This window comes from Gadus macrocephalus, chromosome 10 (assembly GCF_031168955.1).
Source record: "Gadus macrocephalus chromosome 10, ASM3116895v1".
Classification (NCBI taxonomy): domain Eukaryota; kingdom Metazoa; phylum Chordata; class Actinopteri; order Gadiformes; family Gadidae; genus Gadus; species Gadus macrocephalus.
Genome location: NC_082391.1, coordinates 3,925,746 through 3,997,834, shown reverse-complemented (window position 1 = coordinate 3,997,834; position 72,089 = coordinate 3,925,746).

The window sequence follows — 72,089 nt, the reverse complement described above, 5'->3', positions numbered from 1 at the left end:
TGAAGTTATCAATTTTAAGAATCATGCCATGCAATTTGAGCAGGGGGCTTCATATTTGACGTTTATACACATACAACTTGAAAGAATTGAACTAAATAACTTATTAACTTATTGAACTTAATGTGTTTGTATTTCAATCCGCTATGGGCGAGATTGGGCTGTACTCTGCATTTCTTCTTTCTTTGTGAGCCGAGGCCATAGAATGTTCCGTCAATGTTCTGTACCTTTCTCTTTATTCAGCATGGATGACCCCATGGGTTCAGCCAGAGCAGAAGCCGTTACAAGAGAAAAAAACAGGTCCTTGCCTTTCCATTCAGAAGATGATATCACATAAGTATTCATTCCTGCCGCCGGAGAACATGTCTAATAATTAGTTGGGCAGTTTTAGCTGCAGAACTCTATTACTTATCTTATTTAATTTATTTATTATTATCCCAGACTTCCTTATTGAACTCCTTCATACTTAATGCTACATAAATAATTAAATTAATACATTTTCTATACTACACTATTCAATTTTATGCTATTTATACTTTTTAAGTATTTCGACTTTTGAACTCTTAAACTCCCAGCTACACAAACATGTTCCATAATGGGAACCACTCAGAACACCCTAGCTACCGCGAAGAAAACCCGAGAAACCACGCAGAACACCCCATCAAGCCAAAAAGAAAATACTGGCGCGAGAACTTTGTGTAGTACAAAGTTCTTTTTTTGTGTGCGGGCTGAGCGGGAGATGGAAGGTTCTGGGATCTCACGGGTTCTGAGCGGAGTTGACATGAAATTAACGGAGAATAAAGGGGGAATTGCAACCCTCGATGGCTGGCTACTTCTTGGTCAGCAGAAACGTTTTTTGCCTGAGGGAGCGGAGGTTGGAAGGGGAAGAAATCTGCTTAGGATGGAGTTTTTCTCCCTTCTTCTTAACGCTGATCATTTCTTTAAAAAAAAAGTTGCGAGGTTATTGTTTTTGACGCGGAGGCCTGCACTGAGGAGCACGCGGTCTTCCTGTGTGTGGTTGTGTGTGCATGTGCTTGTGTGTGCCTATGGAGGCAGTATGTATGTATACGTGCACTTTCTGCAGCATTGGCCGTGCGGCTTGTTTGTGGGGTTTCTGCACTCATGACAATTTCATTTTTCACTGCCACTCCTTGATGCTTCCCCAACGAAAGATCATAAGTATGCCAGGGCTAACAGTATTTTGAATGTCTTTATGTTGCCAGCCTATTAAACAGTTTCTTTGGAAGGGTGACAGGAGAGTCGGGATTGTCGCCTGAAAGGTATCACAGTTTTATTTAATTAAGGAAGTAAGGTTACATCTGAAAATGATTAGAAATAAGGACATGCTACATGCCAACCAGGTTGGTATGATAGCTTTGCTGCAGTGAAATTATGTTATGATTGGTTGTAATAAAAATGACTTTCATCCAACATGGAATACAAAATGACTTTTTAAGGAAAGGATAAACAGTATTTTTTCTATTCAGTTTTGTAAAAAAACTAAAACTGTTTGATTCAAAACATGAATCATTAATAGTTATTCACTACTATGCAACCCATTTGTCATTAATATAAACCAAAAATGAATCTCTCTCTTCAAATAAAATAGCACTTTCAGTTCCAGAAGCCTGATATTTAGTCTCTAATAATTAGTCCTCTTCCTTTGATTAAAGCCAAACAAAATCCCAGCACTAGTCAGTCAGGAAATATCGAAGAAGTTATGGATCAATAATGAACAATAACTGACTAACTGATCTATCTAAATTGAGTTAGCTTATCATCCCTTTAATCAGTGCATCTGCTATTAAACCCAATATGTATGAGGCACACATTGTATTAAATTGGCCCTGGAAATCATTAATTTACCCAAATGACTACCGATGATACTTTGATTGATATATCATTTTGCACCAACGATAATCTTATCAGATGGGCTCCTCGATGAAAAACCATAGATTCTGTGATTAATTCACATGTGTGTCAATTTGAGTTTATCACTGACTTATAAAATCTATTTGGTGTGACCTAGAGAGACATCTCAAAGTTCTGAGAAACACATTTCCGTCAATGTAGATCGACATTTCTGGCTGGAGTCTGTGAAAAGAACATGGAAAACAGCTGAGATGGAGGTAATCTGTGTAAGTACAGAGTACATAGGAGTTAATAGAAGTACACTTGGGTGTTCCATGTCATACTGCCATTTGATATTGGTTGTGTTGTTGTGAACAGCCAAAAAAAGAAATCTGAGCACCAAATCTGATTTGGGCACTTAGCCTGCAGTCTGAAGTCCACATATGCTATTGCAGGAATAACTCAATTGCTGAAAGGGTCCCCTGCTGATCAAGTGTAGACGTGACACACCTTCCTCTGCTGAGGGAACCTGAATCGAAAGGGGCGTTTTCGGGGGGAGCCGGCGGCCCTATCCCCGAATGAAAATAAACCTGAAAGCATTTTCTAAAGACTGGGTCAGGAACTCTTTCAAGGCATTCATCTCTCGTCTCGAAAAGGGGCTTTGGGCTCAAAAGGAACATAACCTATCTTGTCCAATTGTAAAATTGGACGGAGAGCGGCTGAATGCGAGACGCTGAAACGGTGAGCTGTGTGTGTGTGCGACGTGTCGCTGTGTGTGCGCGGGGGGGCGTACGGAGGGTTATCCGAGGTGCGATGCAGCTAGTCTTTCCCTTCAAGCGACGAGAAGCATGCACCACTCTAACACTCGCGCTAACTAACTCCGACACTCTCACATCTGCGAAGGAAGCACTAAAGGAAAGTCTCTCTCTCTCTCCCTCCCTTGATCATCCCCTCTTCCCCTCGCTCCCCCTCCCTCTCGCCCTGCCCTCTTTCTTTGGTCAGCACAGTTCTTTTAATTACTGGTTAATATTACATGAACTCTGCCTCGAGATGAAGCCCCCCCCCCCTCCTCCCACACACACACACACACACACACACACACACACACACACACACACACACACACACACACACACACACACACACACACACACACACACACACACACACACACACACACACACACACACACACCACCTCCTCTGTCTCTCGGTACCGAATGTGTCTACTCTTTTCCCTCTCCCCCTCTACTTTATACGTTCCCTGATATTGAATAACACACACACACACACACACACGCGCACACACGCACACACAGAGGTTAGTTAGATAGGCTCAGAATATATCTTTATATTGTGCACCTAGCCTGCAGAAGGAGACCTCTGAGCTGTACTACGTTCGATCCCCCCTCCCTCCCTCCCTCCCTCCCCCTCTCCCTCCCTCCCTCCCTCCCTCCCCCTCTCCCTCCCTCCCTCCCTCCCCCCCTCCCTCGTCCCTCCCTCCCTCTTGGGGGGGCTGGCTGTTTGATGCATAAAGGCGTCTGGTCGCCTCCATTAAGGGGTTATGTTTACAATAGTGATATCTGAAAGCCCAACGTCCAAATTGCTTTCCATTCTTTATACCTTCACTGCATGCGGCCCTCTGGAGAAAGTATTCTTGTCCGCCAGAAGTGGTAGAAAATAAATTAACTTTTCAAAGACTTTGAGCTTTAGTCAGAGGAAGGGTGCACTGCCGAGTGCTGCAAGAGCACCAAAGTGCAACCCAGTAACGCGTTGATGGATGGTCCTTAAAGGGATACGTTGTGAGCTCGCCGGTTATCATCGGAAAAAGGACTAAGCTATTATAAAGTCCAGCTCTGATCCCACACACGCCCGCACACGCACGCACACACACAGACACACAGACACACAGACACAGAAGAAAGTGTCAACTCACGCTAAAATTAGCATCAGGTGCAGGAGCAGGAAGCTGTCTTGACGATGTCAGACACCATCTTAGTATGACTGAGCACCTGACACTATCTTTGATTGATCAACCGGATATTACATTTCCATAATTCCACGTTGACCCCCTGCATTCCCCCCCCCCCCCCCCTCCCAACACTCTCCACATCACCAGTCTGTTACAGCAGCCCGCTCACTCCCAGTCGCCCCAACTCTGGCCTATTGGAACTCTTTGTAAAGTGCACATTTTGCCGCCAATCACTACGGGGTCGGCCCCCTCCCTCCCTCCGCGTGCCCCCGTCTCTCCGGGTCTCTCCTCTATTCTTTGCTTGCACCCTAATTCTTTCACCCTTATTTCATCATTAGCTCACTCGCTGCTCGCTCCTCGTCTTTCTTCTCCTTCGACGGTTCTCCATCTAATTGCACTTTGATTGCGAGGGTTTAAAGCGGGCGGCTCATTTCATCAGCGATGAAGATGATTAGAAAGTACACCCTGATTCTTCATGTGGTTCCTTCAAAATCAACAGAATTGATTTTGCTATGAAATAGACACAATTTGCCGTTTGCGGACGACGATCAGTCAATGTCTGTTAACATTTGAATGGAAGTCATTTGAGGGGTGATCTATTTTACTCTCGTAAAAGAGTGGACTCAGGTGAAAGTTGTTTTTAGCTCAAAGTTAGAACATTTATGAGGGTGTGTGTGTGTGTCTGTGTGTGTGACACACTGTTCAGACATTTCATCGAATGAAGATTGCAAGTCTAACATAGCCTGACCATATCCCTGGTCAGAATACATATAATTGTGCACTGTGGTCTATATTGCTTGTGTGTGTTTGTGTGTGTGTGTGTGTGTGTGTGTGTGTGTGTGTGTGTGTGTGTGTGTGTGTGTGTGTGTGTGTGTGTGTGTGTGTGTGTGTTGTGTGTTGTTTCAAGTATGGTTGCGTGATTTATTTTGAAAGACTACACTGCTTCAGAAAAACTGAACGGACACAAGTCGGATTTCTGTCGGGATTCTTGGACTCCAAACTTTTTGAACTGCACCTGAACCAAAAACAATGAGAAGAATGAAGACGGACAGAAGCAGACGTTACACTGCACAAACTGAGTTGAGGGATTCCAATGAGGGGATGAATGACAAGGAAGCGACCGGTTCGACTAAAATTGCAGCGAGAGAAAAGAAGAACGAGACCTGTAGGCAGAGAAAGGTGGAACAAAGTGAAATAGGCAGACCGAACAAAATTTGAAAGCTCAATTTCATTAAAGCAGAGTCCCTGTGCGCCCAGGGATAGCTCAGGAGTAACAGCGTCGAAGGGCCGAGGAGCGGATGCATCTAATATGGATCATTACCACGGTAGCCTGCTGCTTCTGAGCCGCCTCCAGCAACACGCTCATCCCTCTGTCTGCATGTCTGTGTGCCTGGATGTGTCCGTCTGAGTACAGAGATCCTCTGCGTACGCCTGCACAACGTTGACTTCCTTCTCCTCTTCCTCTTCAGATGATTCGTCTTCTGCTACCGCCGCCTATGGGACGAGTCGATTTCTCCGATGGCAGAGGAGTGCACAAGTTGTGTTGGGGCCGAGGTCACGCTCCAATTCTGTGTTTTAATTCCTTTTTTTGTGCCCATGCATTCTCTATGGGACACTATGTTGTTGTTTTTAGATTGATTTAAACACTGGGGTTAACTGGGAGTTGTGTCTTTTGAGACAATTGGGAAAACGTTAAATTGCTAAAAGCTACTTAGCAGTGAGTCCCTTGGCTAATTGTAATGTTGAAGGCAGCAGTTGGTTCTAAATCAGTGTTTAGAGACATTTAGGCCCCTAATCAGTGCTCTCAGACTCATGGTTCCTTGTATGTCAAGATTAAACCTGTTGACTCCCCAGCCAGATGTTCTTACCAACTCGTTTTGTTTAGCTCCGTCCCCTGAATGTGTTGGCATTATGCCTTCCTCTGTGTCCACCAAGGGGTTGTTCTTTGGTTTGTTTGTCTAGTAACTTTAACAGTCTGCCTCTTTAACAGTCTGAACAATGTGTTCCTGCTCCTACCTATTTCATGATTCATTTTGTGCTTTTTCCTGTGTCTTGAATCCATAAACTGAGTGCCAATTGTTTACTGTTTTTCGAACAAAGTGTGCATTATGCCCTTTCCGCTTGCGTTAGGTTATTTTAATCAAAGTTAATCTTTTTTACAGTCAACAGTAAACCGAATCTTCCCATCCCCGCCATTTTATAATAATGTTACCGTCTACAGCGCAATTCCTACTGGGCATTATCTTTTCAAAGACTTGGCGAGGTGCGTACATTGAATAAATTGAATACAGTGTTCGATTAAAACAGTTGAAGTATACGCTTAAAAAATAGATAGAAATCTACAAGATAGATTGTGAATTAATGCATCCAACTGCACACAGTGCGCACGGCCTGCGACACCATCCCTGCAGGGTAAAGTTCATCGTAACAGACCCATCGGTATTCATTCATTCATCATTTGAGAGCTCCTCAAGCTCCTCGTCGATACTGCAGCGTGGGCCAAGACTGAGAGGCCTATTGCATCCAGCAATACTTTCTCCTCCGGCCCAGAGCTCAACCATGATCATTACAATAAGAAAAACCCTGCAGAGTTCAACAAATAATTAATCTGGTGCGGCTGAGAAAACAAACATTCTGATCAGTAAAAGAAAAAGTGTTGGTGCAGAAGCACCGGCACTACAGTCCCCTAGTGCTGCTAAAGTACCACCGCTACCACTTCTCAACGGCAGTATAATACAGCTGGAGCTCTTCTGGCCTCTGGCCTCCACTGTGGCCTCCATCCCCTCCCCGGAGACCACTCTCTTCCGGATTACTGGGAATGGGATAGAGTGAGTCACCTGGAATGTCCTATTACTTATGCACCCTTAGGGGGTAAACAGACGCACGCGCACGCACGCCCGCAGGCACGCACGCACGCACGCACGCACGCACGCACGCACGCACGCACGCACGCACGCACGCACGGAGACCGGTGGGTTGGGTGTGTGTGCGTGAGTGTGCATTTGTGTGTGTTCCCCTTGTGGATACGCCTCAGTTAGGTTGTACAACAATCGGACAGTGCTCTAGGAGGAAGAGCGGCTGGTAATGGCCGTGTTTGGGGAGTCGAGCTCTGCTTGGCCTTAATCTCATCCATCTGTACCTGATGAATGCTCACAGTCTTCTACCACCACTACTGTTATCCTGTTTCCTGGGGTCTTAATGGAACATTAACTAATAGACGACTCCACTGGAAGCGGTGTTCTCTCTCATGTTTACAGTCAGTCAGGACTTCGGTTCACAATCTCACAACACAATCGTTTTAAGGACAAAAACAGTGGATGCGGAGCGTGTCCGTTAAACATCGATGTCTTGTGCTTTTCCTTTAATTAACTGCCAGTGAATAAACATCCAGTTGGTTTAACTAAAACGGATTTGACTCCTCGCACCCATCTGGTATGCATGGGAGGAGAATGCATTAGCAAGGCAGGAATGTTTTTTTTAAATCGTAAATATGCCTGCGGCAACTTTATTTTGGTTCCTCACCGGCAGATGCATTTTGGGTAATATCGTAGGTTATATCACAGACATATTTTGGAGCAGCTCTTGTCTGCCCCTCTCTCATTCCATCCCATAATAGTCTCAGTAAGACGAAAACAACCCAACCTGAGGGTGAACAGTACATCTGGGAAGATGCAAGAATATTTACTACACTTCTGGAGATATGTTTTTATAGAAGCTGTTTTCACGCTCTCTAATAGCCAAACATAATGATAGATCGCATTAGTATTGACCTCACATTCCACTTAATCCCAGACGCCTTTATTGGCTGTTGTAAGGCTGTTGTAAGGATCAGGTCATTTGGCCAATTTGTCTCGGATTGACTCGAAAAAATGACTTTTTGTCCCACTAGTCACCGTTGTTATGGATTCGGAAAAATCACCCCTCGCTGGTGGACTTAAAGGTTAATACCACGCAACTTAAGGATTCAACTAATTACTTTTGAGGCTGCGGACAGCCACATCGATATTAGTGAACACGTCTGATTCTGGGCTCAGAGCTCGGGGCCACAGACTCAAGACTATAAAGGGCCAGATAGACAGCTGCTCTTCTGCTGCTCATCAGCGGCTCTCTTAGTTATGAAAAGCTTAATGCAATAGAACAGAATATAACAGAGCTTTATTGCCACCATAAGAATTAAAGGTACAGCACACTATAACATATAAGTCTCATGAAACGTAAATACTCCTATACACCAATGCACCACGCCTGTTTCATTTCAAACCCTTACCCTGATAAAGGTAGTTGCTGTAATGTACTGTATGGATTGAAACGCACAAAAAATGTGCAGTATATTAATGAGAAGTGGTGTATAATAGTAAGTAGAAGGGGACCAGCCCCCACAGTTGGTCCCCTTCTGTGGCAAGGCACTTAAAGTCGTAGTTAGTAGGATTTAGCTACTCCCAGACCTTCAGAATATAGAAAGCTGGGTAAAGGTGTTCTGTGCACGCTGACAAGCTGCACAACTGTGTGACACAAGATAGCTTAGCTCTGCTGTTTGGGTGCCGAACGTGGGACGGGTTAAGGGTGAGTGGGAGGGGTTAAGGGGGAGTGGGAGGGGTTAAGGGGGAGTGGGAGGGGTTAAGGGGGAGTGGGAGGGGTTGAGGGTGAGGAGGGGGGGGAGTTAAGGGTGAGTGGGAAGGGTCGCGATAGTACGATTATTGTTATCAAAGAGAGAGGTACGAGCTGGCCAGAATCTTTTATTTCTCGAATATACCAGTTATAGGTTGGGATTTTATTGATAACTTTATTGCCAACACTATCGATCTGCAATGACTACAGATATGTCCAGGTAATTATAAGCTATGAGCTAGTTATGTTATGGAATTGAAATTTCAATATGACACGCTGTACGATCAATTGCCTCCATTTTCAACCTTTTGTCTTTAATGTAGAAATCTATAACTTCATCAATCCCCCCCTTTATCCATACCATGTTGTGCCCCCGCCTGGATTCTACCTCACGCGAGTTTAAGTCGATATTCAGTGCGAGGTGAGACGTTGATAAATGGCCGCGATCAATGCACAGATATTGCATGGAACCACTGTGGTTGAGGGCAGCGGGGTCAACTGAAAACACATCTCTCTCCCTGGGAGCTGGAGGACTAATGGTGTTCATAGCGGTTGGCTTTAAACGGGCCGGGCAGAATCTAAAGATAACTGAACAAGATAACTGGCCTTGGACGAGTCCAACAAGCTCCATTTTAAAGTTTAACTAACTAACAAGCATCACACTGGAGAGCCTTTCAGAAGGAAGAAATTAACCTGCACTTCAGGTCACAAAGAAAGGTAGAAAACATACACTATCATTCAAAGTTTGGGGTCACCCTAATTGTATGTTTTCAATGAAAACTCAAACTTTTATTCAACAGTTTTCAGCTGTGCCAACATAAATGCAAAAGGGTAATCAATTAGTCTTAGAACACGACTGCCAATTCAAGCTAGAATAGTAATTTACCACATTAACAATGTCTAGACTGTATTTCTGATTAATTTTAATTTTACCTTAATAGGGACTTAATATGAACACTTTTTCATACACTGTACATGATTTTTTGAGTGAGATATGCATTTCTGAGAGTACCTCGCCTACAGTTACCAAACGAGGGAGTCAGTTTCAGCGCCCCCTCCTACGTAGGAAGGGGGGTACATTTGAATATTGCCTCCCACTTCCCCACCCCCCTCCAATCAGAGCAAAGATCTTGTGGACCAGCGGACGAGCAGCTCCAGCGGGGGGAGCTCGGCAGCTCAGCTCCGGGAGTGCAATTCCTTCCCCCGCCGGAGCTGCCGGACTGCCGCCGAGCTCCCCCTGACGGTCTATTATGCTGAAGCTTCATACTTAACTTCATATTATGCCGAAGCTTCGGCGGCCGCTCAGCTCCCGGGGTACAAACCCTTTATCCCCCAATGTTGCGGTTCAATATGGACTTCAAAGAGTCAAGGCCAAAGGTCCTCTCCCCAAAATCTTCTCATCCATGGCCGAGATAACCCCCACTACGAGTCTTTAGTTGCTGTGGAACTACCAGAGACGTCAGCGAAGTCTTTATGATTCATGATATCATCCGAGGCGCAGATAGCTTTTGGCCATGATATTAGATATAATATTATATAAATACCTATATATTATATATATATATTCATATTATTATTATATTATATTATATAGATATAGAGCTCCAGGAGTCTGCACACGGCAACAATCCCTTCTCCTCCATGCTGTGGTTCAGTCTGACAGCTCATTGGTCAATGGGCAGCAGCTCATTTGCATTAAAGCTACAGACACCAGAAACAGCGCATTCTGAAGGGACTGAAACAGAGGGGAATAGCGGTAGGCGAGATTTTTTTTCCTAAAAGCTATTTCCAGCAAACAGCTTCAAAAACATGCTTTCTGGAACTCATATATTATGTTTACTTGTTGGGAAAACACCATAATATGTCATAATTATTCATTTCAATTCATAATTGAAAAAACTGTGTTTTTCTTAAAAATAATAATAATAAGGATATGACCCCAAACATTTGACCCATACACAGCTAAATGACACCGGTGTGGTACAAAGTCTAAAGTTAAAGTGAGACAACGATGTATTACTTTGTCTGGAGAAGTCTGGAGCAGGTCTGTCTTCATGGCACTCCTACCCTTCGAGCACTGTGACTATTTACCTTCACACTCAGAACATCTGACTTGATGCATTCCATCACAAAAAAAACACTTTCAAGTACTATTCTCCCTTACGAAAGTCGGCAACCCTCTGCAAAAGCTAATAAAGAAGACTAAACCCGGCCAGGCAGCCATTTGTTTTCCTAATTATACGCTTTAGCACCTAGAAATCCTTTCAGACTGAGCCTTTTCATGTAAAAAATGGGCAACATTTCTTTTTATGAATGTGATTTTTCATACACCGTAGCCTTTTTATCACCCAATATGGGAATACTCAAATTGTTATATTATTCATGGTGGGGAAACAGGGTGGCTGATTACATTGCAGGGCCCAATATAAAGTAGATTTCCTGCCTTGCCTCCTGGCGTCTCCTGGGTTGATATGATACGAACTTCATAGCCCTTTAAAAATATATATTAAATAAATATTTAAAATTTAAAACATTTATGTTGAAATTGGTGATGAGGAGAACGCATTGGCATACATTCATTGGACAACTAAGGTGGAAGTTGTTATTTGAATGCTGCAAAATAACTCAATAATAATAGCAGTAGTAAAAGGAACTCTTGTGATTCATGGCTCTGGCAAAAGTCAATTTGCAGGGCAGCTAATGGAGGAGGCTAACAGTGCTAAGAGCGCAAGCTAATGAATGAACTGCTCTCAGGCCGTCCATAGAGAGACTTCTCTTAATGATAACAAGCAGCTAGAACTTGAGCCTTTGTGTGTGTGTGTGTGTGTGTGTGTGTGTGTGTGTGTGTGTGTGTCTAAGGCTGTGTGTGTGTGTGTGTGTGTGTGTGTGTGTGTGTGTGTGTCTAAGGCTGTATGTGTCTAAGGCTGTGTGTTTGTGTGTGTGTGTGTGTCTAGGGCTGTGCGTGTGTGTGTGTGTGTGTTTGTGTGTGTGTGTGTATGTGTGTGTGTGTGTCTAAGGCTGTGTGTGTGTGTGTGTGTGTGTGTGTGTATGTGTGTGTGTGTCTAAGGCTGTGTGTGTGTGTGTGTGTCTAAGGCTGTATGTGTCTAAGGCTGTGTGTTTGTGTGTGTGTGTGTCTAGGGCTGTGTGTGTGTGTCGCCGTACATCAGCATTCTATGACACAGGCCCCCCATTTTCAAAATGGCCTGTCAGTTAAATACCATTAGAACAATAGTCAATCAGAAGCAGAGAGAAGCTTTCAGGGTAATGGGCCCGCACGTGCACACACGCAATGCTAAGGCTCTGCCATTTTCATCCGTTAAACCCTGATGGCGCACGCCGGTGTGTGTGTGTGTGTGTGCGTGAGTGCGTGCACAAATGTGTGCTTGCAGAATCACCTGAGGGAGCAGAGAGGGAGGTCTGTAGGAAGGGCCTAGAGAGAGAGAGAGAGAGAGAGAGAGAGAGAGAGAGAGAGGTGTGCCTCATGAATACATAAATAATTGAAAGACTGAGGATAGGATGGAGATATGACGAGCCAGCAGGCGAGAGCGAATAGCAGAACAATGGAGAAAGAGAGAGAGAGAGAGAGAGAGAGAGAGAGAGAGAGAGAGAGAGAGAGAGAGAGAGAGAGAGAGAGAGAGAGAGATAAGAAGGGGCCCATGCAGTGGAGGTGAATCCATATAAATACAGCCCTGGGACAGATCCAGGGAGCAGCTCAGAGCAGGGCCATTGGTCAGGTGTTGGCTGATGACTGACTAACCCCAGCCTGCAGGAACCAAGCTGCTGACCTACAAGAGGAGCCGCCCAGTCTGGTCCTGGGAACCTGGCTCGTGAGACCGTCCTGTTCTCCTGAGGTCACAATTCTGGCCTTGATTTTGCGTTGAAAGCCTTGTCCAGGGGGGGTTCTGGTTCAGCACAGAAAAGGATCTCAATAATAACCACCACGTGATTACACACCTCGCCGGGGAAACATTTGGTCTGTGCACAGAAGATAAAGTGTACAAAATGTCTGCATACAAATATGCTAAAGGATCTATGTATTCAGACTGCAAAAGGATCTATGCATTCAGACCCGCCTTCCCTTCCGTCCTTCGTTCCCCATGGCCCCAGCCGTGCTGCACCTTATAGTCCCATAAGGTGGGCGGCCTCCGTAAGTCATTTCAGAGGCCATTCAGGGCCAGGATTAACGTTATGCTTTAGGGAACGGGAGCTCCTGCCCAGAGATACGGGGGGAGCCGTCCGGATTAACACTGGATTAAGTTGTAGTTCAGGTCTTCCCAGGTCGCCGTGTGTCTGTGTGAGTTTCTTGAAGGGCCCGCTGGGACTTAGGTTGTCTGTCCCCTGTAAAGAATATTCAGATATCCTTGACAAAACCCTGCCCGTCTTCTTTTGCTTTCATTTCATCCCCACTCATACACAAACGCACGCACACACACACACGTGCACACATACACACACGTGCACACACACTCCTTCCTCCTGCACTTGGTTCAGTTGGAAAAGTTATTTCTTTGGAAATACATTTTGCTATTCAAACATTCATCTCACCTATCAGCAGTGAACACAGAATGGGAGCATAAACGTGAGAGGGTTCTTATCAAACACACACACACACACACACACACACACACACACACACACACACACACACACACACAACACCACGTTTTTACTTTCAATATAAGACAAGTAGGTTCCTTTTCTTTCTGTTCAAGAATTGGAGGTGAAAGGTTGATCGAGGCAGCAAGTTAAAAACTTAAATCAATAACATCCGTGAACAACAAGTTCTCATTCTTATCAACAGTGGGAGGAAAAACTGTTGATATTCTTGGTTATTCCAGAATACATCTTTCAAGCAATTTTTTAGGGATGATGCTAAGAGAGTCCAACCACACGTCAAAACCCAAGGCGCAAATGCAGTTACCATGGCAGCGAGCTGAATCTTTACCGTACGTAACTCCATTACTACCAGGAGGGATCACAGTCAAGCTTCACTGTCCAACTGTTATTACCAGGACAAAAACACACACACATGCATGAGCATGCACGCACGCACGCACACACGCACACACACACACACATCGATGCACACGCAAACAGACACACACACACACCAGCCTTATCTTATCTATCGACTGTTCCTGTTTTGGGGATTGCGTATTTGACTCAGGAGTCCTCTGTCGACACGGTGGAAGTGATCGTCTCCTTTGATGGTGGATTTTGTAACGGCAGAACATTTATTGAGCATAATGATCCGTGTCTGTCTGCCCGCCCTCAGCAGAGAGTCAGTAAACTAATTCTAGAGACACTTATCTGCACTGATCGCCTCAACCGGTTGATACCTCCATTTTCCATGCTTAACGGTGGCAAATGGGCCATCAGAAGCAATGAAAGCAACATTGAGATAATCATAATGCATGACAATTTTTTAACCCTTTTTACTATATGTTGCTACAAAGTGCATAGATTTAAAAAGAACAAGATAACTTTTGTTTAATCTTGATAAATGTTCCGCGTGTGTGTTTGTGTTTTCCTCCGTGCACGTGCGTGCACGTGTGCTTATAAGGCCATGCAACTCTACAAAGTGGCTGATGAGCAGGTTTTAGTGAGATGGGGTGATGTGACCGAGTCCCCTGCTGTGGAGGGAGACGCATCAGTAAGCAGCTTCGCCACAGACTCGTATCTCTCTGGGCCCCTCTGCCTGCTCATCATCCCCCCCTCACCTTCTCACAGGACAGCTTGAGCCCCCTTTGAGGTTCCTTCCAACCACTCCTGGCATGTCACCAAGTGCTTAGCCCTTTCCTGACATACGTTGTGTGTGTGGGGGTGTGTGTGTGTGTGTTGGTGTGTGTGTGTGTGTGTGTGTGTGTGTGTGTTGGTGTGTGTTGGTGTGTGTGTGTGTGTTGGTGTGTGTTGGTGTGTGTGTGTGTGTGTGTGTGTGTGTGCAGATTTAACGAATCGACCTGAGCTTCGTGACGGGCTCGTCAGTCGGAGTTGGAAGACATTTTCTGCTGTATTTTTCTTTCGCTAAAACTTTTAGTGTTTAGACACAGAATTTAAATGTCATGATGTGTGCGACTTGATTGGAATTTATGCATGGTACACTGAAGCGAATGAGTTATTGCATTAAATATTGTTACGGCAATTTCAAGACAGGGCAATTTGGTGGAAAATATCTGGATCGGACAATTTAACATGCTTTAACCTGTTTCCAAAAATGGGATGTAACAATGTCAAAGCTACATAAATAAACACTTCCTAGATTGAAACAAGTTACTGGAATCAATCATGATGCTACACAACTGTTGTACAGCATCGTGCTTTTTTGACTTTCCCCTTTGCTTTAGACTGTTATATGCTGTATGTATACTGTGGCAATCCGGCACGGTGAGCGAACCACCTCCTCCCAAACAGGACACAACTTGGAGGGGGAAAAGCCAAAAAGGCATGTTTAATCCTTAACATAACACAAAGTCTCAAAATACACAAAATAAGGAAAAACCTGGGAGGAATCAACGGTCCCCTCCTTCGTGGGTGGAATCCCGTCACCCACGAGGACCGGTCTCTCCGTGCAGGAGCTCCAGGGCTGGGAGAGCCCCGAATGAGTGGAGGAGCGGGCTATTTAAGCCCTGCTTCTCCACCTGTTCCTCAGTTGTGCTGCATTTCCTTAATTGGCCCGGGCCGGTTTGCCACAATACATACTTTACGTCTGCTAAACTAGAAAAATCTATGGCTGAGTCAGGAGGATTATTTGAGCCCACTGAAAACGGCCCTCAATAAGTGCGTGAAACAGCTTGTTTGTGCTCAAACTTTACATCCGTAATAGTTGACATCAGTGCAGTGGGAAGTGCAGAAGTCGCGCCGAAACACTCGCAAGACGTTCGACCAATCGCAACAGAGTAGGCGTGCTGTCCGATCACAGCAGATTGGGCAAAAAAACTAAACGTTTTCGAAAGACGCTGAAATTGGTAATGCAGAAAGGCAGAGTGGGAGAATAATATGGGGTATTTTTTAACATACTGGCATGTAACCCTATTCTAGTAATATCTCCAAATGCAATTATTAACCCTAAACAAGGATGATATGGGAACTTTATGCAATAAATGTGCACACACCAGTCATCACCACACACACTCAGGGATATTTCCTACGTGGCCAGCATGGATCCCCATCGTCATGTCTCATTGTCTGTAAACCTGATAATCGGTTTACAACAACACCACCATGCATCCTTGTCTGTAGGAGACCAGCAAAAGTCTCCCGAGTGGGGTGTAGCAATTGTTTATATCATATTAAATGGTTACTATTCGATTTCAGCCATTTGTATAAGATCTCCTTGCACCTAGAGATAGCACCCTTCCTCTGACTTATTGGAAGGTGTTAAGTTAGTGAACATTTGCATTGCCACAGTTTCTTTTGCCAAATTCTGAAACTGAGGCTCTGCCAACAGCTTCCTTGATGCGTAGCTTCCTTTAATAATAATAATAATAATAATAATACATTTAGCTGTCTTGCAACCATGAGGCAAGTGTTTCCCAATAAGAATCACTTACACCCTTTGCCTCAATGAAGATGCTTGGTAAATTGTTGCCTGTATCTTCATCATGCTCTATTGAATCAAATACTTTGCTTTCAAGAAGTGTCTTAAAATAAAATATTCATCCGCAATGTACCGATTCAACAAGATGAAACGAGGGGTGATGTGTGTTACAAATTCTGAACTAGATTTCCATTTCATGTAAAAATAAAGGCTTTGATCGATACGTCTCCTGCATAGCCTCTCGCATATCTCTCTGACATAGTGGACTCTGGTCTGATTTGTGACCACATTTCTGAGCATAAAATAAATATTCACAATATCACTTATCTCCTGGAGTTATGAAAATGAAAGCTCCCTCATGGCTGCAGGGAAATTGGCTGGATGAATTTGAAACGCATTCATGTGCTACTGGGGTTTCTAGAATAGTGTACACTACCGTTCAAAAGTTTGGGGTCCTCCGGACAATTTCATGTTTTCCATGAAAACCCACACATTTATTTAATAGTTTTCAAATCATCAATTAGCCTTTTAACAAAACAAGAGAGATAAACAATGTACCAGTAGAAAAGAGGAGAGATAGTTGCGGGAAATGTGCCTCTGTACACCTATGTAGATATTCCATAAAAATCTGCCGTTTCCAGCTAGAATAGTCATTTAGCAGATGAACAATGTCTAGACTGTATTTCTGATTAATTTAATGATACCTTAATTGAAAAAAACAATGCTTTTCTTTCATAAATGAGGACGTTTCTAGGTGACCATAAACTTTTGAACAGTAGTGTATGTCTGAGTAGAAATCTTGACGTGTGTCTGTGTATGAAGCCCTTTGGCTAAGTTTGGGCTCGTGGTTTTGCTCTATTAGTTTCTTTGACGTGCAGATCAGGGACTATAGGGCCAACTCCAGATTTGAGTTTGTTCTCCCTCACTCACAGCCTTTCACACACGCCTTACACTGTTTAGGTATAAGGAATCACACACTGAGGCACGGACATAGATAGTATGAGCCTATTATTTTACATCAACAGAGCATAGTTAATTTAGTTGTAACTTTGGAAAATGGTGCAAAGGCATCTTTCCATCACAGAGAGAGACGAGAGAGAGTTGAGAGTGAGACGAGAGAGACGAGAGAGAAAAAAGAGATAGACGAGAGAAAAAAGAGAGAGGGAGAGAGATTAAGCTTGCCTGTTGCGTTACAGCCCTCCCTTTCCACAGTCCAACCATCCAACTATTTATTTGTCTCATACTACCAGCACACCTCCTGAAAAAATATACATTATAGGGCCCCCATTTTACCACCAGGTGTGGCCATTACATGCCATGTTGAAATCAAAGCTAGTCTTAAAATGGAGACACCTTAAAAAACACTCTTCGTAGGGCCTTTGCAAATGAAAGCACTGATCTATGAGGTTGGTGGGATGAGAGAGCAGAGGTAGTGTTGAAAGTTTGTATTTCCTATAAAACTCTTTTCGTTCCATCTGCTCTCTTACCAGAATTCCCGTTAGTGGCAGTCCCCTTAACTGGAAACGTGGAACAAAAGCTCAGAGCGCATGAAACAGCCTTGCTATACTTAAAAAATATCAATCATAGACGGGCCAGCCAACAGGCAGACATCAATCACTCCTCTACCTCCCTCTTCCTCCCACACACACACACACACACACACACACACACACACACACACACACACACACACACACACACACACACACACACACACACACACACACACACACACACACACACACACACACACACACACACACACACATGTCCACAGTTAGTGAGCAAAGCACTGACCTATGCTGTCAGTTATTGAGTTGTGAGGGTTGACTTTATTCTGTGTGTCCTCAGGTGTTCGATTCCACTTAAAGCGCACTGACGATGGAACATTTAAATGTGAGGGCGGCTTCCAGATACGAGAGCCATAATGGTGGACGTAGCACCAAGGTCTCTCTCTCTCTCTGTTTCTCTCTTTCTTTGTCTCTCTCCCTCTGTCTCCCTCTCTTTCTCTCTCTCTCTCTCTCTTCCTCTCTCCCTCCCTCTTCCTCTCTCCCTCCCTCCTCCTCTTCCTCTCCCTCTCTCTCTCTCTCTCTCTCTCTCTCTCTCTCTCTCTCTCCCTCCCTCCCTCTTCCTCTCCCTCTCCCTCTCTCTCTCTCTCTCTCTCTCTCTCTCTCTCTCTCCCTCCCTCCCTCTTCCTCTCCCTCTCCCTCTCTCTCTCTCTCTCTCTCTCCCTCTCTCTCTCTCTCTTCTGTGTGGTTGGCCAACACACTCACCAGAGCCAAGAGACACTCACAAATTAAATGAATGTCGTAAGAACTGACAAAAGTTTGCCAAGAGTCCCAACAGATGTTCCGGGTGGAAGTGTTTGGCGGATGGCAGGTCCCTGGGTTGACTGGTTGGACCCGTGGTCAGGGAGGGGGTTGGAGCTCTCTTAGTCAGACAAGCAGCATGATGCTGTGGTCAGAAGGACCTGGAACCCTGGGGGAAATAGTCATTATAATGGAAGCTTTTGGCTTCAATTCGCCTAAAGTCAAACATCCATGATATGCTTCCATGGAGCCCACTGCCAGTGTTGCCATGGATTCCGATACGAGGGGCCGAGCGTTGGACACGCCACGCCCGACATCCACACTCAGCTTAAGCCAGCGCCAAGCTCGGGGGAGCATGTCTTTGCCTCGCCAAAATTAACAATATTCTCTGCTTTGACCTTGGCATCTCTCTGCGATGCTTGGCTCTACACAATCACATTCCGGTCTAATATTGTGGGCGCGGAAATCAATCAATAAACTGTCCGTCCAGACAGCAATAGAAAAAAAAGCAAACAAGGACAATAAACAACTGCTTTGTGTATCAAATATCCCCAAAATGCCGGTTCTCTGAACCTGGTGATCAGCTGCCAACAGTGCTGATTCAGTCCAGTCTAGCGCCCAAACAGCCTTCTGCAGTCTGCCTTCTGTTTACTCGGCAGCCATCTTTCATTTAAAACTGAACTCGGGAAGGCTCAATCGTTTTTCTAGCTGTTAGTTTGTACTCTGTAAACCTTACCTTGAATTTACCTAGGTTATCTCTCCCTTTTACTCTTATAATAACTTTTATTCTTGCAATACTGAAATGACAACGATGGTAAAGTTTTACATTCTAATTCAAGCTGGCAATCAGGGCTTCTGGTCGATGGGGGAAAAGTGTGTTCGGCCTCGGATGTTGTACAACACAAATCCTGTCTCCGCCGACACAGCCTCCTACAAAAGAGTGTCAGAGATGACGGCATCAAAAAGAACGTTTTACTCAGACAACAAACAACACCGCCTCAGAGCGAAAGTCGTGACTACAGGGAAGCAGACAAAATGGGCCCAGACAACACAGCACACAGAAAACATGGTGTCAGATAACGTGCTTAGACAACACGCTTGGGCAACATGCTAAGACAACACGCTATCAGACAACACACTAAGACAACTCGGTGTCAGACAACACGCTTTCAGAAAACATGCTATCAGACAACACGCTAAGACAACACTGTGTCAGACAACATGCTAAGACAACAAGCTATCAGACAACACGCTAAGACAACTCGTCAGACAACACGCTTTCAGAAAACATGCTATCAGACAACACGCTAAGACAACACTGTGTCAGACAACATGCTAAGACAACAAGCTATCAGACAACACGCTAAGACAACTCGTCAGACAACACGCTTTCAGAAAACATGCTATCAGGCAACACACTAAGTCAACACGGGGTCAGACAACATGTTATCAGACCACCCAGAAAACACGCTATAAGACAACACGCAAAGACAACACCTTATCAGGCAACACGGTGTCAGACAACATGCTATCAGACAACACACTAAGAGAACACGCTAAGACAACACGCCAAGGGCGTAGGTTTGGTCTGAGCTTTGGCGGGGACACAACCCAGAAACCAACCCCCCCCCCACACACACACACACACACAGTAAATGAAACAACGTATGATGCACGCCCGACTTTAACTTTGTTTGATGCATTATCTGCTGATACATATGCAGTAAAACATTTAGAATAGCACCATTTCAATTGTACACATCTGCTTGGTAAGCAAAGACAAAGATTCCGTCCACCTATTAAAATATAAAACAGATCTGCCTCAAAAGACGTTTTTACACTGGCAAATATGCCCGTCTTATGCGCGCCTTTTCCCCGGCACGTGCGTTTACACTGCCCGAGGTAAATTGCCATTTGAGCTAGCATCCCAATTTACCCTCCAGGACCCTGCACACATTAGCGGTTTCATTTTGATGTAAATGCCATTAGACGCTCACTGGTTGGGAGCGGCACCCCATAATAACGCGGCCACTATCTTCGCAAAGAATCCTGATTTGTCTGCATCAATCTGAAGGCTGTGAAAAGTGTGGATGTGTTGGGTTGTGGGCACTATTGGAGGAGGCTACGCAGCCAGGGCAGTTCATATGCGCTGAGGTTGGAAAAAACAAAGACACAGCAAAGGGAGGGTGAGGATCTTGCGTGTGTGGTCGTGAACGTACTTTAGCACTTTAGTACCAGCATGATACACTGCCCCATCTCCTCCTCAAAATAGTCATAAAGGAGATGGCGTTCTCTGGGGGTAAGCTGCACTTCTGATGTTAAAGTTCTTCCACAGTTCTGGGCTAAATTGGACACTATATAAGGGCGAGGCCCCCTTGGGACCAACGTGGGCTAAGGCCTTGGTTCTCCTAAACCCCAACGGAGCCTGGAGACAGCCGGGTGACACTGTGGCTGACTTTAAGAGCCCACTCCAACACCCCCAGCTCAGCTAGCATCATTAACAGCCTTCCGAGACACTCTCCAACCTCACCAGTCCTCATTGTGAAGGAGGCTGAAGGCGCCAGGCCGCTTCAGTCCTCATCGCCCCTCCAGGCCTTTTGTTACATAGGGAAGACTCTCTTCCCCCCCACGGACCCTTCTGTGCATGCGGGAGACTCTAGGGCAGACGCAACCATGCTCAAAGTGTGAGGCAGCTTCACAGTCGAGCCATGAAGTTTATAACTGTGCCAGTCTCCCGTGTTTTGTGTTGTTGAAATGAATGTAGTATGTTTAATTAAAAAGTAAGCGCTGCATTTCACGTTATTCATTGTGGCCCCGTCTGCTTGTGCTAATTTGCGTTTGCGAGTGGTCGAGTGTGTTTTTGTTAGGGTGTGCATGATGTTCCTGTAAACCTTAATAGAAAATACACTTTCAACAGCTCGGATGATTCACCTGATTCACATGATTCAACACATTTGCATGCAGATACATTCATAGAACTGAAGGAGATGACCAGTATGAAAATGAAGCCCAGACAGCCCTGACTCAGATGGCTCTGGTCCAGATGGCCCTGACCAAGACGGCTCTGGTCCAGACGGCTCTGGTCCAGACAGCCCTAGTCCAGACGGCCCTAGTCCAGACGGCCCTAGCAACCCTGGTAAGAGACTGCTTGTTTTTGTTGGTATGGTAAACCTGTTTTAGATTCCACTTCATGAATTTTTCATGGATCAGTGTGGGTAGTAGAATGCGTCACAAAAATGCGTACAAAAAAAAACAATGGTAGGTTATAATTATTACATGATTGACAAAATATCTTCAGATTTCTATGGAAAAATACAAGAAAAAGTTATTTTAGTTTGGACATTCTAGCCCAGTGGTTCTCAAGCTTTTTCTGCCGCGTACTACCTCAGAAAATATTGTCTCGCCAAGAACCACCATTATGAACAATGTTATAAAATATAACAAAATACAGAAGCGTAGTGGGGCGACTTGTGATACATGTCGCCCATGTGCGCATGCATTCCCCTGAGGACTTTGGTATGTTTGAACCCATACCACGGGAATTAAAATGAAAGAAATTAGGTATAGACAAAAAAATCAAAGCAGGAAAAACATATTTTTCGTTTCATAGCGAATTTTGTGCAAATCTGCAATACCAAACTGTCCAAAAGGGAAACAAAGCCATAATTAAACCAGGAGGAGAAAGCTGAGATGAAAAGGTGTGTTTTGAGGGCTAGAGATGAAGTGTGTGTGTGTGTCTGTTCCTGTGTGTGTGTGTGTGTGTGTGTGTGTGTGTGTGTGTGTGTGTGTGTGTGTGTGTGTGTTCTGTGTGGATATGTGTGTGTGTGTGTGTTCCTGTGTGTGTTTGTGCTTGTTCATGTTCAGCCATAGTTGTTCAGTCATTTCATGTCCAGCCGTAGTTGTTCAGTCCCTTCCATGTCCAGCCGTAGTTGTTCAGTCACTTCGGCGTGGAGGTGATGGACGGGCTGGTGTACGCGGCGGGCGGCTTCACCGGCCACAGCAACATCTTCGCACCAAGTGCTACGACGACACGACGGAGGTTTGGAGTGAGGTGCGCGACATGGCCGTGTACAGCGCAGCGCACTCAGCCTGACCTTTGATTAAACTTCACCGGTTCATGGGCGATTTTTCTATCCTTTTTTTCTTATTTGACATTAATAAATGAGGTTACTACAATTATGTATATATACTTAATATTTATACCACTAATACTCGACCACGACTCTAATATGTATTCTTTTATTTTAACTTTGTTTTGAACTTTAACTTTGTTAATACAAATATTTTGATTGCTGTATATATATTGAGCATTGATAATAGATTGTATTATTATTTACATGTACTGTTATGACAATTCAATTGACCCTTGGGGATGAAAGAAGTATGGCGTAGCCTACCCATCTAATGATAATGATTATTTCCAAGGGCTAGAGATGCAAGGGGGGTGACGAGAAACCCACGGAAATGATATAAAGACCAGACAAGGTCTCCAGATGAAGGAGTGACAGACGGCCTATTTGCTGTAGTTTAGAGCTTCCGTTTAAATGCATCAGACGTCTTTCAGTCGGCATCATTTGATTAAGGGACTGGAAGACCCAAAGGCAATTTCGTAACAAAGATTTCATCTTGGATCCGCCCCTGGCCTGCTTCCTACCTGTTTCCTTGGCATCAACCCTACTCTAAAATGGGTTCATTCATTCATCCCTGAAATCGATATAAACCCTAATAAAAGACAGATTATTTAAAATACATGCAGATGTTTTAATACACTACAAGCACATGTATATAAATAACAAAAACAAAACATATGAAACAAAAGCCAAGGAAATAATTGTGATAAAGGATCCATATATTTCGTGAAGACAATATATATGGTTTACGAATGAGGTACATTTTCCTACGAGTTATACAGGTTAATCCAACAAAATCTGAAGCTGGATTTATGCATATGGTAGGACTTCAATTTAATCAGTTTTAAAGTGCACAAAGTTTTGAGCGCCAGTTGATTGTTGTGCTCGCCTTGGCTGCAACGTAGCAGGTCTCAAGACGGTTGCAATTAGCAACTAGCTAGTGTCTCAGCACTGAGGCCTATTCTAGCTCACTCTGTAGAGGATAGCAGAGGAAGGAGAATTAAGAGATTCTTTCAGGCTGTCTGACATGCTTAGCTCTGAGCGTTACCGCAGGGCTTCAGCGAAGCGCTGTGTCGCGCCGCAGTCAGCAAGGGCCTCCCCTCACGGCTGCTTCCCAGGGAGCTTCACCAAAGGCTTCTCAGCACGTTGAAATAATCAACATGAAAAAGAAAGTTCCTCATTTATGAGTGAAAGTGGTGCGTGAACGCTGGGGTTTATGACGGAGAATTGAATGTCAGCACATTTTTTGGTTTGGACGGAGAAGTTGACGCAAGAATGGAGAAAGACCTGGTGTCAGTTCGGTCATGAATGTGGTTCTGATAGTCACTCAGTGCCCTCCGGGTAATTGCTTATGCATGAGTTTCACCTCATAAACTGTCTGGTCAAAGGGCGTAACATACTGTCCTGATTTCCAGGAGATATAGGAGTTGAATATCTGAATGTGGTGAGAAGATATTGCATTTATATTTCTTTGAATTTACTCCGAGCTTCCTAGATATTGCTCACAGACAGACAATGTCTGGTCCAATGTCTGGACCATTTTGAGAGTAAAACATTCATTGTTTTGGTTGAATGATGAAGTCCCAAAACCACCTCATTAAAAGTCCAGAATTTTTTTGTCATGTGTGCCTTCAGGATACGGGTGTTCTGATGGCTGGTGGCGGTCCTAGCATTGGGTCGGAGCTTCCTCAGGCTTTAACCGCCCTTTGCTAGCCTTCTCCACCAGGACTACTTATGATCCCCTTCAGCAGAGCTGCTCAGTCACGTTCCTCCAAGTTTGAACTTTGTTGGAACATGACCAAAATATTTTTTTACTAAGTCTCGCATTGTACGTGAATGAAATGAAATATGAATGTGTAGAACACAATATTCCTCCAGATTTCCATGTCTTTGGTTTTAATGCATAAAATTGCCATTTTTTTGGTTTGTGACTGCAGGTTGTTTTTTTATATAGTATTGTTAGCCTATGATACACCCCACGCAAAGAAAAACTTAAACTTCCTGCACTTCCCCACAAATATTGTGTGGGAATCATGACACTAAAAGGAAATCAGAGGGTCCCTGAAAATGTTCACAAAGTGGAAGTTGAAAAAGTAAAAGTAGACGAGATCATTAACTCACTGCGGTCTTCCTCTCACCAAACCACACGGTCCTGCACGCGCTCAGAAGAGGCACGCTGCCAGGAGGCCAACATTTCCAAAGGACAAAAGGACTTCTAAAGAACCGAACATAAAGGGAAGGAGAGGGGGAGTGGGCGGGTGTTATTTGTGCGTGTGTGTGTGTGTGTGTGTGTGTGTGTGTGTGTGTGTGTGTGTGTGTGTGTGTGTGTGTGTGTGTGTGTGTGTGTGTGTGTGTGTGTGTGTGTGTGCCGGGGGGGGTTAAAAAATCTTAAAAAGATCTTCAAATACTTGACCTGAAATGGCAAGATTGAAGGCAGAAGGAATGACATTAGCAAACAACTCAAAGATGGTTGGCTTTATCTTGTTGTCATGTTTATTTCGGGAACAACAATCATACATCCTGTCTAAGGAGGCCTTTGTTTGGGTGGGCTGCCTTGAAAAATGACTCTTTTACCACCTCTCTTTTTTATCAAACATTATCACATTATTGTCACACATTATCACGTACCTGAGTACTGACACGTCTGTGTTCATTTGTTATTTTTCTTTATCAATGAAGGAAACCAACATGATAGACATGAATACATAGGGATTCTATTTGGCGAGTTATTGATGGACGTTGGATGCTGCTGTTAACATGCTTGGTGGGACATGTGAAGACGTGAGAGCAGTTAAGACAGGAATGTAGAGACGGTCAACTCTGATGTCGATGGTGAAACTAACATCATTTGGTCACACTTTTTTTTGTGAATGACAAAGGTTGGAATAATGCTGATGGGCGTGGTGGAGAGAGATGGAACAGCTTTAAATTGTTTTTATTTTGGATTCCAGTTCGGAAATGAAAGGCATAGTTTCCTAAAGGGGTCGACCCCAGTAGGTCACACCAGGTAGCCTACAGAGGGGATTCGAAGAATGGGAAGTGTTGAATCTGGGGTCACGGTATTGGACAAGGTAATGGCCATTGCTGGGTGGTTGGCCAAAGATTTGAAGCAGGGTTGGATTTTATGGATGGGGGCTGCAAAACACAGCTGGGTTTATGCTAGTATGTGTTCAAGTGCAGTCGCAGACCAACTGTTTACTGGCACTTACCGGCACTTACAAAGAAACACACGCACAACCACACGCACACACACACACACACACACACACACACACACACACACACACACACACACACACACACACACACACACACACACACACACACACACACACACACACACACACACACACACTATATTTTCCTTTTCAATCCAATCTTGAGAAAACAATAGGTTTAATTTTTGTTTGCTTGTTGTACTAGGTGTTGCCATGGCAGCAGGCAGTGACAGGCCTACTAGATTATGTATCGAGGGTGAAATATTCATTGACAGGTGATCGCCCCCTCAGGTTCAACTTTTTCCGACGACCTGTGAGAACATCGGGAGGAGTACATAGCTACGGACGTAGGACAACAGCTCTCGGCCAATGTGTTTAAGTATATACGTACTTACGTATGTGAGCGCGGCTGTAATGTATTAATGGTGCTTGTTTGTTGGGTAAGGGAAGTGATGATGGTCAATAAACGTTGACGTACCTGGGATAAAGATGCACTGTAAATGTATACACTAACATATCCAGTGAATAATAATGTTACTCTCTCATTTGTAACAGGGACCAGGATTTACCCACATCTACATGCAAATATGGCTCAGGACATTAACATATTTAATGTATACATGCATGCAAAGAAAATAAAAGTGCATGCAACGCAAACTAATGTAGTGTCGAAGAGTGGGCGACTGGATAATTCAATGACATGTCAAGGCAGATTCCGCAGACAGTTGTCAGGCCATGAGTCATTATGTGTCCATAACAGAAGGAACAAGGAGGGAGAGCGAGATTGTGTGTGAATGAGAGAGCGAGATTGCGTGAGTTTGTGTGTGTGGTGCGTGTGAGGGACACACACACACACACACACTGAGGAGGGGGGGGATTCTGAAAGGAAGGCGTGAATTTAATAGAATATGTGCATGGTCCGGCCGGTCACACATTATGAGTTTCGAAAGAGGCCTGTTCCCTTTTCGACCCGCAAAACATTAGGCACTAACGAGGCCTGGCGGGGTCTTGCGGAGGACACAAAAGTTGTGCATTCACCAACAAATGTTTTGTAAAGTCAAAAAAATCGTTTATTTGGGAGGTTGACTCGATGTCAAACTGCGTCCTTGTGTTTGAATAGCCGGGGCTTTTTCGCGTAAACAGGTCCAGTGTAAATGTGCTATTGTTGGACTGCCAGGCAGGCTCTGCTCTGCTCTGACTTCCATTGCAGAAGACTGTATTGGGAGTGAAGTTAATGCCAGACCTTTGCTTTGCCAATGTTGGATGGCGGTTAATTCACGCTGTGGGAGGAACGCAGTCCTTAAGGCATGCCTTCTTGCAGGCATGCGATCCTGCAGACATTTAATGTCATAGGTATTATGAAATAGATTAAAGAACACAAAGGATGATGCGCTGTCCCCCCCAGCAGTGAACCTGAGGAAAACTAGAATCAGGTTCTTTCCTTTGCTACTTCCAATATAAGGTCATGATTTGCATATCAGCAAACAGCCTGATGAAAGCAGCGCAACAACTTGCCACTACTGATTATCCTCTTGTTCTCCCCCCCTGGTTTGCTGCCAAGAACTTTTACCGTTTCAGCACAAAGCCTCATCATTTAATATTGATTATGCTCTTCCTTTTATCATTTGTCATAGAAGAGGCAGGACCCTTGATAGTGTAAAAGACAACATTGTATTCATGCTGTTAACATAAGTGACATTGACGTTTGATACAGATCCTGATTAACATATTTAAAAGATCAGCGTATTTCTTTGCACAGCATAATGGGAACAACAGTTCTTTCTCATTTACGCTTTTTAACCAACCCACTTGCTGACCAACCAACCATTATGTAACAACCAGCCAACCAACAAACTAGCATCTTACAACCAACCAACATCTTATAACCAATCAACATCTAGCAAACAACATCTACAAACCAGCATCTACCAACATAAAAAAACACAACCAACCTCTAAACACCAACCAACCCACTCACAAACAAACATCATATAAGCGTCTTTGAGTATTTAGAAAAGCGCTATAAAAAACGGATCAATTATTATTATTAATACTTATCCAATAATAAAACCAACATGTACACACAAATTAACATCTAAACAAATATAAAGCCAAACTACCAATATCTAACATCTTACAACCAAACTACCAATATCTAACATCTCAGAACCAAATATCTACCCAAACTATCAATATTTAACATCTAATAACCAAAAATCCACCCAAGCTAACTATATTTAAAAAAAAATAACCAAACATCCACCCAAGCTACCAATATCTAATAACAAAACGTCCACCCAACTACCTTTATTAAAAACCTAATAACCAAACATCCACCCAAACTACCAATATCAACATCTAATAACCAAACATCTATCCAAACTACCACTACCTTCCATCTAACCATAAGCTAAATTAAGCTAGATGGCATCTATGGTGGGAAAGGGTAATTCGCTTGATTTTTATTTGGATTCACCGATGCCGATTGGATTCACCGATACCGATTTCACTTCTTCTGTAATTTCGACATTTGTGTTAGGATATGTTTGAACTGATTGAAGATGTGATCTTATAAATACAGCAGAACCAGTTGTTTGTACCCTGTAGACGGCTATGTTCAACAGTTGTTTCAGATTTTGTGGTGAATAAAAGACCGTTGCTATGGACTCCGTGTCCAACTTGCGAATCTCACACTAATCAATAAGATGTTTGGTTGTGATGTTTTCAGTCAAATTATAGATTTTTAGAGTAAGTAGCCATGTAAGTTGAATGGCCTGCATCGACCTGTAAGGGTTTATTTTGCGATAACAAATTCCCGCTGTACATTAACTCTTACTTGTATACGGTTTCAACCGCATGCTTAACAGCAATACAGCCATCCAAGACAGTAGCAGAGAGCTGATAACAGCTTTGTTAAATCAAGGTCAAGTCAAGCTTATTTTTACCTGGTCATGTTTGGATTTTTTTGACAAAAGGTAGCATCGAAAACGAAGGTTTTTATTGCAGAAAGCCAGAGACTTTGTTGTGCTCTTTGGGAAGACAGTTTTTTACATGCAAGTATGAAATCACGTTTAGCTTTTGCTAATAGCACTAATAGCACTTGCTTGCATGTTCCTTTAATGGCCCCAGAAAGGCAGAGATATCCTCTGAAGATGCAGGCTATCCATACTCAGTTCATGATGGACACAAGCCTCGATAAGCATACTTCTGAGGCCCTGGTATAAAGCCTCAAGTCAGTCTAATTAGACGGCCCAGGGAGAAAGATAAACAGGTTCGACCGTCAATTATTCCAGGAGCTCAAAAGATTATGGTACAAGATCCTCCAAGATCTGACAGCCAATCAGAACCACCAGAGGCAATCAGCCTCGACAAAGATTGATTTATACACACAGACACACACACACACACGCACATTGAGACTGCCGTAACATGCGTTATATCGTGACGGCTCCCTCGACAAGACTCAGGTCATTCATGCACTCGCTATGCACTCGCTATGCATTCTGAAAGACCACGGTGTGTGTGCGTGTGTATGCGAGTGATTGAGTCAGTGAGTGGGTGTGAGTGTGTTTGTGGGTGGGTGAGAGACAAAGCAGGCAGAAAATGACTGACAGTAGGTAATATAAATCAACAGAAAAGATGGGCATAACGGATGTGAAGAGCAAAATTCAGCAACAGAAAGCAGGGGATAAAAAATACGAGAGAGAGAGAGAGAGAGAGAGAGCGAGAGAGAGAGAGAGAGAGAGAGAGAATGGGGGAGAGAGAGGGAGAGAGAGAGAGAGAGAGAGAGAGAATTGGATTTGGCAGGCAGGAAAATTAACCAAAATAAGCAGGACCACTGAAAGACGGACAGACGAAAATAAGTAATAAAGCCTGATCGTGAGGCATGAAAGCCCTGATGCAAGAGAGATGAGATATCTGCTAGATAGAAATAAAAGGCTAAACTGCCCATATATGCTCCTTTTAACTTACGCTACATGAATGGTGCTCTGCAATTTAATGTCATATGTATCAAACACATTCTTTTTTTATTTGGCTTTACCCCTCAAAAGTCCAAGTCCTCATTAAATCTTCATCAGTCTTGATGGCTTTCTGGCACTCTAAAGCTAATTTGTACACACCAAACTCAGTCTCTTTTTCCTCTCTCCGCTCAATCTCCATTACTCTCTTACACTAATTTCCCCCCAAAACTTCCTATTGCTGTCTCCTTCACTATTATTTATTCTGTCCACTCCCCTCCTGCCCAAAGTCTGCGGCCAAGTCTCAAGTGAGTCTTGTCAAATATTTGGAGAGCAGATTCGGCCATCAAAAGTTGCTGCCATTTTTTCTTTTTCTTTTTTATACCTTCTTGCCCTTATCTCATTTATTGCTTCCCTCTCCCTCCACAAGTATTTATTGGCCTGAAACCTGAAAGTGGCCTGTGTGGTCGGCATTGGTCCCTCAAGAATGGATTCCAGAACAAAAAAAAAGAATTTGGTCTTGAAAGCTCAAAAGTGCGCTACTGTTTGGCTGTTCACGCACACACACACACACACACACACACACACACACACACACACACACACACACACACACACACACACACACACACACACACACACACACACACACACACACACACACACACACACACACACACACACACACACACACACACACACACACACACACACTGTGCGTGTGTATGTTTTAAAGTCAGACAGGCAAGATGCTTCTCGAGGGGAATGCTAAGATGGTATTTATAGGCTGCGGGGGGTGGACATTTAACATTGAATGAATTTAAAGTAAAGTCTATTTGTGGATAAACATTAATATTCATGCAAAGTGTCCCACATCACAGAGAGAGTCAGAAACGAACAGGAATGAAGATGTTTTTATGCATGATTTTGAACATACAATGCCAGCATCTCTTTGATGAGAGGGGACTTTATATGGTTAGAAAATATAATAATTTTAAAGATGAATTTAGAAATGGCAAAGAGGGCAAATTACAAGCACATAACTGCTGTGTGAGTGGTCGCTTTATGGGCAGAAACATGTCGTATTCATATTCAGTGATTAAATATTCGCACAACCGGTAGAAAAGTGAGTCATAGTTATGCAATGAGTGTAATGAGGGCATTGGATTATAGTGGAACCCCAATTATCCTACCCATTATATCACATGGATATTTGCGGTCCTGGGATCTGAATTCTATCTTATATGTGGGTTCAAACACGCACAACTATATACACAATGAGATGCTGTTGTCCAGTCAAGGAGTTGGTGAACCTTAAGATTAAACATTCCAAGATTCAAGAAGCATAGAAAACAAGATAAATCAGCTTTCATTATTGTTAAAGTTCACAGACACTGATACTTGGGTCGCAAAAACAGTTATCTGTTCATATTAACTTGTACGTTCATGGTCATTTCTAAATGCTACAAGTATTTAGTTGAACTACCAGCAAATTGGTCTATAGTTGATGAGCATTTTCAAATTTTTGGCAATATTAATCTTATGTCCCTTCTTGTGTTTGAGATTAATGTTCAGATAAAAAAAAAGAAGCTTGATTCTATAAACCCTTACTGGCAACAATATTAGGTACACAACTACACAGATGTGTGTGTGTCTGGGTAATTTTGGCATGTTGAGCCATTCTCTTGCAAAGATTTTAATATTCTTTTAACACAATAAATAGCAACCACAAGGGAACGTAGAAGTAGGTTATGGAAGTATAGGAGGAGTGGATCTAAACGCTCTCACTAATTCAGTGGGTGAGGTTTAGGCGCCGGAGGTTTGCTGTTTTTCATTAAAAAAAATCAGTGCTTTAATGCAATGTGAATAATGACAAGTTTAATCCGAGAATGTGTGTATCTGAGCAAGTTTGAGAGAACTGGTTCACGCCAGCAGAACAATCTCCTGACTTCTTACAGACAACCTCGTTTGCACTCCAGCTGCTGCAACAATGATGCTGCAACAAAAACTGTTTTAATTCCAGCATTGCAAATTCGCAGGTGGCGCACAAACTGTTGAATGATGTCCGAGCTCCGGGCCGAGTCCACCTCTCTCCCTCTGTGACGTCGCTTAAAACTATTAGAGAGGCTGAGAGTTGAAGGGCAGCGGTCCACAATGAATTCAAAATAAAGAAGGTGTGATTTAATGAGGGAATTAGGAACCACATCCTGTGGGGCTTTAGCTTGAGGCCAAAACCATTAGTTGCTTTAGGACCGGAAACACTTTGCCATTATGTGTGTGTGTGTGTGTGTGTGTGTGTGTGTGTGTGTGTGTGTGTGTGTGTGTGTGTAACGTGGTCTCACAGGAATCCGTGAAATGACTACGGTCGGACGCTTAACTCGAAATCCGTGGACACATCACAGAAACACGCCGATTTCCGTGATGTGGCCACGGAATTCGCTCCAATGCAAGTTAATGATGCTGATGTTCCGTGGCTCACACACGGATCCCCGTTTCAACGATCGACCACGGGGGCTTAACTCAAAACCCGGGGTGGTCTGACGGAATCACTTCAATTGTCCGTGATGTGGCCACGGAATTAGCTCCAATGCAAGTAAATGACAGTTATTCCGTGGCTCACACACGGATATCGGCGTGTTTCCGTGATGTGTCCACGGATTTCGAGTTAAGCGTCCGACCGTAGTCATTTCACGGATTCCTGTGAGACCATGTTGGTGTGTGTGTGTGTGTGTGTGTGTGTGTGTGTGTGTGTGTGAATGCATTGAGTCAGTGCTCTAAGCAGCCACAGCTTGACCAGCATCAGACACAGAGGCAGATCCCAGATAAAACCTTTAAATGACAAACAGGACACCCGGTGGGTGCATGTAGATCCCAGTCACAGTGGTGATGGCACGTGCACATGGTGCTGTCGCTACAACCTGAAAACCACCTAGTTTTGCACCACACACAATATACATGGGAAGGTAGTACACGCTCCCAAACATGTATACCATTGGAGCAAGTCTGGATTGTGTGTGTGTGTGTGCGTGCGTGTGTATGTGTGTGGGTGTGCGTGTGTGTGTGTGTGTTGCTTGGGTTGGTTTGCTATTGGATTTATACCTAATGGGGTGGGGAGGGGATCGTGACAGACATGAATGCGGGCGTGCGGTCAATATGAGAGCCCAGCAACACCCCAAGGACAGCTGACAGAGAGCAGGTAAGGGAACAGACAAAAGGGTTGGAAAGTGTTCACAAGACAGGGACGACGAATCAGGGATGAGCCGTCAAAACAGAACCACCGCAGAGGGAATGACTCACCGCAGAACTGGCATCATTTGTTACACACTTTTCAGATTCCGGAGACAACAAAACTTTTGTAAACACCGTTGTGGTATTTTTGTTCACTCCTGACTCCTACTGTGGCATAAGGACATAATGTAACAGTCGGCGGCTTAAGAGCAGAAACACTGTTGTTTACTAAAGCCACAAAGTGAAGACACTCTGGGCACATGAATTTGTGCAACTGTTTTCCCTAACAGGTGTTTGCATCCAAAGCCAGCCTACACAAGTCGCTACAGAATCAACATATTCAGAGAGCCATGGAAATGGGAGGAAGGCAGTACTTATTTTACCTGTTGACTTGTTCCTAACCTGATGTTCCCGAAAGAGATGGAGGAGGGGGGTTGTTCATGGCGCATTAACACACCCACACATCTAGCCACACACAAACACGCACACACACACAGCTGTTCTGCGAGAACACCAGTCAGGCTGTGCTTTTTGCCGGGGGTATGTGACGTGGGTATGGAGTGGGTGGGTCCAACACTTGGTGGAGCAGAAAGACACAGAGAGCTAATTAACAACCTGTATGAACACACACACACTAGCAATAGAAAGGTCTACCATCTCTTATTGTATACTGCTTTTGTCTCTTACACCTTGGTGTGTGTGTGTCTGTGTGTGTGTGTGTGTGTGTGTGTGTGTGTGTGTGTGTATGTGTGTGTGTATGTGTGTGTGTGTGTGTGTGTGTGTGAGTTTCGGTCAAAGTCATATCTATAGATCTTGGACATGATTTTGCAGTTGAACCTGTGCTAATTATTTGGCGGCGTGCCCACTCACCAAACGAATCGCCATCCTCAGTTTGGTCTGGCCCCAATATCCTTTATTTAAATGAATACTGATGATTTAGTGCCTGATTTCACTCCTCGTTTTTGTCAACAGTCATGATAACAGATGATGTACTGCAGAGTAAAGAAAAAGGAAGGAAGGATAGTTCCACTTGTCGTGTCTCTCTCCGGGGCTTACCAGTGTTTTAAAGTGGAGCGTGGAACGGCACAGCACCCTCCAGTGAGCCTGCCTCTAGAATTGTTTTGGGAATTTCCTATTCCAGGATCCCATGCTTATTGTGGCTTTCCATCCCAACGCAACATGCCTTCTGAACTGAAATATGAGGGAATAACTACGTCTGATTCTATTCTAAGTGCGTCTATTACAGTTGTCACCAGGCTACCCTGGCGGGCCATGAGAGGCAGAACATGGTTTCTCTCCTTGGAGAACATATCCCTGAATAGGAATATGTAAATTCTGGACGTACAAAGTTAAATTGTAAACTTTTTGGGTTCAACAAAGCTAAACTAGACTCTGTATTTGAAAGAATACAATTATTGATATCTGTATATATTTACTTATATGCATAAACATATCTGTTCCATTTTAAATAATATATATTGTTTTAATACGGTAAAATGGTGAAATGAGAAACAGCCGTGCTCTAATTTGATCTTAATCAAACAGCAATGTATCTCATGCAGACAAACGTATTAAGTCCAAACCAAATCAATTGAGGAGAACCGTCCTGGAGATGCTCAGAATGCTCGTCTAAACAAACTTGCACAACATAAAACCATACAAGAAAGGAAATCAAGGTTGCCATGAATTACATAAGAAAAACAACAAAGGCTGTCCGAAGATTTTAAAACGAAACATTTAGTTGGATCTGAGGTCAAAACCTCAGATCCACATCTGAGGTTTGACCTAGATTATTGTGTATCCACTAGATATTTAGCTAACTTGCTATGTCTAGGCATTCAAATTCATAGTTATATTCTGCTACATGGCAAAGTCGTGCATAATTATCAATAATTATTGTAGACAACAAAAGGATACACATTAGTTTAAATTACTGTAGAAATGAAATATATCTAAGAGGCGAATTGTAAGTGCAAACTTAAAGCGGCACTATATCGGCAAAAAAATAATTACTTGCTATCAATAAATGCGATAGACAAACAAATTACCACAGCATTCTTCCTCATTCAGTTTCCCCTTAACTTATTTTGAAATAAAGGGGGCAGCCAAGCCATGTCCAACACTGATTCAACAGTTTCACAATGCGGAAAATTAGAATGTCAAACTATATTACATCTTCTAAACAATGGTTGCAAAGGGATTAAATGTATCGTGTAAAATATTCTAGAACAATATTGAGCAGTTCAAATTACTTTGTCATTATTGTAGAGAAAGATAAAGACAATAAAAAAAAAATTAAAGCAGTCAAACAAAAAATTAACACCAGACATTCTAATAAAGCTTAAGACAAGCAATGGAGATTTCTGAAAAGAGTGCTCAAAATCATACATGGAATCAAATGGGCTTCTTTAATCTTGTTAATGGTGACCTATGTGGGTGCATGAGGTCCCAGTGTGCATCAACGGAGGTGTCCTGCGACGCCACAGCCATAAACCATCAGGCTGATAATTAACTCAACGACTTACAGCATGGCAGCTACTTACCACGGCTCGTCCTGAGCAACGCTCACAGCAAGTTAAAACAGCCTAGCTCTGCATGAAACCCTTTACATCAGGGCTCCTCAACCTTTTTATTACTGAGGCCCATTATGCAAGTTGTAATATGTTCAATGACCAGTATTTGGGGAGGGTGGGGGGTTGCAGGCGCCCTGACTAACCAGTAGGGGTCGCTAATGCAGCGACCAGGGCATTAACCATTAGCCTGCCTCATCTGATCTAATGAACACAGATAACGTATGTCCATTATTAAGAATATAAACACAGTTTTATTAATAGACAGTAACATTCTAACATCATGGCTGTGATATACTGTGTAAACATCAAGCCAATAAAAACTTAGTGCCAATAGCGCCTTGAAGACTTTAGAAGTTGGGAGTTGGGATTGGTACGACAGCCTCTCATTTGAATTTTTGTGGAAGTAAATCGAATACTGAACCTGACAACAGGTTCCTCACTATTTCTCTTCAGAAGGGAAACTAAATTGCTCAGGTCTGGCCGAAACTGCACTATATAACACCACTATTCTAGAATTTTCATTCTTGAGCAATAGGAGAAAATAGTAAGGGTTATCACAATATCAAATTTCCTTTAACATTGTATTTGCCTTAAATTAGGCTTCTTCTTATAATCTACACAGTATTGATAGGATTCAGGATACCTCCTTAATGGGATTTTCAACGCTACTATGTTTTTCAAAATATTTTTAGTTTTGCAGGTATTTCCATATCGTCATTACAATCTCAACCCTCATTCACCCAAAACTTTAAGATAACTCCTCCTTGAGAAAGACTTGGTTTGACACAATAACACACGGACAAGCTCGAAGGGTAAGGCAACCTTTTTTATTCCTCTGTGGGGACCCTTCCACCTTCTTCAGCCTCTCAGTGCACGATAAAACCAAGCACTTTTAGAGGACTTAAATTACTGGCGCTATTGCCCTTATTGCAGGTCTTTTTAGATTAGTTGTTTATTGAGCAGGGACAAATCCATTGTACATTGTTTAATATAAAATGTAAAATAGATGCCATGCATACAGGTCAAGAGAAAATTTGCAATCCCTGTCCCTGGTTAGGCCTTCACTAAAAGTTACACTAAAAGTTACACAAGCAAAGTAAAATACACAAGATAGAGTACGAAGCACAATATATACTGTACATGACACATAAGGTCAAAAATATTTGAGGGATTCAGCATCAAGCGAAACTCGAAGGAGCTTGAATAGCTCAACTCGAGCGAATGTCGAATTTGCTCTTTTCGCCGGTGAATAATCATGCAAAATCCACTTGAATCAGGTTGTTCATGCCGCACCATTAAAGCTTTTACATCTATAAGCGTATTTTGCATTGACTTTGTAGGTATTCGTTCCGGACCTTCGCTTTTGGTGTGAACGCGCGGTACGGGTAACATTGCAGCTGCGAACACAAGGCATTGGCTAAAGGGACTCTCGCTATGTAATGGGCCAATTTCGAAAATCATTGTCCCAAAGTGTCACTCAGACCCAAAATGATGGGAAAATAGGGGTCAAGGGTGACGTTCCCCAAAGTTCTCCTTTCTACCCCAAGAACTTCCACTTTACCGTTGGTCACATATCATAAGAGGATCAGTGGCATTAACTCTGCCTGGGCTCCAACTCTCCTCGGTGTCCTCAAGGCCTTTCTAATAAGGGAGTTGACCCCATCCGCCTCTCGGGTCAGAGCACCTAGAGGCAGGGTGAGGCAGAGAGCCAACAGCCTGCCGAGTTGCTGCGCTTGCCGTCTCTGGGTTCTTGTCTGGGGAACCTCGCACCCCCCTCATGTCTCCTAGCTGTGTCTGTGCTTTCTCCCCTTTTGCTCTCTCTGGCTCAACTCTCCTAACTTTCTCTAGCACTGCGGAACAACCCCCTCCCATCCCTTCCCCTTCATCCTTTTATCTCTCTTTCCCTTCTCTCCCTCCCTTCTGTTCATCGTCTCACTCGTTCGCCTGTTCTCTCGCAGCCAGTGAGATGTGCAAAGTCATTTTCCTACAGGCCATTTTGCTGGGGCCACTAGAGGCTTGCTTTTGTACAATTTGCATTCATTGCAGCGCAACAGAGAGCAACTTGCTGGGCAATCTTAACTTTGTGGATGGAAGAGGAAGGCAGGGGGTAGAAGATTGAAACAGTGGATAGGGGGCCCTTGCTAATGGCTTTTCATAAAGTTGGGCAGAAAAAGTGAAGGCCATAGCAACCATTTATCACTTCATTTATACATCACCAGGGTGGTGTTAGGGAAACCCCTGAGGTTCATGTTAAATGATGAGAACTTCTAAAATACTACATATCTATAGAAAGTCTGCAGATGTTGCAAGGTCACAACATTAACTTCTTCTGAAATCATAACTTTCAGATAGAAAGTTAACAAAGTATAATCTATATTTGGACAGAAATCTGAGACCTCCTGGTCAAATCAATGCTCATAAAAGTTTTAGATCGATTTGGCCAACAGGGTATCGATGGATTTATCCTCCATGTGACTGTCTCATCGTGTATTTTCTGAAATGTTGCGATTTACTTTTTCTTTAGAGACAGTAATTGTCTCAAACAATCACAATTACTCTATCACTATAATAATCGTCATGCAACAGGCTATTATCAAATGCCAATGAATTAGCAGGTTTAACGTGGATCTCTGAGACATATCCGACTTCAATGATATCCTCTCAGGATATTGAATCATCCAGCCAACCAGAAACAGAGTATCCAGCGCACGGTGTGCTGTGTACTGCAGCATGGAGTTCTTCAGAAGAACAGAGCACACGCTACTTCTTAGCATAACGTTTGAAATCTACCATTTCACCATCTAGGGATTACCCATGCCCCCACATTATCACATGGCAGCACATTCCTGTTAGAACTCATTGACTCAGACTATTTTTTTCATTTGAACTACGTGCCATGAGGAGGGTGCATTAAAATGAATGTTATTTTCTTTCTGAAATGTATGATCTTACTGTAATGGACTTTGAGTATTAAATACACTTTAAAGAAGATAAAAAACTGTTAGATGTGTGCTTAAAAGTAACATAATGATGCATTTATAATCAGTTTAAATCATTTTAAGTTCTCCATGTTTTACACATTGTGCTATACCTTTTTTAAAATAAGAAATAAGAATAAAAAAGGCTATTCTGCTGAGTCAATCCTAGGCTCATCCCCCGCCCTCCCCGCCCTCCCCGCCCTCCCCCCACACACACCCTCCCATCTAGTGTTCGAATTATCACTCCAGCTTCGGGGGGGTCAGCATTTTGAAACGGATGGTGATGACGTCACATGTTTTTTTTTTTTTTTTAAGCGGCTCTGTACATAGGAAACTAGGTTATAAATATACGGTAGTGCTATCCCTATTGTGTTTTTTTTTTTTTTACATTTAGTCATTTAGCAGACGCTTTTGTCCAAAGCGACGTACAAAGGAGATGCTACAAGCAATAGAGCCTAGTGTAACAATAAATACTATTTCACACAAGAATCAACATGCAGAACTGTAAGCGCAAGTTAAGTAGCCTAATGGCTGAATAACGTTATGACAATCAAGGTAGAAACAGAGCACTGTCTTTAATAGCATCTAAGACAAGTGTAGTTAGCTAGCTATCCAAAAATAGTTTCTGACTAGGTTTATGAGTTGAATTCCGCTAGGTTGGTAACGTTAAGCATGAAAGATTAGGCTTTACGTTATAGATATGATACAGCTATCAGGTAGTTGCACCCATAGACATACAGGTTGCACCACTTCAGAAACTGTACGCCAAAGACACATTGGTAGGGCGGCCAGTTGCTAACGTGATGATGGACCAGAGTTGAGTTTATTCTCGACATTTCGACTTTATTCTTGACATGTTGACTTTATTCTCGACATCTTGACTTTATTCTAGACATGTCGACTTTATTCTCGATTTGCCAATTAATATTTTTCCCTTATACCTGGCCCTAATACGCTTCCGTACGAATGCGACTTCTGGCTCGCGGAAAAACTTTTTTGGTGGGATGGACCGGACGTATGAATCATTACACAGCCCCGACAAACAATGAATAGATATGTGAGCCAGTTAATACTTAATATAAAAACATTCCTTACCGTAGCTAGTGTTAGCCCGAGCTGAAAGTCAGACGACGAGTTCAAGTTGAGGTCAAGCCATAGAGAAGACGTTGAAAGACCGCTGAAGACGTGTTAATGGTACAGTCCATTCAAGGGGTGTTTGAATTTTAATGTCAGTATATTACTCATAGTAAACATCGAACGCATTTAAGAAATAAGAAGACACTTTTAAACACGCAATTTAAAGAATAAATATATTATTCTCGGTACCCCCCAAAGTTTCATTTTAATGCCATTTGGGGGGTATCAAGTCTCAATCGGGACCGTCAGACCCCCCCGGTACCCCCCGTAATTCGAACACTGCTCCCATCCCATAATAATTCCGGGGAGCACCAGAGTGGTGGGCCGCAGAGATAAGCGAACCCACTGAACGACAACAATCTGGGATGATTGTCCAAGCCGAGGGAAAGCCCCAGCAGAGACGAACGGAGCACTGACCGAGCAACAGGAACTATTGTGAGGAGAACACCATATGAGTTATGGTCGCCGACGGTGTGACATTATTCACGCTAGGTTCTGGGTATTGTAGGATGAAGGACAGCAAGAACTCACAGCCTTAACTAAGCCGTGATTAAGGACTGAGGAACAATTCTGTACTGCGTCTGTGTCCATCCAATTAATCATGTGGGTGCTCATTTAGTCCGAGGCGGGAGTACTTATCGATGGGAGCCGGAGAAGGGCAGGGCGTGCTAAATAGAAATACAACGTACACACGTCCTTGCCACGTCCAAACAGACAGAGCCGATAGAGATTGACTCCCGCCCACGTCGTCCTCTGTTTACACGTCGGCCCTACATGAGCTATAGGAGGTCCCTTGAATATTGAGCTGACAGGTTATGAAGTACATTAAGACAAACGAGGGCCTTGTCCTTAATGGGACCGTCCTCATGCCAGATTTATAGACGCTGCACTGCAGTCACGTTGATGAGTGCACAGCAACGCGCCGTGGCGGTAATCAACACGATGCATAGTACATGTTGAAGCTGCAAACTAAGTAGCAGCCTTTGATACAAAGGTCATTCTGTTCATTTGATCAATGCATTTAATATTTGTTCGCATATTTAAGTATATATAATCTTAAATGAAATTGTGTGGCGTGCAGACAAATTGGGTGTTGTGTAGAGTTTATACATTATAGGCAAATAAGACTAACAGAGATCGAAGTTTGACGTACTTTTATGTACTATTTTACTGTAATTTCAGTATTACTGTAATTCTGAGATGGCCACCACAAGGTCCTCAATCATGTTGATGAGCTGTCACCGAATATACAGCACAAAACAACATGTATGACAGGTTACATACAGAGGCATTCAGACGGGACACTCACTGAAGCCTTAATTTATAAGACGTTGTGGTTCCAATATTTTTTTGAATTATCGTTTTGGAAAAAATAAATCAATTAGATGAAATTGGATCGCACTTAATCAATTCGACTGAGTCACTGTTCATCTTTGAAAGGGAATTTTCACACACACAGGGGGGGCTGGTTGATAAATAACTATTGGAGATCTAGCCAGCGACCCTGGTAGATCAATCATTGATTTATCATCAAAGTGACACTTAACAGATTGGCCTTGTCACAAAGCCAAACAGGGCATGTCATATTCCGTGACAATCTGCGTGCGTATGCGTGTGTGTGTGTGTTGTGTGTTTGTTTGTGTGTGCGTGTGTGTGTGTATCTGTATGTGTGTATGCCTGTGTGTATGTGTGTGCATACTGCATACGTCCATAGGCATTTGAATCACTTCATCCCAACCACTCCTCTCCTTCAGTAACGCTCATCTAATATTCAGGGGCATTGAGATTGATCAGAATCAGATCTCGGGTCATCCTTACTGCCAATTCAAAACAGTAATACTAAGATACAGACCGGTCCTCCAGGAGTACATTATCAAGACTCCAAACCATGGTGAACATGAACAGGTGCTTTCCTTTAGAGTGGCATGCTTTTGAATCTGAAACGAACGGGGAAACTGGCGCACCGATGTGCATAATTGAATTAGTTCCCCCTATCTTGGCTTGTCATGTGCGTACCTGGTAGAATGGCTCCAGCGCTAAGGCATAAATGGCCCTCCCCGTTGGCGGCGTGGGTCTTAGCGGTTGATGCTTACAGTGCAGATGCTTCACGCGGGCGGGATTATCTGGTAAAGCCGGGTTAGAGGTAGACAGCACGTCGTCTCTACGCTGAGCTGACTCACGACGAACCCGTGACTCAGGAGGCTGTGGCTCCTCGCAGAGGATGGGAAGGAGGAAGTGCTGAGTTCGATGTTCCCGCCTCAGGAATGTGACAGAAAACGGAGGATAACTACTCAAAGGATATCTATTTACCTTCTTAATTTCCTATAAATAACCAAAAGAAAGCCACCAAAAACATTGATGATTATGAGCATTGGCCATGAGTAGTGATGCAGTGTTTGGATGTGTGTAGTATATGGTGCGCATGTTGAGGTGAAGTCATCAGAGAGGGAGAAGGCCAAACCAGCTGAACTTATACCGACTATTGCACAGGTTTACCCTAAAACCGGATGTTCCCGCCCCTCTCTGTCCATTGGCCAGATTGGTCAGATAGACAACAGGCAGAAAGGGATAGAGATTGTCACACTCTCAAATATGTCCAATGGATGCTCCCTGAGCGCCTCCCTAGGGATGTTTTCTAGGCACGTCCAGTGGGGAGGAGGCTAAGGGGAAGACCCAGGACTAGGTGGTGAGATGACATCTCCACACTGGCCTGGGAACGCCTTCGGGATCTCGCCTTCAGAGCTGGTCAACGTGGCCCGAGAAAGGGAAGTCATGGGCAAACTGCTCGAGCTGGGGCCCCCCGCGACCCGACCCCGGATAAGCGGTTTCGAAGATGAGGATAAGGACTGAAACACTACTGGCAATGCATGATCTCATTGGAATTAGATTCAAATAGCCGTCCGCAGCAGTAATAAAAAAATGACTAAATTAAAAAAGGAGTTTAGACGCAGACATACGGCGTGGACAAAACCCTACCCAGGAGACATGTGGCCAGCGTCCGCCGCCACTCGTGCCTTTACCAGCCGCTGCGGTGTGTGGCAGCAGGTGGCTGTGCGCTCGTGTAGGCCTGGCTCGGATGCTTCACCGTCTTGGAGAACCTGTTTCATGCACCTGAATGGGAAAACTATAGGCATCTCTAAATGTCTCTCCTGTGTCCATATCACACCCCATAACACACTGGATACCATTCAAGCAACACTAGAAAAAAGCAATCTGTGCTTTCAGCTGAAGGTATGAAATGTATTATTATCGAAGTAACAGACCGAGCTCAATAGACTCTTTTAACAGAGTTTAAAACACAGGTGTTGATCATTAGATTAGATGAGATTATTAAACTTCATCGTCATTGTACATAGTACAAGTACAGAGACAACGAACGGTAGGAAAAGCAGTAAGGCGCTACATGTCTGAACATGTAGGAATAATAGATAGTGCAGTGTGAACGGTATAGACAGGCATATACAGTATGAGTAAGGAAAGCCGGAAAACTATAGAAAGAAAGAAAGAAATTTGAACCAAGTCTCCTGTGTCTAAATGAATATGATATGGATGTGAAATAACATGGAGCATGGTTCCTCAACCTTTTTATTGCTGAGGCCCGCTATGCATATTTGAAACGTTTTCAAGGCCCAGTATTGGGGGGAGGTTGGGGGGTTGCAGGCACCCCGACCTACCAGTAGGGGTCGCTAATGCAGTGACCAGGACACACCATTATATGCCTGCCTCATCTAATCTAATGAACACAGATACTGTAGGACCATTATTAAGAATATCAACAGTTTTATATACAGTATAGACAGTAAGAGTCTGACAACACTTATTTTTATTTTATTTTATTTTATTTTATCTAGGCTTCATTTCTAACTGCTGCCCGGTGGCCAATGCTTCGAGGCCAGGTACTGTTTGAGACCACCGTTCTCAAACGAGGTGGGGGTGTTGGTTGGTTGGTTTTCACAGAAACACTGAATGCATTGGTTCCTTGATATGAATTGTGCAGCATTTTCCCGCATTGTGAAATGGCTCAGGGCTAGTGCTGCAAAGGTCTGAAGCTGTCAATGGCCCTGATTCTCCAATTTATTTGAAGTGGTGTCAAAATATGTTGTTTTGTAAAGGCCTTCCAAAAGCAAGTGTTCTGATGCTAAATGTTATTTTACCTTGAAAGAGTGAAATGTGTTTGCCAAGGAAAAGCAGGAACTCCTCGAAACAGCTTTTAATTAAAATTTTCCCTTGAACGGGTTTGTCAGACTCTCACAATCTGATAATGAAGTCAATATAAATGAATACCAATCTGGTTTGAATCTGGAGACCAAAATGACCAAAAGTTTTTTTACCTCAGACCAACAATGTTGTCCAAAAAAATGACACACACACACGACTTATGCAAAGACAGTAATGAGAAGGGTTTAACATCCCCCTGAACCCAAACCTGAGATCCGATGAGAGGGGAGATCACAGAGAGGCAGTGTGCGGGTTTTATGAGTAAACCCCTGAGGGAGGATTGGCAGAATAATGTTTATTCTATTAAACCAGGCTTACCAGTGTGTGTGTGTGTGTGTGTGTGTGTGTGTGTGTGTGTGTGTGTGTGTGTGTGTGTGTGTGTGTGTGTGTGTGTCTGATACTGGGCTGTGTTTGCGTGTGTGTGTGTGTGTGTGTGTGTCATACTGGGCTGTGTTTGTGTGTGTGTGTGTGTGTATGTGTGTGTGTGCGGCGTGTTGTGTGTACGTTTGTGGTACTCGGCTGTAGATAGAGACTTTATTGTCATTGCACATGTCACAAGTACAGAGCAACGAAATGACCAGTTACATCCCGTCCAAGAAACATCAAAAGACAGTGTGGGGAGACGGGACGGAGAGACTGTCGGGACGCATGCGCCCCCTTATTATTAGATAAGACAAGGAAAACAAGAAAAAGAAAAAGGTAATTCCCAAACGAGGCTCCCCTAAGGGGGGGCACAGTGTGGGGATTAGAAAAAAAAACACCTCAGCACATAAGCAACAGATTAAAAACATCCCAAACACGTGTGGGAGGGGGGAAGGGTGTCGGGGAGGGGGGGGGTGTCCCAGCTCAGACACCGGGGGGGGGGGGACGCAGCCAGCGGGCGCGTCGCATCACTCGCGGCGTACTGTACTGTGACGAGGGACGGAGAGGGGGAGGGAGTCCAGAAGGCGTTGAGTCCAGAGGGTGTGTGTGTGTGTTATGTGTCTTTGTGTGTGTGTGTGTGTGTGTGTGTGTGTGTGTGTGTGTGAGCCCAAGGACTCCATCTCGACCCAGACTCAACAGTGTCTCTATCTTCTGATGCTGGCGACGAGGACGTGACCGTTGCCGTGGAGACGACCACGAAGAGTTCGGATCCAGAGATAAAGTTCACGGGAGGAGGAGGGCTGTGGGGGGGGGGGGCAGAGCATCTGTCTGCATAAAATCCAGGAGAGTAGAGAGATATCAGCCTTCCAAGGCCAATGTGGGGAGCCGAATCAAGATAACGATTGCTTTGGGTCAGGCTGACTCTGCATTTTTTGCCTGCCTTAAGTCTCTCTGGTACTCTCTGCAATATTCAAAATAGCCGAATTAGCTGAATTTCCGTGGCCCCTTTAAGCCCGGTCCAACCTCTCCAGAATGGTATCCATCATGCGAATAAGTCCAAGAATTGTGTTGGTAGCCCAGGCACAATCCATCAATGACGGTCAGCTTCTCCATAGCCGAACATGCTGCCATCGCCTTCCTAGCTTTGCGATAGAACAGGAGCCCGCAGAATCCTGTTATCATAATCCCAATTATGTAGATGTCTTCACCATCCTCGACGGAAAGTATGGCGAGACACAAAGGCCTCCCTCCACTTCTCCCAGGAGTCCATCGTGTATCCCGCTGCGAGCGTTCCGTCAGGGTAGACGGGCTCTCCTTTGCCCAGTTTTCTCGTTGAGAAAATTTTATCAATAGCGTTGAGAGACCAGCCATGATTTAGGCTACGTTTACACAATGACGGTCTGACCAGAAGACGCAAAAGTGGAGTCACGTCTTCACTTTTTATTACGCGTTTAGACGAGTGTTTTCGGGAGGAAATCTGCATGCATACGGTGACGCAAAAGTGTGTGGAATTCGATTGGGTATGCATGCCAGGCGGCTAGGTGGTGCTGTGATACACTATCACACAACACCGCCATGTCTGAGCGCATGCGTAGAATCTTCCTTCTTCTCTTATCCGTGCCGCAAAAAACAAAAAGATCCTTCTCTGTTCAGTAACACTATCTGTACATATCCTGTACATTTCGTGGAAAGACTCCTGTACGCTTGTTAGAGCTGCCAGAGCAGCTTGAAGGTCCGACGCATGGAAATAATCTGACATGTTTGTTTATTTCCTTGTACTGGCACATGTATGTGACGTAAACGCGTACGCGACGTGAGCAGATCTGAGCAGTGTTTTGCGTCTTGGCAGTGTAGACGGAAACACTACGGCGGAGCGTATTCAACTTTTCCACTCTGGAGGGTGGTTTCAGATTTATGCGTTTTCATGCCCCAAAAACGCTGTCACCGTCTAAACGAAAGGCAGTTCCGATCAAATATTTTGTCGTTTTCACCCGCAAGCGTCCTCGTGTAAACGGGGCCTTAGGTTTCATAGAAATGCAGAGAGAGGCTCTGACAGATTTAGAAAGAGACAGCACAAGACAAAGAGCAGAGGCAGGAGAGATAAGGGCTGGGAGGGAGCAGAGGGCAGAGGGCGAAGCAACCGCATTCGTTGGAGAGCAGCAAAAAAACTGTGTGTGTGTGTGTGTGTGTCTGTTACTGAGCTGTGTGTCTTTATATGTGTGTGTGTGTGTGTGTGTGTGTGTGTGTGTGTGTGTGTGTGTGTGTGTGTGTGTGTGTGTGTGTGTGGTGTGTGTGTGTGTGTGCGTGTGTGTATGTGTCTGTTACTGAGCTGTGTGTCTTTATATGTGTGTGTGTGTGTGTGTGTGTGTGTGTGTGTGTGTGTGTGTGTGTGTGTGTGTGTGTGTGTGTGTGTGTGTGTGTGTGTGTGTGCGTCAGTGTGTGTGTTCTCCATACATTCCTCTTGGTCTATCCCTCCCATTAGAGCCCTCCTGGTCTCATCAGCGGCACACAAGCTGTACTTTGTGTGTTAACAAGAAATCCCACGCATGGGGAGATCCAAAAGACCAGATAAAGATGTTTTTATAATCATCAGCTCGGTTCAACAATTCCTAGCCCTGCCTCGTCTTAGGATATTGTTGTCCTCATCACCCCACTAATATTAAGGGCTCTGTCGGTAAGATTGAAAGATTTAATGAGGGAGAGAGCAGCAAAGAGCCGAAGAGTTTGAAACTTAACCTAAACAAAAATAAATTGCTCGCTCCCACCCTACATTTCTCTGCCACTGAGAAGCGTTAAATTCTCCACCTCTAAGTGACGGGCAATATTCATTCGTTGGACGAACCAGGGGGGAAATTCCCTGATGGTCAGAAATAAGGCGGGAGTGGCCTAAAATCTGAATTGGACCCTTCCCGGTCCCCATTAGGATTTATCTTCCCCCCGTGCCCATATTACATTCTCATACATTCAAGCATTACGCACAAAAGGGTTACATATTAAAACTTATAGTTACATGAATGCAAAGGGAGGGCCTGGAGATCTCAATAGTGTTAAACATTTAGCTCCATTATAACAGTATTTACCTTGTATTCTTGTATTCTTTGAGTTAACCTTACTTATACTACTTATACTTATTATCCAAGTGACCTGAGCAATAGACTGATGGCATTGACGACAGAGGGATGTCTGTCTGAGTGTTTGCCGGTCAGCCCAGGACCCTCTGAGGTGTTGATGAAGAACAAAGGGACAGGGCCCGGACCCCGGCCCTAAGTTAAGTTAAGTTATCCTTTATTTATCCCTTTTTAGGGGGAAATTCTTCTCTGCTTTTGACCTATCCGGGTATCCGGTGAACACATACACAGGTCCACACACAGGGGTCCACACACATGCGGGGCACACACAGGGGGGCACACACAGGGGGGCACACACAGGGGGGCACAGTGGGCTGCCACGGTGCAGCGCCCGGGTTTCAGGGAGCCTTGCTCAAGGGCACCTCATCCGCGGAGGCTCGGGATGCGAACTGGCCACCCTCCGGTTACCGGTCCAACTCCTTAAACAGTATGCCACGGATGCCCCAAAGGCCCTCCACCCTGGCTCACGCCTTTCCCTCTCTACCAATGTTCCAACAGTTTTGCTGAGAAGCCTCCAATATGTTCCCCCTTATAAAATAGAAACAGCTGTTCTCACTGAACGTTTCACTCAATAGCAGCGGATTTCTAACAATTTACACTCAAATAAGGGCTTAAGATCTTTCTTCATTAAAAATAAGTCATTATTTAGTTACTGAATTCGAAATCAGTCACAGGTCACTTTGATTGAAACTTAGGTTTGAAGGTTCATAATGTGCACTGTGTGTGTGTGTGTGTGTGTGTGTGTGTGTGTGTGAGTGTGTGTGTCCGTGTGTGGTGTGTGTGTGTGTGTGTGTCATTCAGTTCAGTAGATTATTTGTCAATTTATTTCTAAGGGTTTAGTGTTCTTCTGATGGACTGAAACTTCTACATTTTCATTAGCAGCAGGGTGTCTGAAGCCTGTAGTCGTCTACTGCTCTGTAATTGGCCTGTTCATTTTACAGACACACACACACACACACACACACACACACACACACACACACACACACACACACACACACACACACACACACACACACACACACACACACACACACACACACACGCACACACTGCCACCGGGATAAGATGAATTGGCTGTCTATTTACTCTCTGTTCGTACTACTTCCCTCTCCCTCCTTCCTCCTCTTCACATTTAGGTCTGGAATGGCTCCATCCCTCTGTCTTTCCCTCCATCCACCATTCCACCATTCAAACCAACCCTCCTCTCTCCCTCTGCCCTGAACACTCTTCCGTCTCCTTCGTGTTTCACACCAAACTACAAGGTGCTCCCCTGGTCCGGAGGCGTCCCGGTGACAGACACCTGTCGCCGCCTACTATAGGATGGATGCGGACATAATAACGGCCACAGGTTATTCTATAGAAGGCCACACACACACAAACACACCATTAAGCTTTACAATGTTCACATGCACACACACATTTTAAAGGAGCCGGCTCAGTAGGAGTGGTGCCTGGTCTGGGAAATCATTATGAATGCATGAAGGTGTGTGAGTGTGTGTGTTTGTGTGTGTCTGCGTGTGTGTGTGTGTGTGTATGTGTGTGTGTGTGTGTGCGTGCCTGTGTGTGTGACACCATAGTGAGTGCAGGGTGACAACTTGGGTGTGCTGTCCTCATGACGGCGGCTGATGTGGGAGTCGAGATGAAAGCCTCCTGGCGTCTGAGTGCTCATGACACCCGCCACCTTGTGTTTACTCTATTTTAGTCTGCAGCGACAGCAACACACAGAGGAGAGGGCAGGGTGTCACCGTCCCACTGTACTGGAGACCAGCACCAACAGAGACACCAGCAGCAACACAGGGAGTAAGGGTTAGGCTAGGCCGGCCACTCTGATTAGAGAGGCTTACACCATGGGGCTTTCTGTTGCCATGTGGAATACACAGGCTCAGGGCTGTGGCCATCCTGATGACCTGCTTAGATCCATACAAAAGGCTCCACAGGAAACATAACAGGAACTTTTGAAAGTCAAAAGTTCGATGTTGGTAGCTTAATATATTGTGCCAACACGGTATAAATAAGATGGATATCCAACAAAAAAAGTTGCTGCTTCAATAAGAAAGAATGTTTTAATAAAACAGAATAAAGTATATCAAGCATATAAATATGCTATGGCCTCATGAATCAGACTTTGAACTGACAGCTAAAGTCTTACAGTGGACAGGCTCACATCTGTGTGAACGGGGCGTTTCGTAGGGGAGCGTACCACAGACCGGGTCTCCACTGGAATCAGTCTGACCGGCTGATTCACAACAAATGTGATATGGCTGATTATGCATTCAAAGAGACTAAGAAACTCAGATGAAAAGGCTATTTGTCTCTTGATTATGATGTCATTGCTTTCAAAAAGTAAATAAGCTAGTAGGAATAAACTCAGCTGTGAAACCAGACTACACTCTTTAGAAGAGCTGTTTTTTTTCGAATGCTTTATTTCTATCCTGAAGGAGTGGAGGACTCTTCTTCTCACCCATCACTCGCAGCACCGGGAGCAGCGGGCAGCCAAAGTGTAGCCCGGGGACCACCTCCAGGCTACTGCCTGGTGCCTGGGTCAAGGGCCCCAGCAGGAGTGTTCCCCTAACATCAATGTCGTTCTTTGGTGTTGGAGTAAACCGGAGCACCGGGGAAAACCTGTGTTAACGGGACTTGATGGCATATGCCGCGGTAAGGGTACACCGATTCTTCGCATGGGTCGCATGTAGGGCCTAATAAAGATATGGCATCTGAAGCACACGCAGCTTTCCCCATAGCAGCCGGGAAGACAAGCAAACCTGTCTGGACACCAGCGTCCTCAGAGAAATCAAACCTGTGTCGTACACTGGCCACTGTCGGAAGACATTCATTAAAATCTACTTCTGAAACCTCAATCTTGCCACTCATCGAACTAGTTGCTTTCTGAGTACGAACATGAATATCTCTGTAACAAACAGGAAACCCTGTGTACCAGCATTCCTGATACCCGAGGTGCTGCTCCATCTCTGACCATTAACAGGAACGAGACTGAAGACCCAGGACCCAGCACACCCCTGTGTCTACTGGATCCTAATGATCTCCCTTAAACCCAGAGAATTACCGATGATTATAACTTGATCCCATTTTTTTTAAGCTGAATTACAAAAACTGCTTCTTCGTGCCAAGCCGCGAGCCAGAGGAAGTGGGCGGGGAGTTTAGAAACACAATCTCCTCACTTTTGTTTTTCGAAATTCCACAGAATTTCAAGCAGACCCCTGCTGGGGCCTCGCCCCCTATCTCCGTCCTCATCACCTCAGCCTTGCCTTGCCGTTGTGTTTCCGTGTGTTTGAGTCTTATTCAAACATTCAATGTGTCGAGGAAGGACTCCTTTCTACTTGCATCCCAGTTTCATCATGAGGAATCCCCTTCTGAATACGGAAGAATAGAGAGAGAGAGACTGGGGGAGACAGACACAAACAGGACCAACTCACCCCTATTCCAACCACTACCTCAGCTTATACACAGCTTTTAGATTTTTATGTTGCATTTCTTTATATTTCAATATTAATCAAAACATGCTTTTTTTATGTGAATTTAAACGTTCCATTCCAATCAAGCCAAAGAAAGTAGCAACGAAAGAGATAAACAGACTCAGTGTGGCTGAGTGAGACGTCTCCAAGAAAGTATTTTCCTTGAAACGTGAAAACAAGGAGGGGATTTGAACTAAAACATCTCCATTCTCGCCAAACAGTGTGACAGTGAGCAACGCTTTCTATTAGGAGAGCGAGGTAAATATACTGATGCTGCCACAGGAGGAATAGATGTACCTCAGCAACAGTCAGCTCAACACAGAAACCCTTGGTGTGTTCACGCCATTGTTGGCACGCTGGTCGTGTCATCGAGGTGGGCCTACTGCATCACCAACCGGCAGACATTAGTCATATATACGCATGGAGGTTGAGTCACCCTACGTATATTTCGTGGGAACACACCGTATATACACCACATATACAGCATATATACACTGTATATACACCGTTAGTCCAGAGTCTCTTCTTGATGTGACTCAGGAGGGGATAGAAGGAAAATAAAGAGTAGAGATAGGAGGAGCTATAGTATACTGTAAACTATAAATAGAAGTGGACATCTAGCTCAGAAATGCTGCACTATTGCTTATTCATGATCTCCTATAAGTTGTATTACTTTTGTATGTGTTTACAATTGTTGTCAAATTTAATTTGTGGATCCGTCACTAAATTACATTTTGTGTACTGGTACTGCGTTGAAACCGTTGGTTTCAGCATCAATTATTGAATTGGTTCCATGAAAGCGGCACAGAAAACATGGTTTGCATTCTTCAGACGCGGAGTGTCTGAATACTATAGTAAAACCGAAAACAACAACTTTATGTTGCATCAGGTGGGCTCCTTTACTTCCAGAAAACAACTGTCGTAATAGCTGTAATTTGGACAGGATGTGTCACACTCTTCTCTGGGTTCTCTGCGTCCTGAGCAGAGTTTGGTATTTACACTGGCTTGTCAAGATGTCACATCTCCAGAGCACGCCGACGTTATTAACGTCGACATAGCTGTTGACAGCGCCTGTCGTCAAGGAGATATTTACAGCGACAGAGTAACGGCAACCATTTATCAAGGGTTATTTCCAGAGCACTTCCACGTCTTATGCTTTATTATGTGTCCTCAAAGAAGGTTAAACCTGCGCTATGTAACTTTCTCCACCACAGCCTTCACTTCTGCTCCAAATTGTTTTAAATTATGGGGGCAGTGAAGACTAACCCCCTACCACCCACCGCTAAATCTAACGAGGGATTTGTTCCTTCTTCCCTCTGAATAAATGCAATCTTTGGGGGGAAAGGAGGGGCGAGTTCAGCCAGGGTGGCTGCAGAGAAAACGGTGAGCCCATTTAATTACAGAGCAACCGTCACGCTCGGCTATTTTCTAATACAACAAGTATCTCGATGCGCGCGTTGGGAGAAAGAATTGCGGCCTGCGACATCAACTCTGTGCGAGCAAAATAAATCCTCACTCCCTTTAGAAGGTCTGGTGTGCAGAACTCAGTGGCATGGAGCGGGGAGGTTAAAGATGCATCCGACTGAATATCCGCCCTCAAACCCGGCCTTTCCAAAGACTCTGCTGCCCTGTACTGGTCTGGACTGGCCTGTACTGACCTGTACTGACCTCTACTGACCTGTATTGGCCTGTACTGACCTGTATTGGCCTGTTTTGACCTGAATTGGCCTGTTTTGACCTGAATTGGCTTATACTGGGAAAGGTGCCAGTTGGTTTTTTCAAAAGGATGTCATCGCCTACGACAGCATCAGGTGGCCTTGTGTGAAGGGATGAGGTCACAATCAGGTATCTTTGTGATCGTCACCATGGTCACTGTACGCCTTGTAAGACAGGGTTTGGGCGATAGTGTCTTTAAGTAACTCAAAAAACAGTCCTCTTATCTCAACCATAATGGTACACTACATTCATGGACCTATAATCATTACTATCTGACTTTTTTTGACCATCCATACTGATAGCAGTCTGTGCTACAAGCCAATGTTTAACTGCAGTGCAGTACGTGAATACAGGTTGCCTTGACAACATGATGGTGTGCAGTTGTATCGCAGCAGTCTGCTTTCGATTTAAACGCCATATTGATGTCATTGAACTGGGAAACCACCTCAAAACGAACATCTCAATATGGATGCATTTAAGATGCACCCACTTATCATAATCCCCCTCAACCGTGAACTGACATTCATCTCATAGCTTCCAATTGAGCACAAAGGGGGTTCAATTTCAATTAGACAGAGTAGACAAGTAGATTGACATAAATGGCACGTTTGTCTGTTCTCGGCTACCGTACCAACATGGCCGTTCCGTGGAAGAGCCTCTATTTATTGTAAAGGGCTCATTCTAAAATATTGAAAACACAATAATTCTTATTTTCACAGGACTTTACACTTAATATAATACTTACAAATACTATTTTCCATCTCTGCCAACTCTGCTCTTTTAGATGGCACTCAATCCTACACACTGCACCATAAAGATGTCTTGTAAGACTAAAGCCTGCCAGTCATTTAGATGTCACATGATGTTTTCATGATGTATTCATAAAAATACATACTCACTGTTACAATGCTTGAGTGCTGTTGTCGCTGTTGACTGCTGTTCATTCCCATGGGGCTGATGTGCCAAACAGCCAGCAAGGCCGGATCCCACCAGTGTGAACCTCAACGCACTGACCTTATTTCAGGCTGGGGGGGGATCTGGTGCATCACTCAGTGTCATTGATTGGACAGAAGTCAAATCAATGAGACTCACCAATGGTTGGAACTGAATAAAGCCTGTGAACATTGACCCTACACACATTGCACTTGCACGGGCACACACACACACACACACACACACACACACACACACACACACACACACACACACACACACACACACACACACACACACACGCACACACACACACTCATACACATTAATCGTTGTCCGTTGTTTCTGTCCCTGTGTCCTGTATTTAATGTGTTTCGGATAATGACGTGTATTGTGTTTAACTTTGCTTGAGTACATTTTTGTGTAACTTTCAGTAAAGACCTAACCAGGGACAGGGGTTGCAAATTTGTTTTGACTAAAAACCTGAATGCATGTCATCTATTTTATATTTTATATGACGCAATGTACAATGTATTTGTCCCTGCTCAATACACTTGGAATTGGGACATTGCTTGAGGCAAGGTAACATTTTACTATTACTATGAGATTCATTATTTAAGGATCTAAAAAAAAAGGACTTTATCACGACATGTCACTCTAGAACTCTGTTTATAGCTAACCAGACGTTGGTGGTAACACTTTAGATTAAAAAGTGCCAAAAACTTGAAACAAAATCAGATTAAACATTTTTTTTCTGAATAATCATTTGTATTTGACTCTGTTATATTCTGCAACATATCACACATATATATATATATATACATATATCATTTTTATTTATTTGTACCCATTTTTATTAAATGTTCATTCTGTTTGTTTCTCTCTAAGAGAGACTTGAGCCAAAGAAACTGACTGGTCTATCTTCCACGTTTAACCAATCAACCGTAGCCAGTCCCATTAGTTGTGACACTAGTATGAGGTCCGCCCTAGGAAAAAAGCAGCATGAAACTGACGTTAGCACGATGCGTCCTAGTGCTGAAAGGCAGAATGCTGCAGCAACCCTCGACTGACTCCTTTATCGGCACGCCTCCTTGATATGAACGGAGAGGGCGGTTTAGCCTTTTGGAAATGTGGAAAATTTTAGAGCAGCACATTCGATGAAATGATCATGGGAGATCCCTTGCATGTTGTTATAATGATTACTTCATACAGAGGAAATCCATTACTAGCTCAATATATGCAAGCAGAGTTAATAGTTTGCAATTTCATAATTTGGATATTAGATATTTACATTCATTTAGCTCTGCTTGTTTCAACAATAAATCAGATCGTATGAAATAAATCAGTATTTAATCACTAGATATTTTTTTTGTCAAGTAACCATTGGGAAGATGAGTTTTACTGCTTCTTGAGTCTTCATTATTTTAAAGAAACAACAAATTTACTTGAGAATAGTTTTCGGCTGCTCTACCATCCTATATCACGCGTACTCATCATAGGAGAATGTCTCTCTGCAATTACATGCATTCAATATTTGGTAAGGGGGGAAAATGATGACGAATGTGACAAATATATAGGAGCCATAAGCTAGTAGGCGTTTGTTTTTTCAAATCAAATTAATTACAATTAACACACTTCACAAATACGTTGACCATGAATAGTACAATTAGTGAATTATAGAATATAAGATTTATGGAACACAGGATAAATCAATAGAGCCATAAATGGTGCCAAGCAAATCATGATATATGGCCTGTTTTAGATGAATAGCAGGCTACTGATATTACCCTTCATGAAGCAGAAGAGAATTAATGGGATTATTAAAGCCTATCATAGTCTTGGTCTTTATGCTGAACAATATATTTGACTCACTGAGTGGATGTACTCAAAGGTTTCAAATTGGCTTGTCAATGCTTCACATTGTTGTCACCATGGCAACGCATGTCTGGCCAGGTAAAGGCAGAGCGCTTTGCTCCAAAGTTGGCAACAAAGAGCAAAGTGTTAGAAAAAAAGTTTCCCAGACGTCAGGGAAACAGCAAGTAGAAGATGAGTGAAACTTCCTTTTTCTTGTTATTGAAGGACAGTCAAGAGTTTCTTTCGGGCAGAATCTCCATTGAAGACCATTGTATTGGATATTCATTGACACAGTTCTACATTTCAGGACACAACAGAAACAAAAGAGTGAAACCCATCTTGAGGCAACAAACTGATGTACAACATCTGTGTTGCCTTGGAAACAGAGTTTGAATTCTCAGTAACAAAGTGCTGCAAATACTCAAATGTACGAAATAATAATAACCGTTGACTTTTTCAATCCATTTTCAACTTTTCAATCCATCATTTCATCATTCATTATTGTCTGTGTGTTGTGCAAGTTATAAATGGACAAATTAAGCAGCAGGTGGGAAGAGCAGGGCGGTGCAACAATGGCTCAAATGGGGGCCCTTAAAAGCGCTAGGTCTCCAGGGTGGAGGCGTGTTTCTGTGCTCCACGGCGGCTGACCTTGGGTGCAGCACTGCAAGCCTCTTCGGCACCAGAGAGAACTGGCCCTGATCCGACCCAGTGTCCAAGCTGAGGAGGGATGTGTGTGTGTTGTCTTGTTTTGACAACACTTTTGCGTGTCAATGGCAGACTTCCTGCACCAAGGTCCAGCGTGTTTGGACAGGGTCAGTGCTGTTAAAACATTTTAAGCTTCAAAACTGCGCTCCCTGCCCCACCTGTCACATCACGTTCAAGAGTCGACGCTGGAGAGAAATCTTTTATTTTTCAAAAGCAGTGTATTCTAAATGACATATTCAGATGATATGTAATGCTCCAGTTGACCACAGTAGTTATGGTTCTACCATGGCACACAAGAGTCTTGATCCTCACTCCTAACACAGAGTTGTTTTCCATGTCCAATCAGTGATCCTAGATCATGGTAAACAGGCCTCCTGCACTTTTGCACTCCCTTATGTACGGAATGATTTTATGATTGTTCATGATCAGAAGCAATAAAAGTTGATTTAAAATGTACCATTAAACAATGGAATTTAGTTATAATGATGGGACTGTTCGCAACATGCTTTGTTAAAACTTCCAAATGCCAAAAAAGATAATGCCAAATTCCCATAGTGCAACATTTTACCAAACATTAAAAGATAATTACATTCTAGAAGAAGGCATGTTTAAAACCCCAAAACAGCCGTTTTGTTTTTGTTTGAGGCAGTATGGGAAATTAAGCAGGGCATAATGTCTCTCCAGTTTGCAGTAAGTACAGCCTTTTATCCAATTGGTTTGAATAATAACAAACAATGGGTTGTATGACTTGTTGATAAGCTGGATGAGCGATTTCAAATGTGTTTAGGTTCTTTCTGGAACATGATTTACATTAAAGGAGGGCCGTCTGGTGGCAGCAAATTATACTAAATCTGTAAAATGATATCCTGTATGACAAAAAATAGAGTGCAAAGTGTTTGGAATAAGAGTTCTCCTAAAGGGTGCAACTGAATGCCTTGTATGTACTCTGCTTTGGGAGAACGGTTTAGTCAACATAATGCCTACTGTATTATTATGGCAAACTGTTATTATTGCAACACAGTTATCATTACTGCACATTGATAGTTTCAGAATATGTTTCACAATGGAAAAATCTAATTGCGGTGTCAACTTTGGATGAAATTGTATCTAATAACTCATCTCCTCAATCAGACATTTACCACGGTGGCAATGTTTGTCTTACATGTTTTGATTGTCAAGCCAAAATGGAAACATGAATATGAATAGTTATAGTAAGCTGGAAATGGGTACGGTTGGGCATATAGGTTAATAAATACCAACATTCAAACCATAAGCACAGCACCAAAATCAGCGGTTATCATTTTACCCTTAAAATCGGTTGCAACCATTTGAGGAATTCTAAACATTGTAAAGCAAATGAAAAGCCCTGTGGTTCATTGAATATAGAGTTCTCCCTTGGGTTTGCATACACTTAATAAACAAAATCTTTGGATGATATTTTGATATTTGATGCCATTTCATGCGGGGGTTTGTCCAAAGATTTTGTTTATTAAGTGTAATTAAGTCCAGAAACCTTAGGTTTCCCTAACCCTAACCCCTAACAATTTCAGGACGTAGAAACATTCATGGATACAGACGTGCATGCATGTTCAGCGCCTAACGGTTGAACTAGACACATTGCGAAAGCATTCTCAAATCATTCAAAATTAATTACAAGAGATTTTTAAACAAAAGTGTTTGGGGCGGGCTCGTCTGTTTGGGTAGCAGTGTGATAACTGTGTTTAGGATTAACACCACAAAGCTGTATTGACCCTCAGGCTTTTAACCATTACTCTGTCCGTTCAGGCAGATCTCAGCAAGCTGCCTCAAACACTCAATAAAATATAGATGAATTGCAGCCTACTAAATAAAAGAAATGTGACATGGCACCAGGCAATTAAAAATGCTCAAAAGCTTCTGCCTTTCAATATAAACGTTGGTGGACAAAGAAGTGTCAATGGAACATCACACAATCCCAAAGCCAGCCCCCACTTTTAATAGGAACCAGCTGGATAAGGACATCATCAAAGAGATGTTGTCGATGCACTTTACACACACTTCTGTTTGCAGCTAGCAAACTGTCTGATCATCATGTGTAACAGGCAGCGTTAAGGGAAGCTATGCAGTGATAAAACGACAGGTTCATCGTAAAATCTTATCATCATTAGGTTTTTCTAAGCTTGACAGGTAATTTTTCTTGAGTTTTGTCTGACGTAACACAAGCTAATACACAAAATAGAGGGAGGGTAAAGAGTTCTTCAGATAAGTATGTGAACCTCTGTCACATCAATGTTGACTGTGTTAATCTCTGCATGCACACAATGGAATTTAGGGCAACTTTATTTCAGTCATGCCACTCTGATGATCACATGATATCGCATGATTCAGGGTTAGTCGATGGAAAGCCTCTCCTACATGTACCTGTAATACAGCACCAACTCATGTTGATCAGTGGGTAGATCTATTCTGCGTATTTAACCACAGAAGAATGAACGGTAGTTTGGGTAGTGGTATGTTCCAGGAAATACATTAGTTGCATCTCATGCTTCCTTGTTTTTCTCAGACACTATTTATCTGTGAACATACTTTGGAACTGAGAGCAACTTGACCCAGACAGTGTTTAACAGACTTAATAAGAATACTAGTAGACGTGAATACACTCCGTTCTCTTACAGGGTGATAGCCTACATACAGTTTCTCTCTCTCATCCGCTGCATCTAACTTTTGCTTTACTTATTAAAAGAGTGAACTGAACAAAGGTTATAAATAACCACGATTGTACCGATCCCAGATAGAATCCTTAGGTAGGCTGGTTGGGGTGGTGGTGACAGTGGGGTGGTCTCAAAAAAGCCACAACACCTGCTGCTTGCGTCTTCAAATAATTTATTCCAAGTGAATAGGCACATTGCTGACGTCAAAAGAAGATAGAGACGCCTGGATATCTATTGTTGTAGGAACCATGTGTAGGGTAAAGTGGCGTCTGGCGAGGCTGCATGTGTGCACTTTGCCGTTATACAATAAGTGTGCAGTGTGCCCGTTACACAATAAGTATCCAGGAAGCGAAACACTCTCCCGGACACGGACGTCAACGTCATCAGCTGTCATGGACGGAATTCAACACATCGACAATCTGCACGTGTAGACCGAATGAATACACCGTGGCCTTATGTACAATTGTCCTGGAAGCTTAACCCTCTGTGGGAGGCTCCACACATGGGGTTTAGCATTCTTTAAAGGGCCCCAAGTTGACCACCGAGTGTGAGAGTGATTAGCCATTACAAGCCGTTTGAAAGGCGGCCTTTTCCAGTGCCTTAGTGATATCACAAGTGGGAGTATCCACCCAAATGAATGACGGATTTCATAAGCAACATTTGCTTCAGTCCACTGGGTAGGCTGGTAGACCGATCGATCCAACATACGGCATGCATCTTGCTCGTAAAATAGGGGCCCTTTGATAAATTCATGTTTAAGTAGGCTTTCACTATTTCATAAAAAGTTGGTATCCACAACGAAATAGTTGCCATTCAACTGCACACTTTATGCACGCAGTGCAAGAAAAACTTTGGTTTGAAATGAGTGTAATATTACAGGCAACCTTAGTCGTTCAAAAGGGAGGGGTGAGGCTTTCTCTCAAAATCTTCGGTGACTCTGTTCCTGGGTTTACCAGCCAAATCCAAGGCAAAAGGGGACAACCACAGGTTGTGAGCAGCTTTACCCCTGCATGTATCCTTGGGATGTGAACCATCCATCATGTCTGGTTTTTCTCCATAAACAGTTTTTTCATGGTCTTTATCCCCTCTGCTTCTAATGTATTGATAGTTTATCTAACATAAACACACATGTATTGTATATATTCCACACCTCTATCTGTCTTTGTAAAGGGAAGGGAAATATGTAGGGAAATACATTGATTAGACTATAATTCGAACACAGGAATCCTGGATTCCTCAATAGCTGTTTTCTTGCATTTACATTTAAACAAAATGTAGGAGAAAGGAACCTAAAAGAGGATTTCCCGATTAAAAAGGCTGAAATAAATTGTCAGAATAACGTCAATGTGCTGCGTAATTCCCACTGCAGACGAATACAATCTGAAAATAGATAAAAGCTATTTAATCCAATTTCCATTTGAGGGGCTCTCTTAATAGAAGGAGGGTCGAGTAGCATAGCTCTAGAAAAACAAAGCCGATACCAGATAATGTTCTGACCCGTGAATGAATGACGTCTGGCTTAAGGACCCGGGGAAGAGATAAGACATCATATGGCTAGAGATTTATTTGATCCTTTTCTGTGGATTTCCACATGGAACGTGATGATAATCCCAATGCCTGTTTGGAAACTCCTTATCAGGCAACCCTGAGCTCCTCGAACCTGGAAGGCCTTTTGCTGCTGCTGGCTGCTACTAATCCAAGTTTGTTTGAGTACAACACCGGTTTGACCTCAGGGCCCTGGCCAGCGCCCGCTGGAGGCCCGCAAATATGTATTATTATTATTAATTAGGCGCACCTGGCGCGGCTCCCCAGGCCTCGTAGGCCTGACTCCAGGAGCGAGAGAGGAATACGGGATGGCATGATGGCACCATCTGTTAGGCGACGGGAGACAAGCCTGTAGGCCTGCGTCGCATACAGTCCACCGACAGGTGTTTATGGACAAAAGAGAAATATGGATAGAACCGCGGCATGTGGAATAGCAATTTGGAGGCAAATTGAACAGCCTATCCAGCGCCATATTCACAGCCATACGCCGGCTGAACGGTGATAGTGGAGGATATTCCCGCGTCTGTTCAGAGCGGAGACGGTCGATGTATTCCTCTTCATGACCAAACAGTTGAGGTTGTGGATGCAGACGCTACGGAACACCATGTCGAATCCTCCGGGGGTTATGGGACAGACGTACGGATGTCCTGTCCATATAGGTACAAGGTAAAGGACCAATTGCTCCGTCTAATGCCATCTGGAATCCCATTTGTTCTCATGTGACATGCCAGCTGATCCACTGGCCGTATCACTTCCCGGATGAAGGCAAAAGGAGCGTTTTGCCGGGTCTTCAGATTCATGCATTTCCATTTAGTTTCAACTCTCTTTTTCAGCACATGCATATGCACGGGTGGTCTGGGAACGATAAGAGATAGTTTGGACGGTATACCCGAGATCGGAACATTGTATTGTGTGGTCTGGAAAAGCAGTACAGATTTCAGCTGCATTATGTTTGATCTAAATTAGATATGTTGTATCTGATTTCGTTATTCCTTCATACCTTTACCACAATAGTCCCAGGCAGGTCTCCCCAGACAAACTCCTCAATGTGCCAACGTGGTTTCAGACGTTTAGGTAGATTTACCTAGGGGCAGCAATCTTTACTTGACTCATAACAGTAGAGCAAGGAAATGTATAGGAGTTCATCATTCAAATCTTAGTTAAAAGCTTCCTGCCACATTTAGACACAGAACTGGTATTCTGGTAACAAATGAGCTTGGATAGATTTAAACCCCAAATCCAGTATATAATTCCTCACCCTGGATGAGAAGACACAAGCGAACTGAAGAGCAGAGTGGACGTGTTTGGAAGGTACTGTGAATATTCTTTCCCTTTCTATTCATTCACCTTCCAAAGGCCCTCAGAGAGAAAAAACGCAAAGGTCCTGAACCAGTATTGGTGCACACACAGAAACACACAGAAACAGAAACACACACACACACACACAGAAACAGAGACAAAGGTGTTTTGAATGCAGAGGGACAATTCTCCTAAGCCCTCTCTAGTCACATTGAAAAACAAATTGAGCTTTCTATAATTTCCTTCGCTCTTTATACCCTTGAATAACCCGCCCCCCCCCCCCCCCCCCCCGCTATCTAAACACACATTCTGTGCGCTCCTAAATGGATGAACGCGGATACGGAGAAGGCAGGGGAGGGAATATGTTGAACATGAGGACTCAGCATCAGTTCCCCAACCCCCAGATGACCCCTGCAAGCCCCCACAACACCAACCAAACGGGCTGCGTCAACCCTTCCTCCCATGGCCTCCATCCATCAAATCAACACTTCCTTCATCATAAAGTGCTGTGTGTTCATATCAACACACAGCACACGATTAAGAGCACACAGTTCAGGTCAGTCGTCATACAGGCCACTTCCTGTGGGAAGAACACAACACATAGCCCCGAGAGGTGAACACAACACATGGAGAACACAACACAAGGAGAACACAACACATGAATCCATCACACCTGTGTTTGAGGTGCACGGGGCAGCCTTACCAGAGAGCCATCCGAGTGTGTCAGTGGGCAACGGGGGACCCACTGGAAATAATTGACTGTATCTTATCTGATTCTAATCTGTTGAACATAACCCTGGCAGAAAAGCAACAGTGTGATTCACCAGGTATCATGGTCCCCAGGAGAGCTGTAGAGAGAGAACCATCTGGACATCTCACAGGGGTCACTTAATGAGCGGTCAGCTGCATGGGCTGGTACGAGCAAATAACACATGGCGGGATTCATGGAGAGGTGGCTGCCACCATGTTTTACTGCTGTCCTAGTTTATCAGGGTCAGGTTTACAAATGCACACACACACGCACGCACGCTCGCGCACGCGCACGCACGCACGCACGCACACACACACGCACGCACACACACACACACACACACACACACACACACACACACACACACACACACACACACACACACACACACACACACACACACACACACACGTTAATGAATATAATTTCAGCAGGTGTTTTTTTTTGCCATTTACTTCCCTCTTCCCACTGGATGGCTATGCATGTTGTGCGGTACAACCATGATATCGTGTTTGTTGGTCCTTGGCCTTCTCAGAGAATCAACAAAGAGGCTGTTCAGCATCTGACCCTGGAGGCAGGAGTGGTCGCCAACCTCGGGAGTCTCCGGGAAGAAATCAGTTTAAGGATCATTATTGCACTTATGCTCTTTAGTCCAGCCACACAATCCCCCAAAATGTGTAAAAACTAGAGCTGTCAAGCGATTAAAATATTTAATCGTGATTAATCGCATTAATGTCATAGTTAACTCGCGATTAATCGCAAATTATTTTTCTATGCTAAATATCCCTTGATTTTTTTGTCCCATAATTCTTCTCATTTTAATTCTCTTATCAACATGGTGAAGTGCATCGGCTTGTCTTGTGCAAATGATTTTTTATTGATAACAACATTGGCATATACTGATCAAAACAGGACGATACAAAAAAAGAGCCTATAGTGCAATTAAACGACTGCTTTGAACAAATGTCATTTGAACATAGCAGTCAGGCTTTTTTTATTTTTTTTTGTAAATAAAATATTTGCGTTAATCGCGCGATAATTTTTTTAACGCCGTTAAAATTGGTTTGCGTTAACGCCGTTAATAACGCGTTTAACTGACAGCTCTAGTAAAAACGTATTCCACAGGCCAACAAGGCTTTGTTCTAGTTGCCTTAAAAGAGCTCGAAAAATGTGCTTGATGCCAGGGTGCAGGATGAGTGTTCTTTAAAGTGTCTACTCTAAGGGGTAAAGGACCAACAACCAGGGAAGGAAAACATTGAAGAGACACAACTGAAACGTAAAATGACATTTACACCTTAGACTTAAAATGAATACCTTGAACTGTCTGCAGACCCAACATGGCAAAGAACTTGGTCAGAGTGGAGAGGGTAATGGCTTCTGGAAATCTGGTGGAGACACACATCCGAGTTATCAGAAACGAAATACCGGTCTTTGCTTCGGGCAAGGGCCCAACACACCCCACAATTACCATTTCAAATGGTTCACCTAGACCCTGAACAGGGCCGGGAGGAGCAGGGGAAGGGCCTGGTTCTGCTTGCCAGGCTCCACCTTATGGCCATCTGAATAATGGTGCTTTAGTAGCGGTCGAGGGAAAGGAGTGGAAGCAGAACTGATTTCAAATGACGGCTTTGGCTCAATGCTAAAGGGCCTCAAAACGGGAAAGTGTCTCTCAAAACGGTCTTTTTAATTGTATTATATTTTTGACAAACTTAAATGTATGTTAATTTGATACGGCTCTCTTGGCTATGAAAAATAGATTGGTTTATATTATTAAAGATTTGATAATACATATGAAAGCTAGTTTATCACACACTCGAGGAGTAGGACTACTGCAGACAAGACTTTCTTTATTCAATTCACCCTAGAAAGCACAAAGAGGTCTTTAAAGTGTACCCTCAACCTTCTCTGCTCCACTATGAAGGCCTCATCTAAATCAGTGACAACATACTCATTCGTTTGATTTAATTTAGTGATGTCAGTTTAGATCAAACAGAGCTGAAGTTGACTCTCTCGCTGTAACCACCTGAACCCCAGAGGATACCAAAACCTGCGTTGAGTTTTTACTAATGAGCTCACCTGCCGCAGATCATGTGCCGCATGGTTTCATTACATGGTTAACTGGTTGTGCCTGTTTCAGTTCAGCTCATAGGGAAGAGTACAATTATTTATTGTACAGGATATAGCCTACCCCGAGGATATTCCCTCCAAATCCCCAAATGAGCATGAAGAACGCCCCGAGCAGTTTAAATAACAAACTCAACATCATATACATCACTGTAAATGATGTATGAAAATAAATGACCCATTTTCGCTTGAAATGTCATCAAAAGTTCTTTCAATCTATATCAACATATTGCATTTACCACTGGCAATAAAAACTGTCAGCGATCTTAGTGATGCCTAAATGACTATGGGATATCATTGGCTGATGACAGTACATGGAATACAGGCCCTTCTGGGTGTCAACAAGCTATTATGAAGGAAACAGTCAACTCTCTTTTCCTGTGCCTCATCTCTCAGAGGAGATGCACTTTGTAAGTGTCACATCCCCTTGTTGGTCATCTATGAACTCCTCCGGAGTGGCTGTTAGCTTCACGTCCTCAAAAGGTGTCAGACTGATCCTCTGGGTCAATCATGACATGGTAAGAGTTTCCTGGAACAAGAAAGGAGTCTGACAGGTACATAGCAAATGTCTTCATCTGGGCTTGGGTGACGACACAGGCAGGGAGAACCCCAGGGAAGCCTTCGTCTAGAGCTCCAGATCAAGACTTAGGTTTTCCAACAGCTCACCCTCGCAATGTCCAGGATATATATCCAGGATCATTTGCCCAATGGATATAGATGACGCAACCTTAAACGACCTACCTAAAGTTCAGACTTGAGGCAAACGTGATGGAGGGGTACCGACACGAAAACCTATTTCAACACCCTGCACAATGAAATTTGATTGACAGGATCGACTGTGAGCCCCCCGTGTCCCTCAGTATCCCCACTACGCGTTAATCCTCAGATCCTCTGCTAGCCCCACTCAGCCCTCTAAGATAAAGGGGTCAAAGAGAGGATCTGTAGCGCCAACTGCTACTTTGGGACTAGGCCAAGGTGTTGTTTTGAGCAGTACACCATCGATCAAAGACTGCCTCCTTCTCTTTGACAAACCTTCAAAAAGTCCTGCCCACCACCCTTCTTATGGCCCTACATTTCTTGTGAGAGGCCTCCGGAGCAAGTTTGAAGCACTCTTTAACCTTCTGGTGATGGAAGCTGTTCTCTGAAGAGGGAAGACACCGCTTCCCGGGCTATAACCGTTAACCATTAGCTTGCATTAGAGGAGGATTGGCCAATCCTCCTTAGGCCCTTTTTAAGGCAAGGCAACGTGTTGAAATGCACATAAATAATATAGGGGTTTATACATATATATATATGTGCTGCTATTACCACCAAATCATTAGGACAAGCTTCCAACAGATCCAGGCTTGGAACGTCAATGCATTTCTGCAACTCAAAAAACATTTTCAAAAATGCTGGATGGACAATCAAACAATTCATAATAGTCTCGACCATAGGATTCAAAAGGAAATTATTGCGGATGAGACCCCAATTATGATACGTACCTTTAAAGTGACATAGGGGTAAAGGAACTAACACAATCACCAGAGATGGAAACCATGGATCACCTTCAAAGTAATAATACATTTATTACACAAGGAAAGGGTAAGGGGACCAATGTTGGAGGCAAAGGAAAGTAACTTAGCAGAATTAAAATACTACTAAAGATCTATGCTGCTTAGAAAGAAAATAATCAAACCCTGACTAGCCTAGCTAGCCAAAGTCTACATTCACGGTGGCATCCACCACTTAGCTAGTATCAGCATGTGTGCTATGTACAGGGTACCCTAAGCTTACTTGGCCCCCTTCCCGGGGATGAATGGGAGGTCAACAAAAAGAACGGTAAGTACACGACAAACAAACAAACAAACAACCAAACAGATGAGGACCGGCTCCACACAAAGACCATGACAGCAATTCCAAGAGAGAGTGAGACACTACCGTGGGCTGGCCTTTTCTAATCCTGGCTCCACTTAAGAACAGAAGGAACCTGTGGGAAGACGGAGGGGAAATGAGGCACAAACACAAGTGCACAGGCGAGGCACGTTACAAGGAGATAAGTAAATACACATTTAGCTGCTAACGCTAGCATACCATCAAAGTTAATGTCAAGATAAATATCTTTGTGTTTTCTCAGTTTTAGCTGTTAACTGTTCTTGATCACCAGCAGTGCTTACAGTTTACCAGGGCATAGTCCCATTAATCATGCGTAGAAGCTCCAAACTAGCAACCTCCACAGCACACTAAAAACCTCTGTATACTGCTTGTGGCAGGGTTTTCACGTCATGACTTTAATACCACGTGACCACAATAATCATTAGTGTGGCTATTTAGTGGTTAATGTATTTAATTTGATACAATATTTCATGGCTTCTCGTGACAGTTATAGTCTTCATTGGAAGAATAAGGTTTTCCAATATAGTAATACATGTTTCAATCAAATTGATGGAGCAGTGAAGATGTTACCTTATCATTTTAACTATATTATAAATATGGCGAACCAGTGAGGCTGAGAGTTTTGTAATACCATTTCAGCCAGGGTGGCTGGAAGTGGCTGCACCAATAAATCTCATGGAACAATTGCTGGTTAAGAGGCCCATATAGCTTCTCAGAGAGAGAGACGGAGAGAGAGGGAGAGAGAGGGAGAGAGAGAGAGAGAGAGAGAGAGAGAGAGAGAGAGAGAGAGAGAGAGAGAGAGAGAGAGAGAGAGAGAGCGACCATGAAGTGTGCAATCCGTATTACTATAAAACAAATAAGAGCTCCCTAGCTTGATCTTTTTGGGCTGTTTTTCCTTCACTGGGAGATGGTTTTATGGCAGCAAGCAGTTGTTACCTCATGTTTTCTGCTGAGCTACGAGGACTCCAGGGCTTTTTTGTGTGGAGCTTGGCAGCGGCCGCAGTGTAACCTGGCCAGCCAGCTGATGGCTGATGCCATGATCCGATGTAGCACGGCCCCAAACGGTCCTCTTGTGTTAAGGGTGTGGCCTGGCTCAAAGGGAAGGCAACAATGGGAGGTGCACCTGGAAGCCACCAGTCATTGTTCGGAGAAGAATACGGAAACTCCCGTATGATTATCGTGCTCGGTTTGAAGGTGTGTGGGTGAACACGATGGAGAGCGAAGATGATAGAGTAAGGGTACACGTGGAGGTGTGTGTGCGAGATATGCAGTTGGGTAGTACAATAGTGCAACCCATACAAATCAATAAAGTGAATGTAAGCCAAGGCAAGGGAGGGCAGAGAAGCGTAGACCCTGGACAGAAACAAATGGAAGTAAGAAGTTTGTAAGCAGATGAAGGATTATATTGACACAGACTCAAAATGCATGGACCAATGATTACACATTTCTCAGAATTGATTACACACACACACACACACACACACACACACACACACACACACACACACACACACACACACACACGCACATGCACGTGTGGCAAAATCTGACGGGACACACAACAAAGAGAGACAGGGCTTCATGAACAACCTTGCATCCAACTGCTGTAGTTAATTTTTTCTTTGCTTTACCCTCATCCACATGCGATACAACTGGGCTGAATCATCAAGAAAATAACATTAGTTGAAATGGAAGTCAGAATAAAGTAGCATACGAAAGATTTGTTGAAGTGTAACTAATAACATTGATATGAACCAAACACATTTGTTTCATCAAGCAGATTGTTCCAGCAATTCACTGCGAAAGCTGTGTACCATCAGAGCACTACCTACAGGTATATATATATATATATATATATATATAATAGAATAACACAAATTGGTTTCAGCCATGCTTTTAAATCTACATCTCTAAGGGGAACTTGCTTGATTGAAACAATATTTTGCTACTTTATTGCACTCCCTAGATGCTGCTGGCCATCCAACATGACCATCTTTCGTTGTTATGACAATTTTTGATAGGACTGAAAATGTTATTTTCCATCTGTTACTAACTATGCCACAATTTAATGTGTTAAACATAATCAGACTCAAACCTTGGCTCAAAATAGAAATGAAAATATGCAAACGGTCAATCATTCTGATCCCATGAAACACTTCTCTTGAATGTGGCTAGAATCTCGCTTCTAACTGACACCTTAAAATATTCTAATTTTTACATATTGCTGTTTATTTTCGGGTTGACAGGCAATGGAAGAGTGCCCTTGGCAAGTAAAACAAAATCATTTTCTAAAGCAAGAGAAAATAACTGGTGAGAACAACAGAAGCATACAGACTAAGATGGCCCTTACACCTGGGCATGAAAACAAAGAGAGGAAGAATAATTATACAATTTAGTTTGCATGGCAAGCAAGTGCCAACGGGTGCAGATGGTATGGGTCCCTTTGTTTTTAATTCAAGTCATGGATTCAAGGATTTTTTCATAGTATTTGTAACGTTACCAACACGTTGCTTCATGGTCATACCAACAAGCACTTTGAGATATCTATAAGATAATGACTCAAAATATTGACAAGCAAAAACCCATAACATCCAAATCTCCTTGAAGCTATACATTTCTAGATGAACAATTAAGCGAAGCGTGTCTGATCAGATTGTGTTGGCATAGGAGCCAAATGAACCATACGATAATCCCTTCTCTGCTCTCAACAAAACAGGTTCATGCAAATCAATGTTCACACCAAGGGCAATGGATAAAAGCCCCACACGTAACCGTCAAACTTAAACTCATACCAGGGTGGGCGATATAATATACAGATTTGGATAACACTGCAGTCGTTATGTGTTTGTGGGTGTGTGTTTGTCTGCATGTTTGTGGGTAATAGTCTGTTGTTTCACAATCCCTGAATTCGTAGAAACATAAAAAAGTTAAATAAAAATTTGCCGTACTGAATAGGTAAAATAATGGGTTCAACTCAGTTGAATCACTCAGTAAATACTTTCCTTGGTTTTGCAGTAGTGTAACAGAAAGGTGTTTGAATCTGTTTAACCTTAAAATACACAAATTCCGTCATCATTTGTACCGGGTACCGTTGGAACAATGAACAATCAAATGTTGTTATCTTCTCTTGCTAGAATATAACCCACTGCTGGAATTTTTTTTAATTGTTATTACCTTTTCCCCTTTAACATTTAAACATCTATATTTCTGCCTTTTGATTCGGCTAACCATGTCAAGAAAACCCGCTTCTTCTCTGTGGTCACTATAATGGTAGCCAGCTATACGCAGACCTTATAAAATAAGGCAAGGCAAGGCAAGGCAACTTTATTTATATAGCACTTTTCATACACAAGGCAGACTCAAAGTGCTTCACATATAAACATTGTCACACAATTAAATAAAATAATAGATAAGTAAAAGAAAACATATGCAAAGAAATGGGTAAAATAGAAATTTAAAAAAGGCATTTTAGTATTAAAATAGAAAATCAAGGCAAAGTTAAAAAAGCTTTTTTGAAAGTGCAATGTATTTAAGATTTAGCAGAAAGCTAAAGCAAACATAAAAGTCTTCAGTCTTGTTTCAAAGGTGCTCAGAGTTGGGGCAAGTCTTAGCAGTGTTTTACTTATGTAAAGGTGGTGAAATATGGATTAAAAAACTGAATTGTTTTAGCGGGTTAGTGGGTAAGCAGAGCTTATTTTCCAGTGCAGTTCCTGGAGTGACAGTGGTGTTCAGAAACAAATTAAAGCACTTCAAAATCAAAGCACTTAAATAGCTTTTAGCGCTTTTAGACCTGTGCGAGTGGAACCATTTTGAAATGTGTCACATGAAAGGCCCTACCCTTAAATGTTTTACCACTCTAAATAGAATAACACTTAAAGGTCAACAGCTGCTACGTTAGAAGACTACGAAATAAAGCAGTTGAAATCAGAACCAGATTCTGGTACATATTTTGCATTTGACACCAACAGGGGGGACTTCTGACTTATAATTAAACTCTTTCCTAAGCTTTATTATTACCATCTTGTCCGGTTCTGTGTAAAGGAAGACATTCATTATTCAACAGAACTATTGAAAATAATACATGCAATTAACTATGATAAGCACAATCAGAAAACATACAGAAGTGCTGCATTAATAATCTTGTAATGATTGAATGTGTATTTGGCGAATATTGTCCTACGGAAAGCAATTTAAATATCCGGCAGCCTTAATAAAGTTGTGATTTAGAAAGCTTTAGAAAGGCATAATATATACATTATAGCATATTCAGTTTCCACGGTTAAATGTGAGGAAAGGAAGTAGAGCAGGTTTATACGCTTTAACACTTCCTATGCAAGAGCCTAATAATGATTGGACCTGGCATTCATGCTACACCGATTTCCTGAGGGCCAGGATATGCTGGAGGTGAATTCCATGCTCTGGATTTTTTCATAATTCAAGTTCTGTCAAAAGTCATCAATCATAGCATAAATTGAACCATTAATTACATGTAATGGTAGTTTTGCGGCATGGTTTCTCTCTTTTATGGTGCTCCCTACTGTAGGATTTAAAGCATTACGTCAGATGCAGATTCCAACAGCGTGCCAACATTTGGCAACTGGGAGCACTAGACAATCCCCCATGGGGAACATCCAATCAACCCATTCTACATCACAGGGCTTCCATAGCAGGTCGAGGCTGGGGTGGTGGTGGGCCAACCTAACGCTGCAAAGTTTTCCGTCACTTGGGGGCCCTTGAGTGTATTTCCCCAGAAAGGCACCTGTAGTGACCCTCAAGTTCATCCTACTTTAAGGGCCCTTATATGGTAGCACCTCACAATTTCTCAACTGGAGGGGCATCCATTAGGTAACGTCCCCATATGGAGCACATGTATAGGCTTTCTGTGGAGTGTGTGTGGATGATGGCTGGTTTAAGCAGTCTCCCTTGCTCGAGTCTGACTGATTGGACTCTAGAGCTGGAGGCTGCACACCCGTTGCACTTTGAGTAATCAGAGTGCACAGGTTAAACCAGCCATCACCACACACACTCAGGGGTATCTTCTGCATGACAACAGGAGCCCCAGAATCATGTATCATTATCTGCAAACGTACAAATAAACCTTCCAGCTTTCTGTCTTTGTGTCCTGGGTGAGCAGAAAAGCACCTAGGTGGAGTGGCGGAGCACCTGGTTGGTGTGGAGCCGACAACATTGCTACAACACCATTTGTAGCACTGCATCACGCAATCCCCAATGGGGAAATCTCCATTAGAGGGGCACCTAATTTGACAACCTATCATATTTTCTCCCCTGCAAAATATATTTTTATACAAAGGAAAAACATTATTTAAGAAAAATGAGTTGGACGTCAAAACGATTTTGTGGCCCCCTAATTTGACACCCTAATCCTATCATATTTTTTTTACTGCAAACCTTATTTTTACACAAAGGAAAAATAATATTTTTTAAGAAATGAGTTGGACTTTAAAACGATTTTGTGGCCCCTGCAGGACCTTTGCGGACGCCCAAGGCGCCGCGGACCCCCGATTGAAGACCACTACTCTAGAGGACACATCACCATAATTGATTGTGTGAAGGGGCATCCAAGGGCCCTCATTTTTTTCCGATGTGAAGGGCAGCCAATAAGGCACTTTCTTTCTCGTTTTCACCACTGACGGCATTTCATTTGGAATGTGATCTGACATAAAATGTGTAAAATGTATCCTAAACATAAAACAAATCAACATCCTTCTGTAACACAAAACGGTTCATTACCAGACAGTCTTTGTCTCCATGTAACCCCAAAGAATAGGATGTAAATCTTCCGGACAATGTACGGCACAAGTTCTGCCCTCGGTGCGATTGGTATTCTAACTGGGCTGGAGCACAGAGACAATTCTAAGATCAAAATCAAAGTAGTCAATGTGGATATTTAAAGAG